Consider the following 72,089-nt stretch of genomic DNA (forward strand, 5'->3'; position numbering starts at 1 on the left):
TGCCTTTTGGAGACAGTGTCTTTGCCTTATTATTGTTTTCTTTGAAATAAAAACAAAATGTACGACTACAATGGATGAAATTCAGAGTTAAACAGAAAATTCTCACAGGGGATGGAGAGATGAATTCAGTGGGGGCTGACTCTTGCTTACCTGTTCTGTCCACATGTAATAAAAATCTAAGAAAAGAAGATGTCAAAAGATTCAGGGTCTTCAACAATATTTCTGTTGTTCAGATATGGCCTCAGAAAAGACTGAAAGCTAGCTACCCACAGAGTATTGGGTTGGTGCAAAAGTAATTGCATTTTTTGTCATTTCAATGGAGGTTTTTTTGTCATTTCAATGACAAAAATCACAATTACTTTTGCATCAACCCAATAATTATTCATTATATGTTGGTTGAAAATTAATAAACTATATTCAGGCATACAAAGAAAATTAGCATATTTATTTTTCATGTTTTATTTGTTCTCTCTTCTTTCAAACCTGAATGGTAGGAAATTGGCATTTTGAATTTTTATAATTGGCATTTTGTTGATTTCTAATTAAATCATCCCTTTAACTTATAAAGTCACTGTAATCGTTTGGATTTTAACAGTCTCACCATGATCTTCTATGAGATGGAATCTGTGTGTGGGAAAGTTTAGCTTATCCTCCTGGTGATAGAGGGCTAGGATAAGAAGTGGCTACAGGGAACTGTGTGATAGTTCTTTTGTTCCTCTTGTGTCATTACTGATTGACTCCTGCATCTGCAGATTGTAGCTCATGAGCTTGCACCCTCATCTCTTAGATCAATCATGAACCCATCAATGTGGTGCTCTGACTCCAATCGGACTCCTGTGATGGTTTTGTGTCCCCACCCAAATCATTTTGAGTTATAATTTCCATAATCCCCACATGTCAAGGGAGAGACCAGGTAGAGGTAATTGGATCATGGGGGCAGTTTCCCCCTTGCTGTCCTCATCATGGTGAGTGAGTTCTCATGTGATCTGATGGTTTTATAAAGGATTCTTCCCCCTTTGCTCAGCAGTTCTCCTTCCTGCTGTCTTGTGAAGAAGGTACCTTACTTCCCCTTCACCTTCTGCCATGATTGTAAGTTGACTGAGGCCTCCCCAGCCATGCTGAACCATGAGGCAATTAAATCTCTTTCTTTTATGAATTACCCAATCTTGGGCAGTTCTTCATAGCAGTATAAAAACGGACTAAGACACCCTGCTTGGGTGGTTGACTCTGCAGTAACAGAACCAAGGACAGAGTGAAGGGAGCTTAGTGAGGGCGGGAGACAATGGACCCAGGTGAGTTCCTGTATTAGTTTATATTGCTCCTACAATAAATTACCAAAAATGTAGTGGCTTAAAACAACACAAATTTATTATTTTATAGTTCTGTAGTTCAGAAGCCCAAAATGAGTTTCACTGGGTTAAAATCAAAGTGTCGGCAGGACTGCATTACTTCTGGAGTAGCTAAGAGAGAATCCATTTTGTTGCCTTTTCCACTTTCTAAAAGCCACCAATACCTTGGTTCCTAAACTCACCATCTTCAAAGACAGCAATGGCCACTTGAGTCTTCCTTGCATCATATCACTCTGACATTGCCTCTTCTGTCTCCTTCTTCTATGTTCGAAGCTGCTCTGATTACATTAGGCCCACTCAGATGATCCAGGACAATCTCCTTATCTTAAGGTCAGATGAGTAGAACCCTTAATTTTTTCAGCTACCTAAATCCCTTATTGCCATATAATGTAACATATTCACAAGTTCTGAAAATTAAAATGTGGCCACCTTTGAGAAGCCATGACTCTACTTAGGACAGTTTCCAAAACATTTTGTGAAATTACAAGTTCATGTAAATAAAATCTGTAAAAACATTTGATTAGAAGAAACTCTGTTATTTAGATCTTTGACTTCTAATATGTTTGATAACTTAAAAAAATAAATTATAGCCACACTGCATGGGATCTCCTAATATATACTCTAACATTAGAGAATTCGACTTTCTGTTTTTATGTTTTTCATATCCAGTTAGGAAGGTAAGTTGAGATGTGACCTTTAATAAAGTAATTCAGCTGTTACATCTCCATATTGTTAATTTAGTATCCTTTTGGAAGCCAGGGGAAATAAAATTATAGCGGACTTATTCTGGGTCTGGTTAGCATCCTTTCTGGGAATAGACTTTGGATTAACCTAAAAAATACACTGGGAATTTTGCTTGTGGGTATGTGGATTGTTTTTCCCAAAAGTGACGCTGCACACTAGACTGGGCAAACAGAAGAAGGAGGGTGTGAGTGCTGGCAAGTCTGGATTTGGTTCTGTGATCATGACTCAGAGTGGAATCTCAAAATAAATTATAATCTTATTTTGCCACTTTGGAAAAAGGAAAAAGACAAGTACCTGAGTAGAAAAACACACTGCAGTTGTGCTGGATCATGGATCACAACCATTGAAAACACTTTCCCAAATTTCTAATATCACTTTGGCCATGAACAGTATTAGGATTCATATTTATCTTATCTCCCTCCTTTCTCTGCCTTCTTGTCAATCCTATTTCCCTTCATCGTTCCTGTGATCACTTGTGGCACCTCCCATTGTTCTATGAATATATATGTGTTCAGTACGTATGCTCTCTACACAAACAGGGACTGAACAGAACAAGAAAATACAAAAGCAGGGGGTGTCTCATGATTTTTAGATTCACTACCTCATACTTTATAATCCTTTATATATAATTGTTTCTGACATCCACTGTGGCCTAAACTATATGGTTAGAGTGTATATTTTGAATGTTTATTAGAAAAAGTTTAAAAAGGAAGTAAAATATGTATTCTTAAATATAGGTAATATGTGGCTTAACTTGAATCCCATCCCTCCCTTTCTCAATTCCAAATATTACTTTATTTTAAAGAATATTTTAAAGTGTAGAAAGGAAAAAAATAACACTGGGAAAGAGATGAATTTCAAACATGAATAAAATTCCATTGTCTCCCTCTCCCACCAAATCAAAAGTCTTTCTGAATGAGGTGGCGAAAGATGTCCACAGTATTACTTTTCTTTTATAGACTATGACTCTAAAGTGCCAAGTGATTCATGACATAGGACATTCTTGCATGTATATTGTTTTTACTTGATCTTTATTAAAACCCAGAGAAATATAAATTAGTATATATTAAAGATGAGGAAAGTCAGGCCTCAGTCACAGGAGTTTAGCCTCCAAGATTCTGTGACTTTTCAGTTCTACCAGCCTTGAAATAGTTAATATTTTCTCTCATGTTTTCCCTTTGCCCTTGAGTGGTGGTTCTCCCACCAGCCTTTTCCACCCCACCCCGCCCCAAACTCAACTCAGACTCTTCCTCCATACATAGCTCACATAAGCCCTTGGACTTTGCACTCAGTATGCTGCCTACCAGTTTCAGTTACTCTTTTGTTTCTGTCATAGACCCTATCACGATTTACCTTTTATTTACTTTTCTGATTACTTTTCTTATGTATATGTATGTGTGTGCATGTGTCCCTCATTAGAATGGGCCCATGTCTGTTATTTATGGTGTTGTCACTATGGTACTTTTAGTATCTAACACAACATTCTGCACAAGGTAGGAATTCAAATATTTGTTAAATGAGTCAATCCACAAATGAAGATCCTGGTTTAATCTAGTCATTGTTCATACTTTTATACACGCCAAAGGATTCTGAATTCTATTAAGTGCCTCTTGAATATTCTGTAAGAATTATACCAAAATGGGGGCAGTGCAGAGATGAAACAATGTCTTTGAAGAAGTTGGGAGACACCAGAATTTCCCCACATTTTCCAAGCCGTATCATGCAAGCATTTGAGTTTGATTCTTTTATATCACAGTAGTCTCTTAAAACTCCTCTTTCTCAACCAATTTTTGTTTCAAAAATATTCACGTTCTGAATCCCACAGATTTAACAGCCTGTCTTTGCCAATTTAACATGTACTATGAACACTAAAGTTGCATGCAAATGATAAGAATACAGGACTTGAGGGCAAGCAGTAGTATTGGTTCTTTCACTAACTTGGTACTTTTTCTTTCTTTTTCTGGACAGTCATTTAACCTCTTTTATCTTTACAATCGTTAACATTTTTAGAAAGTTAATGAAGTGTAATTATGTAAAAAATAACCACAAAAATAATAGCAAGCATATAAAATGCCATTAAAATGAGGTATCATTTTGAACCTATAAAAATAACAAGATCAAATAAGTGTACTTTATTTTATTATAATGCTAATTTAAGAAATATTTTTAATTAGCAGTATGTAACAAAATGTTTATATGCTTTGATCCAGCAATCCCACTATATAGATAAAATATTAAGTGATTTAAAACCAGGACAATATATGTTTCAACACTATATAATAAAAGAAACAAAAGAAATTCTAAAATAGAGGACGAATAACACAGATAAGTGACTATATAGTTAATTCAAGCAATAAAATATACATTATTAAAATTATATGGTATAATATAATAAAGTGGAAACAATACTATTCAAGGAATATAAATCGGCAAACATGTAATACAAAAGTTCATAATTTCTATCTGCAGTAATATAACAATGTACACTTGGATTGCAATACACACCAAACAATGAAGCAAAATAAATTTTAATTAAATCATTGAATTTTCCCCTTGAGCTAATGAGTTCCTTTAGCTTTTATTTAGTATTATAATTTTGGACAACTCTATCAATAAATAATTCCTGATGCAGATATGGGATTTGTTATTTTATGTGCCCTTTTTTAAAATTATGATTTAATTCTCTCATCATATTAATGTATTCTTACTCCAAACAAAAATAACGTAAAATATTTACCTGTTAAATTTATTTGGGCATTTTTCATGAAACCTTGAAAACTTTTCATTTAATTTTTACACTGGTAGTTATGGCAATTTTCTTAGATGAAATTGTACTTTCTGATTTGAGAAAAGAAAAATTATGAATAAAATTATATATTCTATGAATGCCATCACATTTTTATATAGTATGATAAATATTATGATCTATTTTGTCAAGTACTTCTCTCCTCATTCGTATACCTATATTTATTTTAAAGAACATAATCTGATTACTTGGAAATCATTACCTCACTTTAAAAAACACTATTTTAAAATAAACACACAGTCCAATGACCAAAGAAGACTTTGCAGACATTATACCTAGTGTAAACATAAGCAAACCTCAAACAAGACATGGCCCAGTTTGCAAAAAGAAATCTTTGAGGTGACTGTTTTTAAACTTCATTAACTCTAAATTTCCATTTCACCAGTAATGACACTTCATAGTTCCTAAGGACCATTCCCTAAGGGCTCTGCCTAGCTCACCAAGACACACAACCCAGTAACTGCGGAGTTGACTCTCCTTCATTTTGCTAGCTGAAAACAGTGTGGTGTTCTACCACAGCTGTAGTTTTTTGGGTCCAGAACCAAACCAGAGAATTTCATTTGGTTTTCTAATTTGGTCCAGCTGTTGAAATAGATCACTCTTCTTTTCTTTTCTTTCTTTTTTTTCTTTTCTTTCTTTTCTTCTTTTCTTTTCCTTTCCTTTTTTCCTTTCTTTTTTCCTTCCTTCCTTTCTTTTTCTTTCTTCTTTATGTCTTTCTCTTTCTTTCTTTTCTCTTTCTTTCTCTTTTTTCTTTCTTTGTCGTCCCTTTCTTTCTCTTTCTTTTTTTTCCTTCCTTCCTTCCTTCCTGCCTGCCTTCCTTCCTTTTTCCTTCCTTCCTTCTTTCCTTCCCTTCCTTCCTTCCTTCTTTTTTCTTCTTTCCTTCCTCCCTTTCTTTTTCCTTCCTAGCCTTCCTTCCCTACCTTTCCTTCCTTCTACCTCCTCACCCCCTGTCTTTTTCTTTCTCTTTCCTGGAACCATTCTTTGGACGCTCATAGCAAAATGGAAGTAATCTTATTGAAAGAGTCAGTTTTCATTATCAAAATTGCTAGTAGCACACCGGCTTTATAGTGCAGATATCTGTGGATATTAACAGGAAGTCATGATGACTATATTAAATGTGGTAGTGCTGTGTCTCCTTGAGCTTTCCCCACTCCCCTCTAGTATCCAAGTTACTCCATCAGGTTTCTGTGGCACTCTGGCAGAACTCAAGTAGCAAAACATCCCTTTAATTCGACCTCCTCTGCCCTCTGCCACCATCACTCCAAATTAAGGAAAAGGAAGTAAATAAAAGCAAATATAAAATAAACGTATAGTTTTGAATAATAGTTCCATACCTTTTGAATAATTGGTTTGAAAGTGAGAGAATAATCAAACAGTCTCCTTTGTTTAACCATTCATTTATTGAGTTAGCTCATTCAGTCAATACAGAATGCCCAACTGTGTGTCTGGAATCATCCTGTGTTCTGGGAACACAACTAGAAAGGAAGGGCCTCTGCTTTTAAGGAGCTTATGTACTCGGGAGAAGAAAGGTAATAAAAAAGTAAGCAATATAATTTCTTAAAAATAACGTGTGTTATGAAAAATCAATAGGATAAAAGATTGAAAGTGATGAGAGTATATGTTGTTTTATATTAGTATAAAAGGTAGTAAGGGAAGTGACAAGTGACCACAGATCTGGAAGTATCTCAGGCAGAGGGAAGAGCTAATATAAATAGCCTGAAGTAGGTAAGGGTTATCATGTCAGTGGTAAGAGTTAAGTGCGGAGAGTTGGACAAAGAAGTAATCCTGTACAGGCTCATCATTTGTGTTGTTGTCCAAATATAATGGGAAGTTCTTGAATGGTTTAATCATGGAGTGATATGATTCAATCTAGGTTTTATAAAGGAACTGAGACTGCTGAGTGACGCAGTTGGGTAGAGAGAGAGAAAGAGAGTAGAATGGAAGCAGAAAAATCCCTCTGAATATTTCCCAGCCCAGGGGAGCAATTGCAGTGTTGAATTGGGTGGTAGCAGGAGAGATTATCAAAAAACAATATTGAGGACAAGTTTTGTATGGTATACTGATAGTACTTGTCAATGGATTATCAAAAATACTTCCTAGATTTTCAATGAATGAATAAATGCTGCTATATTATATAGGTAAGTAAGAACCTGTTTATTATTACAACACTGAAGCCATAAAAATGATATGTTCTCGTGGAAGAAAAAGGCTAAACATACTAATACAAATTAGCAGCAAACACATTTGGAATCCAGGTACACTACTAGTACTTAAAAATTGATGAGAAAAAAACTATTCCTTTTGTTTAACATGCAGGTTTTCCACAATCAGTACACTAAACTGTTTCCTGGTGATTTGAAAAGATGTGCTCCACTCATATTTTTATTATTCCTTTTTTTCATTCATTCAACAAATATTTATTCACTGCCTACTATGATCCAAGTCCCAAGGAAGTAACATAAAGAAGCACATAGGCAGAGTTAAAATTTTTTCTGTTAAAATTCTGACAATATTGCTTCGTTTTCTTCTGAGGTTTAGTGCTGTGGAGTCTGAAGTAACTATCATTGTTTTGTTTTTTATTTGTACAGAGTATGTTTCATTCATGTTTGTCCCCATTTATATTTGTGTGACTTTTTAAACTGATATTTATGCTCATTTTTGAAAATCAAATACTCTACCAGGTTTCATTATTTTTTTATTGCTTCATTGGCCCACTTTTAGCCTGAACATTCAAACTTTCAACTCAGAAAACGTTTTTTTTTCCCCTGCTTTGTCTTTGATACTCTTTCTGCACTATTTAGATTAGTTTCTTTTTAAAGATCACCAATTAACCATAAGGTAGACTTCTTTTCACATTTACTTTTCATCACATTAGATTCTTTCATTTTTGTGTCTTTTCTTTGGCCTCCTAATAGATAACTAATATCAGAAATGTTGCCCATTTGAATTTCTGTAGTGTTTATTCACCTCTGTACTGTTTCTGAAGCTATACATTTTTTTATTCTCATATCATATTTCATTTATTTAAATTCTGCCTACCATCCAGTTTTCTATTTTTTCTATCTCATTATCTCTTATTTCATACATACAATTTATTCAGCATTAACTTAGAGTAGAAGATAGAGCTGTCAACATTTGTTTCCTAAAAAATGATTTTCAAAAGAGGTCTTTCTTTCCACTACTTCTGTGTTTCTGTTTATGTTACATAATCTTTTCATCAGATTGTAACTATTTTGAAAATGTTTTCTCATCCTTAAATGATTTCTATCCAGTCTGGTATTTTGCCCATAAACAAAAGTTTCAGGTTCTACTTGACATCCTTTTCTTTCTTCCAGCTTTTAAAGAATAATCCTTTTAGATATTAAGTTGGAAAATTAAGTGGTAAGCAACATTTTGTATTTTTACAACGGTTTTTTTGAATGTGAATCTGCTGAGCTAAGAGGAAGTTTCTAATTCCATTACCTGGTCATCCTATCTTGCCAGACACAGTAAAAAGTGAAATTTAACAAATAACTTAGAGACTCAAGAGCCTATCTGTGGTGCTTCCAGGAAACATGAAAGCAAAAGCCTATGTAAGACATTCTTAAAATGAATTGCCTCTCTATTTCCAACTTCACATTGTTAAACATGAAATACTATCTCCTATGCAAATTTACATGAATTTCTTGAAGTTCTGATCCCAAAACTAGTGCCAAAAATAGTTTAATGGAGGCACAGTTTAGGGATTTTAAAATATTTTGTTACCCTAGAAATTAACTTTAGATAAATAGTGTTTTTGATCTCCTCATTTTGGCCAGCAAAGGATCAGTATTTAAGCAGTAGGATAATACAGTGGGAAGTATGCATGGAAGACTCTTTAATTCTATTCCATGACTCCCCCATTTTATGAAAATTATTTTATGGCTTCTCCAATTCTTTTTTATACCTGAGTTTGGTTAAGGGAATTCTTCCTGGAGTCTGGCAGGACATTTATCAATAATGTAGTTCATTGTGTTGCTGAAAACATGCAGCTTCCGGTAAAGAACACACCAAAAGTTTTCTCTGGAGAGCAGTTCCTCCTCAGGGATTTCATTTTCTAGCCCTGACTATCACAAAAGGAGGTGCCATGATTAATACTCACTAATGTAATGTGAGTGGAAGTGATGGCTGGCATTTCTAGATGAAGGTGTATGTGAGATGGGATTTCATATTTCACACTCCCATCTGCCATTTGCCAGCTGAATGCCAGGATGCCAAGCATCTCAGGGAAGGTGGAGCCACAAGACAGAGGGAGTCTGGACCCCAGCATCACCACAGAAACGCAAGTTGCATATCAATGAATATTCACATTGGACTCTTTATGAGCAAGAAATTAACTTTTATTGTATTAAATTGCCAGGGGGTAGATTTTTTCCCTTAAAACATCTACTGTCATCTTATAACTAGAACCAGTTTGTGTTTAGTTTCTTATTAAGAAGGTGGAAAAAATCAAATCAGTTGTTTCTAACTTACCAATGTTTCTCAAAAATAATTCAGAATGAGATGCAATAGGTAACTAGACGTCCTTCAGTTTCTCCACCATTTTGAGTTGCCTTTTCCTTCAATACACAAGAAACATAAATTGAGTACCTCATCCTGCATGATGGTGAAATTTTTGGAGAATTTCCTATGTGTTTATAAAAAACCACATGAGATTGAATTTCAAGAATTACTTCATATTGCTTGCACCTCACACCCTGAACTTCTTCATAAATGTCTTTTGGTCTTTTTGTAATAATGAGTCAACACCAAAGAATGAATTTCTTAGGACCATCCCACGCTTTACACTCACCCTTCTCTTCAATCCACAGAGCACAGATACTATTTGGATTTAGGTATTAGGGAAACCATAACATGGAATAGGAAAATTTAACACAGATGCCATGTATCACGACTTATACAGCCCACTGGATATGTCCCTTCACAGCTTTTGGCTCCTGGCTGTCTCTATCTTTACAACCTTTACTTTTGTCATGTTGCCCATGTTGCTGGAGACAGATCTCATATGCAGCACTAACATTTCCCATGTCTTGTCTTTTCTTATTTAAATCAATATATCAATATATCAATTTAAATCAATACATCAATATATGATAATCAATATATGATACATTCAATGAGTTATGACATATGTATATACTTGTAAAACTAATACTTTGTATAGAACCTTACCATCATCACCTAAACTTTTCACTTTCCCCTTTGCAGTTCATATCTCCCTTGGCCCTCCTTTTATTACTAAGTACTATTCTATTTTATGAATAAACTGCTTTGTAAAATAATTTTATTCATCTGTGAATGGACATTTGAGTTGTTTCTAAGTTTCAGTTATTGCAAATAAAACTTCTATGAAGATTTATGTCCAAGTCATCTTTGTGTGGACATGTGTTGTCTATGAAAAATACTTTTAAGTGGAATAGCTGGGTCATGTGGTAGGTGTACGTTTATCTTATAGTAATTATCAAAAATATTGTTTTAAGTGCCTATAATATTATACCTTGTCACCAGCAATATATGACAGTTCCAGTTGCTCCACATCATTTTCAAGACTTCGTATTAGGAGTTTTAAATTTTAGCCATTTTCTTAGGTACATACTAATATCTTATTATGGTTTTAATTAACATTTCCCTGATGACTATCGGTATTGATTTTATGTGCTTTTTTAATATTTGTATATTTTCTTTTTAAAGTTTTATTTATAATTTTTCTAGGTACATAGTAAGTGTATATATTTATGGGGTACATGAGATGTTTTGATATAGCCATGCCTATGAAATAAGCACATCATCAAGAATTGGGTATCCATCCCCTCAAGCATTTATCCATGAAGTTGCAAACAATTTGATTATACTCTGTAAGTTATTTTAAAATTTGCAGTTATTATTTACTATAGTCACCCTGTTGTGCTATCATATAGTAGTACTTATTCATTCTTGCTAACTCTTTTGTTTTATACCCATTAACCATCCCTACCTGCTCCCCAGTCCCCCACTGACCTTCCCAGCCTCTGATGATCATCTTTGTACTCTCTATGTCCTTGGGATCAATTGTTTTGATTTTTAGATCCCACATGAAGTGAGAACGTGCAATGTTTGTCTTTCTGTGCCTTTATTTCACTTAACATAATGATCTTCAGTTCCATCTATGTTGCTGCAAATGACTGGATCTCGTTAATTTTTATGGCTGAATAGTACTCCATTGTGTATATATATCACATTTTCTTTACCCATTCATCTGTTGATAGACACCTAGGTTGCTTCCAAATATTAACTATTGTAAGCAGTGCTGCAACAAATGTAGGAGTGCAGATATCTCCTTGATATACTGAGTATATACCCAGCAGTAGGATTGCTGAATCATGTGGCAGCTAAACTGAATATTTATGTATTCTCTTTCATGAAATGGATATTCAATAATTTGCTCATTTTCTGAAAGCTGTTTGCTTGATCTTACTAAATTTTGAAATTGTGCAGACACACATACACATGAATACATACACATAGGCACTCTGGATAGAAATCCTTTGTTAAATATATGTAGTGTAAACATTTTCTCTCAGTCTGTAGCTCTCTTTCTTTGTTCTTGAGATGTCTTTTGAAGAGCAAAGATTTTTAATTTGATATGTTTTAATTTATTACTTTTTTCTATGACAGTTCATGCTTTTCATATGTTATCTAAAAAAAACTCTGCCTATCTCAACCTTGCAAAGATTTTCTCCATTATTTTCTTCTAGAATTCTTTTTTAATTTTAGCTTTTAATTATACATATGCATTTTGGGTTAATTTGTATATATAATATTAATATAAGATAAGAGTCAATGTAGATATCCCATACCAATATCCAGTTGTGTCAACACCACTTGCTGAAGAGATTTCCTTTCCTAATTGAATTGGCTTGTTATTTTGTTGAAAATCATTAGATTGTTTTTGGGTGGGCTAAATTCATAACTGTTTTCCATTCAATTGATCTTTATGTCTGTCATTTTGCCAATACCACTATATCTTCATGGAAAGACTTAAAAGTGAAAGTCCTCAATTTTTCCTTTTTATAAAAGGCATTGTATCCATTAGATTGTTCGCATTTTCATAGAAACTTTAGAATCAGCTTATCAATTTCTATATAAAGGCTAATTAAAATTATGATTAGAATTGTAATAAATCTATATGTCAGTTATCAATACTGAATCTTTAAATGATGTATGTGGTATATGTCTCAATTTAATTTCTTTAATTTCCATTAGGAATGTTTTATATATTTTAATGTATATATCACATGTATCTCTTAAGTTTATTCACGTGTCTTTTTTAATTTAAGATAAATTTTTTAATAAATTATTTTCCAGTTCTTTTCTATTAATAAATAAAAATTAAACTGATTGCTATATACTAACACTGCATCCTATGACTTTGCTAAATTCATTTATTAGTTTTAGTGGGTATTTTTTATTCATGTCTTAGTATTTTTGATGAACATGTACATATCATGTTCAAGTGAACATCATTTTATGTTTTCCTTTCCAATTTTCACGCTTTTTATTTCTTTTCCCTACTGTACTATCTAGAACTTTGTATTCAAAGTTTAATAGAGATGGTGACTACAGCCATTCTTGCTTTTTCCTGATCTTAGGGGGAAAGCATTCTGTCTTTCACTATTTACATACAGTATCTTAGTTAATGGCCCTAAATAACTTGAGTGGTAGGCACCTTATTATTGTTTCTCATTTTGATATGCCTAATGTCTCACAACTTGTGAACACCAAAACAAAGACTACCCTAGGTCAGGTTGACCATAGGCTTTTATTCTCTTTTTTTTAAATCGTTGTTTTTATAGATTTAGGTAGTTATATGGATACATTGCATAATGGTGAGGTTTGAGCTTCTAGTGTGCCTGTAACCTGTAGAGTGAACGTTATACCCAATAGGTAATTTTTAAAACTTCACCCCTCTCTCATTCTCACCACTTTTGGAGTCTCTACTACCTATTATTTCACTGTGTGTGTCCATGTGTACTCATTGTTTAGCTCCCACTTCTAAGTGAGAACATGCATTATTTGATTTTCTGTTTCTAAGTTATTTTGTTTAGAATAACGGCCTTCAGCTCCGTCCATGTTGCTGAAAAATACATGATATTATTCTTTTTTATGTTTGCATAGTATTCTATGGTGTATATACACCGTATTTTATTTATCCAATTATCCATTAATGGACACTTAGGTCAATTCTATGTCTTTGCTATTGTGAATAGTCTACAATAAACATACAACTGCAAGTGTCTTTTTGATATAATAATGAAGACTCGTCCTTTTAATTAACCCAGATGAAAATAAAGAAAAAAAATCAAATAAATGAACAAAGACTTCTGGAAATATGAGATTATGTTAAGCATCCACACCTACAAGTTATAGGCATTCCTGGGGGAGAAGAAGAAAAAATAAAAGGCTTAGAAAATGTATATGATGGAAAATTTCAGGAAAACATCCCTCGTATAGCTATAGAATTAGACATCCAGATACAAGAAGCTCAAGAAAACACCTGGATGATTCTCAGCAAGACAAATCTCATCAAAGTATATGGTCATCAGACTACCCCAAGTCAATGTGAAGGAAAAAAAAATAAAAGCAGTTAGAGAGAAACATCTAATCATTTATAAAGAAAATCTCATCACATTAACAGTGAGCATCTCAGCAGAAACCTTACAAAGCAATAGAGATTGGGGGCCTATTCTTAGCTTTCTGAAACAAAAAATAATGCCAATCAAGCATTTTATATCCTGCCAAGCTGAGCTTCATAAATGAAGAAGAATTAAAGTTTTTCCTAGGCAAGCTGCTAAGGGAATGTGTCACCCCTAGACTGGTCCCAGAAGAAATGCTCAAAGAAGTTCTAAATATGGAAACAAGGAGCAATGCTTGCCATCATTAAAGCACATGAAAATATAGAACTTATAGATACTAAAAAGTGATTACACAATTGAGACTACAAAGCAACTAGGTAACACTATGACAGGAGCAAAACCTTGTTGGCTTTATTCTTAATGCCTGCTCTGCACTGCCTCAAGAGAAGCTGGATCAGAGTCTGCAGCTAAATTTCAGGCCTCCACCCAGGCTGCCTGCACCAGGCTTAGAGCCCCAGGCACATTGTCTCTCAGCTTTGAGACCTGGTCTGTGCTAGACAACAGCTGAAGCCCATTCCAGATATCTCCTTTCCTGAGCCAGAGCTGCTTTTTATAACCCTTTCATCTGGCAAGGATATGACTCTCTGTGCATGGTGGGGGATGGAAGGCATAAATGGGAGAGAGAGGGAGTAAGGGAGTGGAGGAGTAGAGGGCATGCCACAAAGAACATGGAGCCACTAGAAGAAATCTTTTTCTTCCCTAACTCTGTTAGTTCCTCAACTCTGTTTCCCCTGGCTAATGGATTAAGTCTATATCTAATCTCATAGCACTAGTCACTTATTAATCAAATCCCTCTTAAATTATTTATTCTTTGTCTCTTTTTCTTATCATAAAATAACCCTATTGCACTGTTGATTGTGAAACAGCAATGAGATTATATCAGTGAATACACTTGTAAACCAAAAGCTGCCATATAAGTGCAAAATAATGCTGTCATTGTTGTTATTATTGGTACTGAAAGAAACTCAGAGAATGGATACAAAACTGAAATAAGTTTACTATTTCTGAGAGTCACAAAAGGACCAAGATTAAGGTGCCCTAGAAACCTATGAAAAGATTGCTTTTACATTTTGTTACCTGATTTTCATCTTTTGCCAACTACATCTGAGACATTCTTTCTGGGAAAGGAATTTAAAAGTGGATGTTAATGTCTGGTAAAAAAATGTAGGCTCTGTGAATATGACAGTAATTTTTAAACGTGGACTAATTTGTACAGCCCATTCATGAGTAGTTTGAGTTTTTGAACTAACTTTCCCTTTCAAAAAACTACTAACTCTAGTACTACTAGCATTTATCTTAGGTAGATATATCTCTAGTATACTTATCAATAGGAGTCACTGAAGCTAGGAAGGAATGATTTTTTTTTAATCTATCAATCCAGATGGTGTGAAAGAAGAATCATCTTAATCAAAATAACAGCATCCAGAAACATCTGGTCCCATAAGCTTTGTTTATCATTTCCTGAACCTCAGTAAAAGCTTTGTCTTGTGATTTGTAGGTGGCCTGGTATTTCTTACAATGTTCCAGATGTTTTTCCTGAAGTCAGGACAGCCACAGGAAATTTGTTTAACATTATAATTTTTAATCGTGAATGGGTATGTAATACTTTTGACTTTCATTTCCTTTCAGAACCTTCTCAGATATTGTCTTTTTGTTCAATTTTAAAGTTTATTGAAATATATCACTTTCACATTCCAAAGTTATCTACTAGAGGGAGGAAAATATACATTTTTTGTTTCTATTTTCTCTAGACCTAGCATAGTTCCTGTCATATTCTAAGTCCTCAATAAATATGTGAATTAGTTGAGTAAATGAATGAATGGTTAAATTAAAATTTTATTTTCTCTCATATAAACATGTTAAAATTGGAAGAGGATAACCACACACACACACATACCTGGTTTTGTGGAAAGAGGAGGAAAAATAAATTACTTCAAGAAATTTTTTATATTTTTCACATATCATTGTCAGACCAAGTGGCAATATGGGTGCTTTATAAAGTAGTCATCAATATAAACTTTTACAGAATTAGATGGAGTCATTTTATGCTGCAATTCCATGTAAAAATGGCCTTAGCTCTAGAAGTTGTATGTGTTTTCATGGTTTTCTAGTTAAACATGCTGGTATAGTGCCTGAGGCTCACTGAGACCTCCTGCAGTTTCAGGAATATGCTTTCTTTATGCTATAAGACTGTTTGTTTATAACTGTCAAACCACCAGCAAGTTATCAACTCACATTCAAAACAGGCACCAAGCCATACTTTTGTTAATGTGAATTCTTGAAGAAAACAGAAACTAGACTGTTTTTATAAGTTTTAAACTTGTAAGTCAAAACACAGGGATTTAAAAAAAAAAAAACAATGATTTCTTTCTCAAGAGGTTTTTTTCTTTCCTTGGTGGTGTTCAAGCAACAACTGTTTTGGAAATGTTGACAGGATCATAGCAAAGGCATCCAGAGGGAAACATATAATATGTTTATTTATCTTAGAAACCACAGAACATTGCAAAAGGCCAAATTGGCTCTGTAAAATGTGTTGCTAACATGTACAGTATGATTGCTTAGTTTGGACAAAGTCAAGTCATTTCTGTGCTGATAAAGAAGGATCACAATCTATATTCTGGCATCTCTAGAATTTATGTCTACAGCTCAACCCTTTCCCTTGAACTCCAAAATTCTAGATCTAAATCTTCCTTGACACCTCCATATGGAAGTTGAATATGCATCTCAAAAAGAACAGATTCAAAACCAGATATTTGATTCTCAATTCTTCCAACTCAACCTCCCAGTCATTACCATCTCAGTAAATGGTGACTTCATCCTTCCAGTGGCCCAGGCCAAAATTCCTGAAGTCATCTCTGTTTCTTTTCTTTCTCTCTCACGCCCCGTCTGATCATTCAGCCATCGCTGGCCTCTCTACCACCAAAACAAACCCCATATTTTGATCCCTTCTTAATAATTTTTCTACTATTATCCAGGTCAAAGTCTTCATCATCTCTCAGCTGATTATTGCACTAGCATCCGAAGTACTCTCTCTTGGCCTATTCCTGTTACCTTACAGTCTATACACGCAAAGGGATCCTCTCAAAGACAGTTGAATCAAGTCACTCCTCTACTGAGACCCTTCTAATAGCTCTCTGTCTTACTCAGAGTAAAAGCTCATCTTTACAATGGCCTAAAAAGTCCTACAGGATGCGATTTTCATTTCTGAAAATTGTATCATATATTATCTTTTCTGACCTTGTATCATATATTATCTCTTCTTGCTCACTTTACTCTGCTCACGTTTGTCCTCTCTGCTCTTGTTGGAACCTGCCATGTATTTTCCAAATTCAGGGCCTCTTTTCTTGGCTTGCTCCCTTCAGTTCTTCATCTCCCTGCTCAAATGTCACTCCTGATAAGTCCTTTTTCTGACCATCCTATATAAAATAGCAAGTCTCACCCCCTTCACATCCCTTACTCCCCAGTTCTGCTTGACATTCCTCCACTTTAATTGTCATGTCCTGGAATGTCTCTTCCTGCTGCAACATCTGCTTCAGAGGGCAAGGCATTATGCTCTGCTGTGTCTCCGCCACTAGAACACTGTCAAGCACACACTAGGTTATTCATAAATATTGGCTGAAAAAAATGAAGTAATATGTGCTAGTAGATATATCTGATCAAGACAAAAAGGTTGGATTATTTTGATATTTTTGAGGGTATTTTAAAATTGATTTGTGTTTCTATGCTTGCTCCTGATAGCCTGGAAGCGTTCATTCAACCCTCACAGTCCCTACAGAATGTGTGGCCTGGGAAGAGTCTCCTGATCTCCAATGCCTAAGTGATTCATGGCAGTCATACTACTCAGGAGGCAACTCACCCAGTCCTTTTCTGATTATCTTATACTGGGGTAGGGTGTGCATATGACCTTTCTTTTGGCTCAAAATTGTTCAACTTCTTTGAAGGTTGTTTTAGTTTCCTGAATGTTTATGCTTGTATATAGTTTTAATAAGTTTAGTGTTCTCCCTTTCTTGATTTTACTTTGTTTTCCACTATTATACTTTGTAGTGTGAAATTGACCGTCTGTCACAGACCTGTGATTTGAAGTAATTGTGACAGATGGTGTGCTTGAATACATAAACAGATCCACTAGAAGTAATGTTTTAGCAATAAGTGTGGGAATTTAAAATTCAGCAGCAAAATCAAGAGTGAAATGACTGCAATGTCGACTCAGCAACCTCGGATGTCTGCGCTGCAGGAGAGTCTGAAGGACAGTGAAGTCTTGTGAAGAGTTGTTGTGTGTGTGAAGGGGCAGTCTTGGACTGGGACTGCCTGAAACATTGGATGAATGAGAAATGACTGTATAAAACGTTTTTAGTTTACTTGAGGGATTAGGCAGTTCTTCCTTCATATAAAGATAAGATTATGATATCCTGCAGCTGCCTCTGCAATAAAATTGTGGAATAAAATGGTTTCTTGGAAAAGCATTATGGAGAAGGGTAAAGGAAAATAAAAAAGATAATAGTGATGATTCAGACAAATGAATGAGCAGAAGAAGAGGAGATCCAAGTTATATCTAATTTATGTCATGAGAATTACATAGCAATATTTATGGCCAGATCAAAGTCTTTGAAGAGAAATGCTTTAAAAGATCATGAATACTGTGTTCTGGAAAATCTGTGTCACTTGAATAAACTAAGATGGCTGTACTGAAGACAGAAAGTGGTATGGCCTAGGCTAGCATAAATGCACAACAGAGGCTTTTCCAACCAGGAGGGGTCAGAGACAAATTCATAAGTTTCCAACCTTTTATGTAAAGCACACATAATCGAACAACAGTTTTAATGAAGACAGAAAAAATTAAACATTTAATAAGGAAAAAAGAAAGTGGATATTAATGATTAAGTTGTGTCTCCTCCCAGAAGATATGTTCAAGATCGAACCCCCAGTACCGGTGAGTCTGACTTCATTTGGAAATAGAGTCTTTGCAGATATAATCAAGTTAAGGTGGGTTCATACTAAATTAAGGTGAGCCTTAATCCAATATAACTCGTGTTCATAGAAGAAGAAGAGAAAAGACACAAACACATGAGAGAGAAGGCCATGTGAGGATGAAGATGGAGGCATAAATTAGAGTCATGCTGCCATAAGGCAAAGAACACCTAGATCTAACCAGAAGCCTAGGAGGAGCAAGGAAAGGTCCTCTCCTAAAGGCTTTGGAAGGAATCCGACCCTGCTGACACCTTGATTTTGAATTTTTAGCCTCCAGAATTGTGAGAGAATAAGTTTCTGTTGTTTTAAGCCACCCAGTTTTTGGTACTTTATTATAGCAGCTGTGAGTTCCTTACAGAGGCCAACAAGCAGGAGACAAAAGACAGACATGGTACAATAGGAAACGAGAGGACTCTCTCTGCTGACTTATTTCTCCAAGTGTGGACCACGAAGCAGCAGCATTCCTGGAAGTTTGTTTGAAATGCAGAATCTCAGACCTCAATCTAGACCTGACACATAAGAATTTCCCTTGAAATGATTATAGCTCGTACTGTGTGCCTATAATAACAACGGCAGTAGCAACAACCATAGTTGAGCCCTTTCCATTTACCCTACTTTGATCTATAAGTTATATTCTGCGCTCACTAACTGAATTCACACACCAATCCATAAGACATGTACAATTAATATCCCCATTTTCTGGACAAGGAAATGAGCCACAGAAAGGTTCACTAACTTCCTTTAGTCATGCAAATAGTAAGTGTCAAAGCCAAAGAAATCAGCTATATTTATCTTTATTTCCTTTGAAATATACATATATGTATATATGCAAAAATATATATGTGTATATATATATACGTGTATATATATACATATACGTGTATATGTATATATGTATATATGCATATATGTATATATGTATATATGTATATATGCATATATGTATATATGTATATATGTATATATGCATATATGTATATATGCATATATGTATATATGCAAATATATACATAAAGATATATACATATATACATAAAGATATATACATACATAAAGATATATATGTGTGTGTATATATATAAATATGGGGGGAAGTTGTGTTGACACTTAAGAGTGCTGCTGGAGAATCAGGCCTGTCTCTCATTTTGATACTGAACAAAATTAGAAGTAGCTTGACTACTGGAAAAGTGTGTTGGATCTACCTTACAGATAAGTGTCCAAAATGGTCTTCCCCTCTTTAGATTTCTACTTATTTCTCACACTTGTCAGTTAAGCAGTGGGATATCTGCAGGCTTTTCCCCATAAGAGAAAGACTGCAGCATAAAGGGTATATCGTTCAAGGTTATAACATGGAGTGTGCATTATTGAAGGCTACAACATGAAGGGTGCATCACTCAAGTCTACACCATAAAGGGTGAATCATTCAAGGTTACAATAAGAAGGGTGAATCGTTAAAGGCTATAGCATGAAGGGTGCATTATTCATGGTTACAACAGAGAGAAGGATGCATCATTCAAGGTCCAGCTCTGAACAACAACAAAAAAATGTCCATTTATGGACATGCACCTTGAATTCCTGAATGTCTTCCAATAGAAACCACCTATTCAACTGTAGTCATGAGAGGAGGATCTCTTGGGAGATGAAAAACAGAAGAAAAAGAGAGGTTTCCTCCCTCTTATTAAACATACTAGAAAATTCAGATTTTATGGTCCTGCAAGAATGTGGAAAGATGGAAAAGAGTAACTTTCCCTAATGTTAATATTAGCTCGGGATATGTCAAATGTAAATGAAAATTATTGCTTCTGTTTCAGAAGAAGAAAAATAGTTTGATTAAGCCTCCTTTATGCCAACCTGTCAGAGGTGTGTCCCGGCATACGTCTTGGATTTTGAACTTAGTCCCTGTCTTGAATAGTGCCTCCCCACCAAATCTTGCTCTTGAACTATCATGCATGTATGGAAACCCACCTCAACTGTTATCTCCTCAAGTTTTTCATGTTCCACTGCACTCATTCTGCTACTATTAGCAGAATTGATTACCTCTCATGTGAGCCACTACTATAACTTGCATATATTTCTGTGATAAAATTTATTCCACCATATTTCAATTATTTGCTGTACTTAATAAATTATTTAAATTTACACTGTCGCATTTCAATTATTTTTTCCCATATGAAACTATGATTTATAGGGGTTTTAACCATCAAATATCCAACTTCATAGAAGACAAAAACTATTTTCACATATTTGCTTATTAATTGTTGATAGCACAAATGTACAATTTGATAAATGTTTACTGTAAGTAAATCATCCCCAGGCTTGTTAAATTGTCTGCATTGATAGCTGTTTCTAAATTCTACAGAAAACACTTCTAACATGGGTGGTTTAACTAAAGAAAATACTTATGTCTAATACATCTAGTAATTGTAGAAATGTTCAGCCTGATTACATGAAGTCACATGATAGTTTTAATATTTATTTAGCAGAGGGGTAAATTGAAACATCAGTTCTCTAGACCAATCAGGAAATGTATGCTTTGTGCTTTATAAGCTTACATTCAACGTAGATGACATAAGTTACCATACTCAAATGTAAGACAGGGAGAGGTAGAAGAAATAGCTGAGAAATTGAAAAGATGTACTGTTATTGTCAACAAACCAATGTCTTCTCCCTTCATAAAATTGTGTTTAGGGAATATTAACAATTAAGCTTGTATACAATAGTAATTTTGAATGTATTTTTAAATTTATTTTTTCAAAATAATGACATTAGTAAAAATTTTACATAGCCTGTATTGAATTCACACATTCAAATGAGGCTTTACCAGTAACGATGGGGATTAATACAGAGCTAGTGTTTGGCATTTGACTTTATCTCAAACGAGCTAACTGCTCAATGAATTACAGAAGACTCATACTCTTTTTATTTTTTCCTGGAAATTAAAAAGAAAAGCTTTACTAAATATTGACATATATATTTACTCCAAATTTTACATTTAGTGAAATAAGAATATCTCTAGTAGCTCAGTTAACATCAACAGAAAGCTTCAAAAGATGATTCTGAAAATGGCAGGCAAAATTTCTTTTTATTGTAGGCAATTACTTAAACTGGAAATTTGGCTTTATGCATAATAAGTCATGTGGGTAAAACATCCACATTGCAGTTAGGTTTCCAGTATCTAGCTTTTATTTATTTTTTAGCAATGACATTAACAAGATTTTGCCAGGTTATAAAAATGAGGGCTTTCTTGAGAATTACTTATAGTTTCCAAGTTGAATGGCAGAGCGCACGTAGACACATCTGAAGGTGGATGGCTGTATCTCCCAGTACTGTACCGGGTTGCTGAAAAGACTCACACCCGAATAAGAAGCCTTTTTGGTGTTGTGTCCAGGTGGGCAGAAGTCACTTGATCCAACTACAGAGATATTGTTGTTATGAAGGTAGACAACCTACAACATGAAACGATAGAAAATAATTATTATTCTCTAAATATGTTGAGGCCCTTCAGGTAAACATTTTATTCTTTTTATTATTATTATTTTTTTTTCTTTTATTATTATTATTATTATACTTTAGGTTTTATGGTACATGTGCCCAATGTGCAGGTAAGTTACATATGTATACATGTGCCATGCTGGTGCGCTGCACCCACCAACTCGTCATCTAGCATTAGGTATATCTCCCAATGCTATCCCTCCCCCCTCTTTTTATTATTTTTTAATCCTTCAATTTTTTTTTTTTTTTGAGATGGAATCTTGCTTTGTCACCCAGGCTGGAGTGCAGTGGCATGACCTCAGTGCATTGCAGCCTCTGCCTCACAGGTTGAAGCTATTCTCCTGCCTCAGCCTCCTGAGTAGCCGGGACTACAGGCACACACACCATGCCTGGCTAATTTTTGTTTTTGGTAGAGATGGGTTTTCACCATGTTGGCCAGGCTGGTCTAGAACTACTGACCTCAAGTGATCCGGCCACCTCAGCCTCCTGAAGTACTTGAATTACAGGCGTGAGCCACCACGACAGGCCACACTTTGAATAACTGACTACTTCTCAGATTAAACTTTTGATTTCTCCCTTCCTTTTGAAAATTTGCTTTTCCCTTCTTTAGTCTTGTCTTCCCCATCTCAGTAAATTGCATGCCAAACATTTCAGATGCTCAGGCTATATACATTGTCATTATCCTTGCGCTCCAATTCTCTTATGCTCTCTACATAATCAACAACACATCTTGCTATCTCAGCCTTCAAAATGTACACTTAATCTAGTTCTTCTCTCCATGTCTACTCCTACAACCTTGTCCAAGTCACCATTGTTTCTTTCCCAATGATTGAAGTTGCCCTGATTATTATTCCTGCTTCCCCTTTTGCCTTCCTAAATTTTATTCTTTTTTTAAGCTCTCAGAGCAATTGCTTTAGAAAGTAAACCAAATTAATAATAAATAAATAAATAAATAAACTAAAAAAGAAGAAAGTAAACCAAATTATATGTTCTTTGCCTCAGAACTCCAGTGGTTTCCAATCTTATGCAGAATAATAAAATCTAAAGTTCTCAAAGGGGCCTACAAATCCTACATGATCTGACATCCTTCTACTCTGACCTCCTTTTCTCTTACTGTAAAAGCCAATCATCTGGTCTACTTGCTGCTCTTCTAATGCACAAAGCATGATCTCTTCTTAAGTTATCAACACCGTTTACTCGATCTGGGATAATCTCTAAGGTGTCTTCAAGGCTTGTTGCCTCATGTAAGTCGTTTTTTCTTACCAGAGAGACCTTCCCTGACCATCCCATTCTGCCATTCTCTGGGGCAGAATTACGTTACATATTTTTCTTCATAGCATTATCAATATGTAGCATATTATGCTTATTTGATATTGTTTGTTTCTCTCCTCTAGAGTAAAAGCTCCATGAGACAGGAATGGTTCTGCTTGTTTATGGCTGTATCTCCAGTACTAGAACAGACCAGGTGTTCAATAAATATGTGTTGAATGAATAAATGTTATTTCATACATCAGGTCTACATGACCATATTGGGTCTACATGAAATATTATGTTTTCAGAACAAAAAATATATACACCTTTTAACAAAATGATATAGAATGAGAAAGTGCGGTGTAGTGAAAAAGAAAAAGAGAGCATAAAGTACTGGAATTGAAATAAAGAATCACAAACTCCAAGAAATTCTGAAATATTTAAATATCACAGCATTTAGAATAAATAGACCTAGGAAGTTTTAACAAATATGTATTTTATGTAATACGTTTACTTGATGAATACAGTGCAATATAATTAATCAGAGTTTTTTTCTGAATTATGTTTTACAATCATGTTTAAGATAAATGGTAATTTGGCCATAGATTTTCTTAGGGTCACTAAAAACCAGACTTATACAAATAATGTTAGAAATGAGTTTACATTTCACGTTGAGGATATGAGTTCTGTAGGTCAAGAAGCAACTTCTCTGAAATCATACAAGCAAGGTTAGAATATAACACTAAGACAACAAGGTCTTAAGTGAGCTATAAAACCTATGAAGTACTCCCTTAAAAAATAACTTGAAAGGCTGGGCATGGTGGCTTATGTCTGTAATCTCAGCACTTTGGGAGGCTGAGGCGGATGGATCATGAGGTCAGGAGTTCAAGACCAGCCTGACCAACATGGTGAAACCCCGTTTCTACTAAAAATACAAAAATTAGCCGGGCATGGTGGCACGTGCCTGTAATCCCAGCTACTCGGGAGGCTGAGGCAGGAGAATTTCTTCAACCCGAGAGGCAGAGGTTACAGTGAGCCGAGATTGTGCCATTGTATGCAGTCCAGCCTAGGTGACAGAGTGAGACTCCGTCTCAAAAAAAAAAAAACGAAATATTGCTCTACCCACTAGGACATTCACATTCATGTGCTGGTGAAAACGGCTTTGTTTTTGTAAGGGCTTAAAAGCGAATTAGTAGATGTCATATAAAAACAGAAACAAGGAATATTAAAGTGAAAGCAACACTTATATGTATGGTTTATGATTCTCATATTTTGGAAGTTTCTTGTCATTTACCATCCTCTATATTCCAGTAGTGATTAGCAAGTAAAGGAAGGGGTGTTTGGTGAGCATTTATGGTTAATATTGAAAGTGAGAGAAGAAAATATCAAGACGTAAATATTAGTCTGTGTAGAACAAAATAAAAGTAGATTCCAAACTCATTCTATGGGATCAATATTTTCTAAGACCAAAGCCAGACAAAATTCATCATCAAAAAAAATGTAATCAAATACCTCTTATGAGTATGGACAAAAAGTCTTTCACAAAATGTTAGGAAGCTACATTTCACAACATATAAAATGATTTTATACTATAGGACAAAACATGATTTATCTCAGGGTTGTAAAATTGGTTTAACATATGAAAATCAATCAAAGTAATATCAATGTAATACACTATATCAAAAATATAAAGGCCAAAACTCGCATGATTATCTCAATAGATGCAGGAAAAACATGTAAGAAAAAAATTCATAATAAATGTTTTCAGTAAACCAGAAATAGAAGGGAACTTCCTCAACTTGATAAAAAGCATCTATAGAAAACCTGTGGCTAACATCGTAACTAATGGTAAAATGAATGCTCCCTCCTCCTAAACTAGCAAATAAAGGCAAAGATGGCTAATTTCGTCACCTTTATTCAACATTGCACTGGAGATTCCAGCCAATGCAAAGGGTGGGTTGTAGGGGAGGGGGAGACCTAAAAGAATCCAAATAAAATAACTAAAGCTGTCTATTTTTGAATAATATATCCTGAATATGGAATATCCAAAGGAACTCACAAAAATTACTGCAACTAAAAACAAATTTGGCATAGTACCAGGATAGCTCAATATATAAACATCAATTGTATTTTTATACATTAACAGCAAACAAATAAAAAAAAATTAACAATTCAAAACAGCATCAAAAAGAATGAAAAAAATGGATGTAGTAAAATAATTGCAAGGCATGTATGCTGAAGATGACAAAAACTGTTGAGAAAAAGAAGATATAAATAACCCTTGTTTGTGACTTGGAAGGCTCAATATTATTAAGATAGTAATTCTTCCCAATGATCTGTAGATTTAAAACAATACCTTTCAAAGCCTTACAAGAATATTTTTCCAGAAATGAAAAAGTAGATCCCAAAATTTATATGGAATGCAAAGGAACCAGAATAGCCAAAATAACTTTGAAAAAAAAGAACAAAGTTGGAGAACCTACATTTTCTAATTTCAAAACTTAATCAAAAGCTACAGTAATTGAAGGGTATAATACTGTCATATGACTAGACATATAGAAAAATGTAATAGAATTGAATGTCCAGAAATAAACCATTACATTTATGATCGAGTGATTTTCAACAGTGACAAGACAATTCATTGGAGAAAGAATATTACTTCCAACAAATGACATTGGGACAATTGCTATCCACATACAGAAAATGAATTAGACTCACATCATATACTAGGATTATCTCAAAATTAGATTATAAAACCAAATACAGGAGTTAAAATTATAAAATTTCTAAATGTTAAAGTATTCTCAGAATCTACACAAAACTATGGTCTATGAAACAAACAAAAATGATAACATAGATTAATGGTTCCCTGTGGCTGGAGATGAGACATTATCTCACGCCAGTCAGTATGACGATTATTAAAAACTCAGGAAACAGCAGATGCTGATGAGGCTGTGGAGAAATAGGAGCGCTTTTACATTGTTGGTGAGAGCGTAAATTAGTTCAACCATTGTGAAAGACAGTGTAGCAATTCCTCAAGGATCTAGAACCAGAAATACCATTTGACCCAGCAATCCCATTACTGGGTATATACCCAAAGGAATATAAATCATTCTACTATAAAGACACATGCACACATAATGTTTATTGCAGCACTATTTACAATAGCAAAAACATGGAACCAATCCAAATGCTCATCAATGATAGACTGGATAAAGGAAATGTGGTACATATACACCATGGAATACTATGCAGCCATAAAAAGGAATGAGATCATGTTCTTTGCAGGGACATGGATGAAACTGGAAGCCATCATCCTCCGCAAACTAACACAGGAACAGAAAACCAAATACTGCATGTTCTCACTCATAAGTAGAAGTTGAACACTGAGAACACACGGACACACAGAGGGTAACAAAACACACAACAGGGGGTAAGGGGTGAGCGGGGGAACTTAGAGGATGGGTCAATAGGGACAGCAAACCACCATGGCACACATAAACCTGTATAACAAACCTGCACATTCTGCAAACGTATCTCATTTTTTTTTAGAGGAAATAAAGAAAAATGATGAGGTCATGTCAAAAAGAATCAGGAGCTAGACCAGAGAAGCTCCTTCCAGTCAATTCTTGAATAATTTGAAAATTAAAATTAATAATGACAGTAAAAAAAAGAATTTTTATTTTACTTGTGGCTTCAAACTCCCCCTACTCAGTATGGCACCACCAACACCACCACCCTTACTGAAAAAAAATCAGCATTACAAAAGACGTTAAGTTTCATCTCCATACTTCTAAATCAAAAACTTTATTGAAATCTAGCTAATGTAAATTGTGCTTCTTGATTTAATCTTTTTATGGTATTTTGTCATAGAAATTCTAACTAAGGCACTCTGGAAAAAAAAAAAAAAAAACTTCTAAGAAGAGCTTCCTGCTTCCTAGCATCCCATAAGCGGGGTGGGGGTCTTGCTCTCTGGATATTCCTCACATAAGCAGTGGCATTGCATTACCTGGATGTACTTATGCTCTGCCAGCCCACCAGGTACTCTGGTAAGCTTGTTGTTGTCCAAGTGAAGCTCCCTCAGATGAGGCGTGTTGGCCAGAGAGCCATTGTCAACAGTAGAGATGCTGTTGAAACTCAATCCCAACCTGCAACAGAAAGCAGAAATGAAAGCAAACACCACACATGGATGCCTTTCTTGCAAGCATTGTGTAGTTAATCAAGTCTAGAGGAAAGGACATTTTTTGTTTTTGCACTTACTGTTCCCAGTTCTTGGAGTGCTTTCTCCAACCTCTCTGAGCTTGGACAAAGTCCATTTATTGTTAAGGTCTCAGCTCAAAGTTACTCTCTTTGAGATTCATCTGACAGAACGTGATTGGACATAGTCTCCTATTTCTTATAATATCCTAAGTTCCAACATCAAATTATGGACTACCATAGTATTGGAACATAATATTCCTAATAGTTTATTTTTAAAAACTGTTCACTTATTCAAACATTTATTTGTATATTTAATAAACAAATGTTCTTGAAAACTTATTATGTGCATGATATTATGCTAGGCATTGTGAGGGACAGAGGTCTCATGGATCAAAAACCACTTTTCCCATCAAAGAATATTTTACCTAGTAAAGGAGTTGATTATACACACACACACGCATATATATATATGCGTGTGTGTGTGTGTGTATATATATATATATATACATTCAAAGATATATTTTATATTTATTTATCCACCATGAAATTTATATATAAAAACAGGAATGAGTAAATCTGGCATGATACTGTGCTTCTCTGTAGGGACAGTCAGCAATATGTACAGATCAAAAAGAACATAGTGTTCCTTGAAGACAAATGAAAACATTTGCCAAATTGAAGTTATGTTTGAAACCAGGACAAGTACTAGTATCACTTATTTAAAAAAAAATCATTAAGAAGGACTAGCAAAAACAACAACAACAAAAGCTTTTCTTTTGTTGATCTACATTAAATGTCCAGAGATATTTTATTTTAAACTTTTCAGAGAAGAGGAGTTTAGAGAATCTCATAATTATTAAAATAGTAATTTGTGTGATGCTCAATATTTCTCCATCTTGGTAGATTTCATTTTAATGCATTTTCAAATTCTAGAAACCGTGTTATAATTTACTTAACCTTCTGTTTGATGCAAATAAGTTAGAACATATTAAATGCACATACTGATTTAATCACACACTTTGTGTGTTTATAGATTAGTATAAAATATAACTAATCTATAAACAGTATAGTATTAATAAAATATGAAGCTGATCTTGGTGGTTTTAGTAAGGGTACTATTTCATTGGCTTCTTCTCAAGAAATAATTGGATATGCTGAAGTTTGAGATTATTAGAAAAAACAACATCAGCGAAATGTAGTACAGTCAAAAATCAATCATCATGTTTGTAATTCTTATCATATAAGCACTAATATACCTAGCCATTGTTCTGATAGAATGTGATGAAAGAATATTATTACTTAGCCAAATTATTCAGTCCTTTCAGGCTAGCTGCATCAACTCTGCTGATTTTGTTGCCATCAAGATGTAATTCAGTAAGGGAAGGAGGAAGACCTGGAATGTGGAATTAAAGATGTTAAATTAGCAGATAAACATTATAAGTACAGAATGTGGACAGACTTAAAAAAGACATATGCCATCAATTTTCTAAAAGACACACAGTTTCAAAGAATCAGTTTTACTTATCTTTTTTTTCATCCCTTTTATAATAATGTGTGCTTTTGGAAGTAGTGGAAGCCCTTGCTATTTTTCTCTTAGGTTGACTTTAACAAAAACTTGGATGATTTCTATCATGTAGTCAATTTTTGTTCTTGGAATAGAAGAACTGAAGTCAACCCTGAGTCTCATTATTCTCTTCGACCTTTGTTAATGGGCTAAAATTGACATTGACAAAAGATAATAACTATAAAGTGGGAAGGTCACTATTCGAACCATAATGAAGAGATTACGTATAAATTAAACCCATGTACAAACTTAATGGTTTATTTCATTAATGAGCATCATTAAAAATTAACACTGATATGCTGTGCTGGTCTTAGCCTTAATTGACTTTTCCATAAAAACATCAAATACCTCTGCAAAATGTCTGTGTAGAAACAGCTAACATTTACTTATGCCTTTTAAATCCAGAATGTTTATGCAGGAGGAGTGGAGAGGTCTATAATCAAGTGATCTGCCATATGTGGACCACCTGGGGTAATAATTTTAGATCCAAAGTACCCACTAAACCTCTAGATAGTACTTGCACAGCTGTGATTTCCAAAGACTGAGTATTATAAATATAAAAGTTTAAATATTTTATTTTCATTTCCTCCTAGCATCTGAGGATGTATTATATTTTATACAGCTTTTAAAATAACATATTGTTCCACCTAATAGCAATAGATACAGAGAAAATAGCAAATTGGTTATGTGTAGAAAGAACATCTGATTGACAGAAAGTCTTGGCTATTTGTCTATAAAGACACAGAATTGAAAAACCATAGGTTTCATTTTGTCTAAAATTTTTATCACATCAAATTGAATTCTGTCAATATTGTCCATTTAATAGAATAGTTTAGTCCATATTTGACTTGAAAATGATTCTTAGTTTCCTATGGTAGCATATTTTGTGTTAGAGCTGCTAGGAAAAGGAACATCTATTTATTGTATGTCTGTTACACACCAAACATTGACCTTGGCACTTTTCCTATTCAAATCCTTTAAGCCTCTCAAAATATAAATTATTGGTCACTAATCCCTTTTCACAGATAAAGAAATAAGACTCAAAGTTACAAAGTAATGCAAAGTTACAAAGTAGTTACAAAGTAATGCAAAAAATGTATATTTTTTAATGCAGTGCCTCTAGTACACCAATTGCTATCACAACCATCAGCCTTACTTAGTTTCAAAGTGTCTCCCTTTTTGGGATGTCGGTTTCCCAAATGTAAAGTTATAGCTAGGAAGAAGTTTGACTATGGGAGAAAACTTTGCAATAGGTTTGAGATAGACAAATTTATAAAGTGCATCATTAGCTTCTGCCACTGTGGCATTGAGTTAAAGAACCCATACTCTAGTTCTTTTATCTATTTGTTTGTTTATTTATTTTAAATTTTCTTTTTTCTTTTCCTTTTTTAAGATAAAATACATTGAGGTTTACATTGGGCCAAGTACTTGCGTGTACATTACAAGCCTTACTTCTATAGAGTAATCCTCACAATAATCCTAGGAGACAGGGTTATTAATAGCTCCATGTGACATCTAACAAACCTGAAGTTATAGAAATGCAGAATAATTATCCTAAAGTCACAGTACAACTAAATGACTGAATTAGGTCTCTCACCCAGGTTGGTCTAAGAGTATGATTTTTACAGTCTCTACACTACTTTCTACTGCCTTTCCATTTCCATGAGTGATGGGAGAAAATATCACCAGGAGGTTGCTGATATTCAGGCATAGGTATCCCAGCCTAAGCAAGGTGGAATCATGTATTAGATAAGCATAACAATGAGTAGAAAGGAGTATTTAATATGCCAACAGAGTGAAATAGTTAAACACACGAGTTCTGACATCAGCACCACACAATTCCATCTCTGCCGCTTCCTAGCTCTAAGAACTTAATTACAATTTTCTTTACCTGTTTAAGCTTCATTTTCCACTTTTATGAAACAGGAATGATAACACTACCATATAAGAATGTTGTAGGAATCATATAGAAGACTCCATGACAAGCATTTGGCATGATAGCCAGAACTAAATACATGCTTAATAAATTATAGTTACTTAACTTTTCTATTAAGTGGTGGTAAATAAAAGGAAGCTATAAATGATGAGGAAAGGATACCTGGGATAGATAGAAGACATAGCAAAGTAAAGGAAAAGAGGTGATGAAATGATAAAAGGTGTCAGTGAAGGATATTTTGGAGCATGCATTAAGAGGGACAGCAAAGTCTGAGATTGTGCTAAAGGTAAGTCATCTGGCTGCATGAAATAAATTTCAGCAAGAATTTTAACAAGATCTATCTACTATCTATCTATCTATCTATCTATCTATCTATCTATCATCTATCTAATCAATCCCCAATTTACATCTATCTGAGATATAAATATTTCATTCCTGCACTGGGGATAGCAAAAGCTTACTTGTTACATGCAACAAATTGGAGACAACATGAAAGTGCTTTATAAGTTATAAATCAGTCTTTATCATCTATGTATCTATCTATCCCAGTAGTTGCTACCAAGGAAGTCAAAAGCATGCTCTGTATTCAAAAGATTAGGGAGAGGGCAAGGGGTGGTAAGAAAGCATCCTACGGAATATGTACTCTCAGGAGTTGAAATTTCTGTAAAAGAACAATAAAGGACAACCGGTGTTTTCTGTGGCCAAATGCCTACATTTTGCACGCACTCAAGAACAAGGCACCTAAGTTGAGAAAGGGACAGACTGAGGGGAAAAATAGATAATATAGAGGGCTTTTGTGAGACTGAAAAACCCAGAGTAGAGACGATATGCAAGTTAGAGGAATTTATTATTGGTGGTTTGATGCCTTTTCTAATTCACAAAGACCGGCTTTTGTGCCTCTCCTGGGAATCCCTTGGAACAATGAACTTACCCTTGTGGCTATGTGGTCATTGCTGTGTATTTGTCTGGCTTGGTTTTAGAAAGTAAGCTCCCAAAGGCATGTAGCATATCCTATTCCCTGCCCTGTCTTAAGTGTGTGGTACATCGCCTACACATACTGATTGTTCAGAACATTTTTAATGCATAATAGAGAGTTATATTAATTCCCTACTTATCTATATGCTAAATATTTCTCTAATTATTTGTTTAACTTTAAAACAACTCAATGAAGTGGATAGCAGTATTATTTCCACTTGACAGATAAAGAGATAGAGGAGAAATGAATAACTTTTTCAAAGACTTTGAACCATTTTATGGTAATTTGGGCTCAAGCAAACTGACTCCAAAATCTACACTCTTCACAACACACAACTACCACTATCATTCAGATATTAATAACTGGAGTGTCTTAAAAAGGAAAAAAATTTCCTAAGGTATTGCAGACTCAAGGTAAAAATTGGATCAATTTCAGAGGTACTCCCATATATCTTTTTTTTTTTTTTTTTACAAACACCAAGGCATGCTATTTTTTAAATAAATGTACTTTTTCTTTGTGATTTCACAATATTATAAAATCACTGTACATTAAGTTGTGTCTTAGACTAGACATTAACAGGAGTCTACGCATCTCTACAGTGAGCCTGGATGGCCCCGTGGTCATCCAGACTGAATCACTGGATATAACACTAGCAGTAATAGAGAATTTGCTGGAAATAAGGTTGGCCTCTTAGGTGACAATTCCAGTTTCCACAAGATTTTTTTTTAATTAAAGCTTTTGAATTTAAATTTTTCAAAATGTTTTGGAGAATCTTCTATCACCTTGAGGAATGCTGGTGATATTGGTATCAGCAATGCGGATGTAGGAGAGCTTCTTCATTCCCTGGAAAGCCCCATTTTCAATTCCTGAGCTCTTCAGCGGATTGGTGCCCAGTTCTACAAATGTAATAAGTGCAAGGCTTTTAGAGGAAATTTTAGGATATTACTAGTCACTGTAGTATCTGTTTCAGCAAGCAATCTATAAAGAAATAGGGATTAATATCAACTTGACTAAAAAACAAAAGTGAAATTAAAGAGCATGCTCCTCAGGAGAATAGCAAAATAGGATAAAAATTTCCCTTATTAAAACAAACAAAAGCCAAACAAACAATGACTTACAAATAATAATGACTTATGAAAAAGACTATTAGTGAAAGCAATACCAATAAAATTATTTAAGATGCATACACAGGTTTGCCCAGAAATCAACTAAAGCAAGTTTACAATTCCCATCTCACGTTATTTATTATTTTCCTAAGGTATTTTAAAATTTTGTTAAAGAATTTCAATCTAGCATTTTATAAGCCAATAATAAAATCACAATTTTTACTATATGTTTAGAGAAACATTATAACTTTTTTTTTTTGAGACAGTTTTGCTGTGTCGCCCAGGCTGGAGTGCAGTGGGGCGATCTCAGCTCACCACAAGCTCCACCTCCCGGGTTCAAGCCATTCTCCTGCCTCAGCCTCGCAAGTAGCTGGGACTACAGGCCCCCGCCACCACGCCCGGCTAATTTTTTTGTATTTTTAGTAGAGACGGGGTTTCACCATGTTAGCCAGGATGGTCTCGATCTCCTGACCTCGTGATCTGCCTGCTTCGGCCTCCCAAAATGCTGGGATTACAGACGTGAGCCACTGCGCTCAGCCATAACATATTTTTAAAGCAAATGATTTACGAGTGTTTAGAATACAACAGGTCCCCAAAATGGAAAGGTATCTCAAAATATCTGTAGTTAAGCACTATTTAAACTCATCTTTGCATATTGTGCATGTGGTAGGGTAACTTCAGCCCTAGGGCTTTCTCCATATTCTCAGATACTCAAGGACATACATAAAAACATCACTGTAAGGTCCAGATTCAAAATCCCAATTTCTCTTGGCCCTGTTCTTATAAATCACATAGGCTGCAGGCATGTAGCTTGTAGCTAATTTACCTTCCTGCACTTAAAACCCAGTTGAAATCTCTTAAGGTAAAAACTTGAGTTTTGGTCTTAAAGTTATAAAAATGTCTGTACCTATGACAATCATCTGGTTCAGTCCATTGAAAGTAACTTTTCGCACTTTGGTGATCTCATTCTCATGGGCACGCAGCTCCTGAAGAGTTTTGGGCATTTTTTCTGGCAATTCCTTCAGCTGATTCTTGGACAGATAAAGTCGTTCCAACTTCACCAAAGGTGTAAATGCTCCAGGGCTAACTTTGCTAATTTTATTGTTGACAAGAATCAATGCCTGTAGATAGTGAAGAAAAACATCTCCTTAAATCCAAAACCTTCCACATACATGTAAAACAAGGGCATGTTTGTTCATTCCATTCACAGGGATAGAAGAGAAATCTAAAAAGTTGCAAGAAATCAGAGAAAAAATTGAGTATTATTTCTTTACTTAAGAAGTGCATAGGCCAGGTGTGGTGGCTCACACCTGTAATCCCAGCACTTTGGGAGGCCGAGGTGGGAGGATCACTTGAGGCCAGGAGTTCGAGACAAGCCTGGCCAGCATGGCAAAATCCCGTCTGTATCAAAAATACAAAAATTAGCTGGGCATGGTGGTGGGTGCCTGTATTCCTGGTTACTTGGGAGGCTGAGACAGGAGGATCACTTGAACCTGGGAGGCAGAGGTTGCAGTGAGCCGAGATCACACGACTGCACTCCAGCCTTGGTGACAGGGAAAGACTGTCTCAAAAAAAAAAAAAAAAAAAAAAAAAAAGTTGTAATATGAGGACCTGAAAATCAGGAATGAAGAGGAGAGAAATGTAATAAGATATATAATATATACATAAACATACATGCACTCTACACACACAGACATGTATGTATGTATATGTACCTGTATATATATGTAATTTTTAAATAATAAATACTCCTAACAATTGAAATGACCCTAGATACCTGAAAATAATCAATGCCACAGACATCCATCGTGCAGTCAGCTTTTTAACCTAAAAGTCCGTCTTCATTGATCGTGAACATGGATTCCATTACAAAAGGATGATACCAATTTATGCTATCACCAGCAATGCAAAGAACTAAAATTTTCCCGTAGCCTTGCAATATTTGATATTATGTTTCTTAAGAGTATGGCCAAAATAATATCATGTTGTGGCTCATTGCTTTTCTTTGTATTTCCTTGTCATTTAAAAAGGTTAAACTATTTTTTTTTATTTTCCTACCATTTATTGTATTTTTTGGAGAGAGGAGATTGCTTGATCACAAATACTTCTCATGTTTATTAAATTTTAACATAGGTTAATAATTGATTTAGAAAATAAAGATATGGTCAATATGACACAGAGAGCCTTAACATATTTTTCTCCTGATTTTTTTGCCTTTTTTTATGTGTAAAGGTTTTATATGACAAATATATTAATATTTTGGGTAATTATTTGATTTTTATTTCTGAGTTCTCCTTATATAAGAAATTACCTCTAATTCATTATTATTATGCTTATAGCAATTGCTAGGCCTATTTTTGGACTATTTTATTCTTTTTCAATTATCTGTATGTCTAACAAAACCACATGGTTTTATTATTTCAAACCACTTTATTAACTAATTATAAGGAACTTAAAATAACTTATTAAGGTCTAATTTTGCATTTTTAATTGTAGTATATGTTTCGCATATATGAGAATGTGGAGGGGCAAAAGAGGACCTATAATAGGAAAGCGAGTATTTTTAGTCTCAGAAATGCAAGAATGTTTTCTAAAGGTAACAGCTGATTAATTAATATATGTATATCCTCATATAGTTCACATTACTCGATGAATTAAAACTTCTTATTAAGTAATATAATCGTTTAATCCTGAAAGATGCATTGGTTGATCGATACACAATCCTAATACATTGCGATTAATAATCAAAAGTTCAAAAACTTGTGGGAGTTAAGGTCATAAAAAAATTGACATTAACAAATAAAAAATCAGGGAAAAACCAGAGCCAGCTGAGTGGAGTGAGGTAACATATATCATTACAAGACATCCAAAATTGTGGATGCCTAATGAAAATCGCAAAGGAGATATTCAATTCCTATCCATAGAGGACCATTTTGAAAGTGTGATATAATTAAATGTATTAAACATGATCTGAAAAATCTGTATTATGTTAAATGTTTTTAAAACCTGACTTTTAATATGATTTTTTTTCTCCAAAGTTATTTATGTAGGTCTTACACTGTACCAAATATTGTTCTAAAGGCTTTTTTGGTCACTGTTATATTTATAGGCAATTATTAGTGCACATACTCAAGCCAGAATTCTGAGTTTAGAATCTCAAGCTCTGGGTCTTACTTGGCCTGTGACTATGAGAATGTAACTTAACCTTTCCGTGCCCATTTAAAAGAGATATCAAGTGTGACTAACTCATAAGAATAGTTACAAGAATTAAATAAGTTAATGCATGTAAGATACTAAGAATAGTGCCTAGTATATATAGTAATTGCTAAACAAGTGTTTGCTTTTGTTCAGTCTTTGACAATTTTTGCTGATTTTTAATTAAAAAATTTTTCCTTACTCAACTTATTAAGCTTCAATTCAAAGAAAATATATTAAATGTTGGCATTACCACACTTAATTTTCCATTATTTTATAGAACAATTATGTAGTTTTTCCCACTATATATAGGTATAAAATTACTCTTATGCAACACGTACCAGTCATAATGAAGCACATACAAGGAACATGATTCTGTTAAATTCTTTCTATTTTAATCCTTGCTAGATTTTCATTTCTCTCCTTCCTTAAGTGTGGCTTTGCTTAGTGAAATTATGATGTTTATTTGCAAAATAACAAGGATAGAAAGGATCATGAATGAAAGAGTAAGAGAAAAATAGCTGTTTAACATCCTCTGAATGGTTGAAGGCTCTAATGAACTCTCTTTATTCATCTGAGGTATACTTTGAAGTAGAAAGAAAGAGATTGTCAAGATGATGGCTGCCTAAAAACGTACTTAGAAGGAGTCTTGGGAAAAGAAACAAAACATTATTACAAATGCCAAATTTAATGAGAATGTCATGGACACTAGATGTCACTTACTTAAGGATATAAAGGGTTTTTTAAAAAAAATTCCAATTATACTTAAATGTACAGGAAGTTGAGATGACAGTAAGAATGTTTCATCCTTTTAAAAAGTAGCTATAAGGCAAACATGCAAATAAAAGTTTTTAAAATATTTTAGTAATCTAAATTTAATAATATTCATTTTTTATGGCCTCCTTTTTAAACTTATGCCAACAGTAGCTTAAATAGTCATTGACAACCTTGCTGGTTTCCCCATCAGCTAATTCCCAGTGAAACCTTAAGGTGAAGTCAGGGAGTTGGTGAATAAGGTTCTAATCAGCGGAAAGAGATCCAAAGGTCGGAACCTCCAGCTTGTCGTTATCCTCCATTGTTTCAGCTGTTTCTTTCACTCTAGCCAACTCGTATTTTTATTTGTCTGTTTCTTATTTTCTTCTGCCTTTGCTTTCTTCTTGTACGGAAAGTCCTTCAAACTTCTGCTGATCGTCTAAAACTCCTTCCTTGCATATTCTCTCAAAACTGTATCTGGTAATTGGATAAATAATGATGCCTAATTTTTTCTTTTACTTTAAGTCCATTACACTCACTAATCATATCATATTGTGCTTATATTGTTGGACACGTCAATAAATTGATCATGGCACTGTTTTATCTACCAATTTTTTTTTTTTTTTTTTTTTTTTTTTTTTTGAGATAGAGTCTCACTCTGTCGCCAGGGCTGCAGTGCAGTGGCGCGATCTCGACTCACTGCAACCTCCCCATCCCGGGTTCAAGCGATTCTCCTGCCTCAGACTCTCGAGTAGCTGGGACTACAGGAGCACGCCACCATGCCCAGCTAATTTTTTATTTTCAGTAGAGACAGGGTTTCACCGAATGTTGGCCAGGATGGTCTTGATCTCTTAACCTTGTGATCCACCCACCTTGACCTCCCAAAGTGCTGGGATTACAGGCGTAAGCCACTGCACCCGGCCTTTCTGCATTTTTTAGAATGGTTCCTTGTAGAGTCTTAAAATTTTAGAAAAAAAAAATTTCTTCCTTTAAAAAAATCTGGTATATTTTCTTCTAATGGCTAAATGTTTACTGCTTTTCCCATCTTGGCTATTGTAAAGTTTATAACTAAATGGTATCTTCATTACTGTAACTCTGTAATAATTGTGACCAGTTTATTCTATTTTATATTATTTCCCTTGTATCTATATTTTTTATTCTAATGTATATCAGATGATTTATATTTATACTTTACTAAGCAGTGCCTATTCTCATGATATATCCTCTTCAATTATTTTCTATAATGACTAGAATAAATAAGTAGATATGAAATTAGAGTTTGGTATGTTTATGCTCCCAACATTAAGAATGTATTCCTATGACATTCATTATACAAAGCTGTGAACTCTAATCTCCACAGGCAGGTAACAAATCATTAGGTAAGTCTCTATTTTCTGAAAATTCTGATTCTTTAAATTTTTTTTTAATGTTGAATAAAAATCTGCTTCTCTAAAACTTCTACTTACTAGGACGATTCTGTCATCTTGTAGTTGAAGAAAGTAAATACGATTCTTTTTCTTCAACATGGCCCTTCAAATGTGCCACTAGTGAACCTCAACACTCAGTTTAGACATCCACCTCTCCATCCACGGTGCCTATGAGACCTAATTTCCAGATTCTTTATCTCCATGGTCATCCTTCTCTATATGTTCTTTAATGCCTTTCTTAAAACGCCAAGAACCAGACTCAATGCTTCAGAGTGGTCTACCAGAATGGAAGTAGACACAGTGAGATTTCCAGAGTATATATTTTGGACATTGAAGTCTGGTTTATTTATATTTAATGTGCACTCATATTTTGATGGAAGACCACATCACACTCATCCCACAGATAGAGAACTGGGCGAGAAAATGCATTTTATAGTGATTCTGGTGTTCTGTGTGAACAAACCATGCATTTACTCTTACAGAAGGTTCTCTTAGCAAGGCTTACCTCTATTTTATTGGGTTGGTCATTTCCCTTGTATAGCATATTCTCTCCCAACTACCACATTATTCATTCTTTACCCTTTTTTGGCCCTTCTTCAAGTCCCGGGAAGCTAACCTCTGGAGAATGCATTAATCAAATGCCCTTGTCTTTTGGTCTGAAGTAGATGCAACCACACGAGACACAGGCAGGAAATTAAGAGGTGGAACTACCCAGCTCTCCCATGGCTCTGAGACCCTCAAATTCTTCTAGACCTTTGTGGGACTGGGTGCCTCACAGTGCCTTGTTGGGTTTCCATGCCCCTTTGCAAATAGAGGTTTCAATAACGTCTCCTCCATGAAACCCCTTTGTGAGTGGCATCTCTTTTCTGATGAAATTCTGACTGATAGACTGAACATTATGATAGGGTAGAGAGATAAGAGAAAATCAAAATAAACATACAGATAAGGACACAGCATGCATAATCCTGAAGATAAAGCAAGAAACATATATATGAAGGTAGAATTATATTTTGCTAAATGAAATATGAATAATTATCTTTTTTCACTTGATTCCAATCTTTGAGACTTTAGAACATCATTCACACCTCTCTTAGAAAATGCATGAAAACAAATAAAAGAAACAAAGAAATAAAATAACACTAGGATCAATCCATTTTGTGTTTTGTTCCACTATTAAAATACAATTTAATTTGAAAGACAATTTTTATTTGCAAAAACATGAGAGAGAATTAAGATCTAAAGTATTTTTATGAAGAAAATACCTAAGATATATAGGGTATATGTATTAAAAAAGTTGGGCAAATTGTTAGTGGTTAATAAATACGATGCTTTGCTTCCCTACCACTGCTAAAAAGGTGAAGTTAATAAACACTAATGTGCTTCTTTGTTGGTACATAGTACTCTTGGCCTTATCTAGGTGGTGTTTTGAAAAATACGTTGAGTCCTATCTTATCATGATTTAAAAAAATAGTTCTTACGTGAAGGTTCTTCAGGTTCTTAAAATCTCCATCTTTGATTTCGGTTATTTTGTTGTTTTGCAGGTCCAGCAGAGTTGTGTCAGGGGGAAGATCCTTTGGCACTTTGTCCAGACCTAGCATAAGAGTAATAGGAGTGTGCGGTGAGTAGAAAGGACATGTGGCTACAGAATCACACAGCGTATATTTACCAAGAAATTAATGTTATGATGATCATTTTAACAGTAACAACATATTTTTCTTCTTCTAAGAATTACATTCATTGTAGGGTAAAATTTTTGCTTTATCTTTTGCAACCAAGTCAAATGACTTTTTCTGTTTAATAATAAACTCAACATGATATTTTCCTCATAGAATTATTCCTTTGCATTAGGCGAACATTTGTGTTGCATTAGGGTGTGGCTCAAATCTATATGTATTACCTCTTTGTTGTTGTATTGAAAAGTAATTATTTTGATAAGTAGTCAGCATGAGTGATTTGCAAATCTATACATTTTTACATAAATACTGTGTCAATAATTACTGTAGCCAAATCATCAGTAGTAAAGAGCTTTTTGATAAACCTAACCCTGTCACAGATCTACAGTTAAAATCATATAAACATATAATCAACTTGTGGCAGGATCTTGAAAATTTATCCAACAATTTGGGATAACGGTTCTTTTAGTTTTCATTGGAATGCCAAAACAATATTCATTTCAGTTGATATTTTATGACCAATAGATATATGGCTAGTTAGAATGAAATAAATTTGGTAGTATGACATATCTGAAATTGATTTTATGAAGCATTACTTTTGGACTTTAGAGTTTGGTCTAACTGACTGAATTATTGTTTTTAGTTTGTAAATGTAAATTCATTGAATTACCAAATGGTCCATGGTATTAAAAAATATTTTAATAGTCATTCAGCTAGTCATATAAGGATGAACCAGAATTATACAAAAGGCAGTTATTTTGAATAAATCATCGTGAATCATAATAAAGAAAAATATTAAATAAGGCCTTTTGCCTTTCTTTTTTTCATTGTTTCATATTGAAGTAGGACATTAAGTAAAAATTTGATATTCTATTAACTCAAATTAATGTGATCATTTCTGTATTTTAAGACTGCATAACACAAATCAGAAATTTTTTTAGCCTTTGGTAGAAGCAATCTCTCCATCATATCTGAAACTTGAAGTACTGAAGATTATTTTTTCATAAATTCAACAAGCCTTTATTGAATACCTCCTGGGCACCATGAATTTATTAGATCCTGGGAATATAGCAGGACCAAGGCAGATATTGCCCATGACTTCATAAAAATATAATTCAGTTTACTGTTTTCAATTAAAATAAAATTACAACAGGGTATAATAACTGCTATGTCGAGAGAATCACTTTTCAATTTTGAGTTTTATGTAAACATACTTGTAAACCACCATGGTAGCCATACTTTGACCGTCTTCATTTCTTCCATGAAAGTTACAGAAAACGTACCTGAAGCTACCTATTTCTGAGTCTTTTCCAAACAATTTTTTATTTATAATATCACTGCTCCAATAATAGTTGGGGTCGCAGGTGGAATCTTGTTCTTAATTCAGTGACCACTTATCTTTATAAGTTTAAGTATCAAAATACAAGTAATTCTGAACTTACATAAATATGTTACATAAATGTATAACTCTTATAGACACAGTTCCCATAGAAATAACAAGAGTTAAGTGTTTTCAGTGATGAACAGTAAAATACTAGAACAGCTACCTTGTAGGAGGTTGTTTAATGATACTGTACAGTTGTAATCACTGTCATTTTCAGAAATGTCAATTTGCTAATTTCATGCAATTAGCAATAGTAGACTTCTGCCAAATCTTTGATAATTGATGTTCTCCAACCCAGAAAAGACAAACTTCTTTTCATTTGGAACGTAGTTACTACATTTTATCGTTCCTTCTTGGGCACCTTCATCAAAGTCCTAATTTCCATTTATGCTTACTTTTATTCATTGGTGAACTTAAATTCTAGTGACTCTCAACATTTTGTCAATGTGAAACTGCAGATAACATTTCAAATGTATATGGAAAGAATGATGTGTCTGGATGGCTGAAACTGTCGATTATGTTGTCAACCTAAAATTTTATAACACTAGGAACTACTTAAAGTAATTTATATACATCTCATTTCTAGAGATTCAGAAAAAAGGAATACCATCCTCAGGATTCTAATTCTTGTAGTTTAGTTCTTGGAGAGCCATTTCAATGATTAAAATTATAATTCTACAACCTGCTCTGAATTAGTAAATTTATGTTTATTGGGGGGATTTCACATATAAGTATTTTTTATTAATAATTTAGTTTTAGAGTTTATTTTTAAAAATGAAAATATGTCATTATTTGCCTTACAATAACCCAATGAGATAGGTAAGACAGTATGGTAATCTCATGCTTTCAATTCTTTTAAAAAGTTTCATAACATGAACAAGCTTATCTAGTTAGGAATGACAAAATGTGGATTAGATGACAACTCTCCTGGCTTCCAGCATGACTTTTTTTTCTGGCATACCTATCTGTATCCCCTGAAATAATTGTTCTGACATCAGACCCAGTAATACGCTGTACCTGTAAGGGGTAAATAAGGCATTAGTGTTAACTAGCTTGCTCAAAGACAAGAGACGGCATATAATGGAGAATTTACCCTAGTTATTATGAGTTCTCTGAATGCCACAAAGGGAAGGGCCCTTAAATATCAGCTAGTCTATGGTTCCCAAATGCTGATTAGGTAGACTCTATTATGAGGTTTTTAGCAATCTATATCAAAATAAAAAAAAATAAGAGCAGTGTGGTTAGTTTTAATGTAAATTATCTCACACACACACAGACACACACAGACACACACACACACACACAATTTCTGAGACCATCTGAGACCAGTTCCTGCCTTCACTTCCATTTCTACCTTTAAATACAGCTTCTTTAAAAAATGATTATGATAGCAGATGGCAGGCTCTTCTTTTGTTAGGTTTGGTATTGACTTTAATGAGAAATTAACTTGTTCAATATTCAAAAGTTTACTTATCCCAGAAATCAGAGAATTTTAAGCCAGTCTAATCTTCTCATTTCATAGGTAAGGAAACAGAAACCCAAAGAAGTTAAATAGCTTATCTAAGGTGCCTCATGGCTAAAGTAGATCAAGAACCAGGATAGTTTGAGTCCTCACTCCAGAATTATGTTTTTGTTTTTGTTTTTGTTTTTGTTTTTTGAGACAGAGTCTTGCTCTGTCACTCAGCCTGGAATGCAGTGGCATCATCTCAGCTCACTTTAACCTCCGCCTCCCGATTCAAGCGATTCTCCTGCCTCAGCCTCCCAAGTAGCTGGGACTACAGGCATTTGCCACCAATGCCTGGCTAATTTTTGTATTTTTGGTAGAGATGGAGTTTCACCGTGTTAGCCAGGATGGTCTCAATCTCCCGACCTCATGATCCACCAGCCTTGGCCTCCCAAAGTGCTGGGATTACAGGTGTGAGCCACCGCGCCTGGCCGTGGTGTGCCATTTATGCATGTGATCATTGTGCATATTTTCTAATGCTGATCTACAGCTCTTCCTTGAGAATATTATACTCATTTCTAGCTACTCATTTTTGTTCATGCAATGCATATTTTATGTAAAACTCCACTTATTCATTTATTTCTATTTCCATTCTAACAATCCCTTGAAGCATATCCGTTATCCCTCTCCTCTGTAATATTCATGCTGACCACCCCTGTATAACAGTAATCTTGCACCTCCAAACTTCTTACAGGCCATAGATTTATAAGTTTAAACTATACTGTCCTGTATTTCAGGGTCTTTGTTCATTTTGTTAGTTTATTTTTTTCCTGAGTAAGGAGGACTAATTACTGTTTCACATCAGCATTTTGCTCTGGCTGCTTTGAAAGCAAGAAGTGCCTTTCTGATTAATTAATTTTAAAGTCTATCTGCCTTGCTGTCCCATGATGAAAAGTTTATGAGTATGACTTTGGGATCGTTTCTGCCATGTTCTGTTATAACCATCTCCCTATAACCTGCTATCATAGGAGTTTTTATTTTCCTCAGAAGTATTAGGATACAACTGGTTATAATAATTATATTTTTTCCTGTTTCCAGGAATATTTTATCAATGAATGCTACTTACTATCAAATATGTCATTCCCATTATCTGCACCTGAAAATTGCTCTCACTTTCTTCAGTATCTTTGCCATATTTGTGAAGCACCTTTTGTCACATACATATCTCAAGAAGACTGATTTTTCTGTCTTACAGAGTGACTACTCCAGCAGTAAGAGTTTCTCTACATGGCATATATTTCTCCTGGGAAAGGATCAATTAGAAGCTTCTAAATGAAGAAACAAATCCCTGTTCATAGATTTGCATTTTCAAAAACAAACAATTAATCCTGAATCTGATTAATCCTCTAAATTCCAAAAGAAAATGAAGAAATTGTTAATCTGTAGTGTAAAGCAGAGTTAAGAGATGTTTTAGCTGGGTGCTGTGGCTCTTGCCTCTAATTCCAGAACTTTGGGAAGCTCAGGCAGGTGGATTGCTTGAGCCGCTTAGTTCAAGACCAGCCTGGGTAACATAGCAAGACCCCATCTTTACAAAAAATTAGCTGAGCATAGTGGCACAAGCCTGTAGTCCCATCTACTCGGGAGGGAGGATCCCCTGAGCCTGGGGAGGTTGAGGCTACAGTGAGCTGTGATCGTGCCACTGCACTCCAGCCTAGGCAACAGGGTGAGACCCTGTATATAAAAAAAAAATACCAAAAAAAAAGAGCTATTTTTAAAAAAGCAATGTATGTACTTCATCTGGATCCTGACTCATATAAATAAGCTATAAATTATGGCTATTTTATTTGAGAGCTTTATTTTTCAGAGAAACATACTGATATGTGTATTGTTAGATAAAATCATATATCTGGAATTTGCTTCAAAATGATATGGAAGTGGGTGGAGATAGAAAAATAATGGCATTAGTTGGCATTGGTTGAAGCTCTGTAGTGGGTACACAATGGGGTCATTTTATTCTGTAGAATTTTCATATTTAAACATGCTCCTATAATAACATTTTTTAATAAGACTGTTATGTGAATTTCAATTCTGGTTCCTCTTCTTTATCTTTAAGATTAGAAGACATATTGAGGCCGGGCGCGGTGACTAACGCCTGTAATCCTAGCACTTTGGGAAGCCGAGGCAGATGGATCACGAGGTCAGGAGATCGAGACGATCCTGGCTAACACGGTGAAACCCCATCTCTACTAAAAAATACAACAAATTAGCCGGGCGTGGTGGCGGGTGGCCTGTAGTCCCAGCTACTCAGGAGGCTGAGGCAGGAGAACGGCGTGAACCCGGGAGGCGGAGCTTGCAGTGAGCCGAAATCGCGCCACTGCACTCCAGCCTGGGTGACAGAGCAAGACTCTGTCTAAAAACAAAAAAAGAAAAAAAATTAGAAGACATATTGTTTAAACCCTCTGTCCTCAGTTTTCTTAAGTCTTTCACAGAATTTTTGTGAGAATTCAATAAGCCATGCTACAAAATAATCTCCTACCATAGTGCATAGCAGCGTCTCAAGTATTGCTACCTATGATTATTATTAATAAGCAAAATAGAGGGTGTTGCTCTCATTATCTTTCTGAATAATCTTTCTGATTATTCATCTGTAACTTTCTTTTCTGTACAGTTACTATGCGTATTATCCTAGAGGCTGAAATCTGTTTTTCAGGTGTGTCAAACACAAGGTGTTCATCTAAAGAGCTTGGTCCTGAAATGTTTTTTTCTTGACAGTTATTTCCTGGTCTTTCTGCATTCATCATTGTTCCCATGAAGTTCAGGGCCTTTGGAGTGCTTGTCTACCAAGTTCAGGGCCTTTGGAGTGCTTGTCTACCAAGTTCAGGGCCTTTGGAGTGCTTGTCTACCAAGTTCAGGGCCTTTGGATAAGCCTTAAGTTTAGGAAGCACATGATCCCCAATGAGTAATTAGACTCCTCAAAAACTGCTCCTGGTCAATTTAACCCTACTTTAATGGTAGCAAATGCTACACTCCTTTGCAAATCTATAAAATATTACTCTTTGTTTGTACATCATTAGAGTCAGAATGGCTTGGGTTAAAATCAACTCGGCTATTAAGGAGAGATGACCGGAATCTGTAAGTTAGCATTCCTCAGGCTCCATTTCCTCATCTGAAAACACCAAGCCGGAAGTAAATTGTGGTAGAAATACACTAGGACTAGAGATTATTTTTGATAATTAAAAAATGCTTATTTGAACTAAACCTAATCTTCAAAAAATATAAAAACAGATAGTATTCTATGAAAGTTATCCTACCTTAATTTTTTAAACTTTTAAATAAACAAATTTAAATTCTGCCTTTAAGCATATCTGATTGTATTAATTGTATGTGATTTTTAACTAAATAATTCCTATTGATACTGATGAATTTTATGGTTATTCATAAAATGATATAGAAAGTAAAATATTAGCATTTTAAATTATATGTATCAATTAGCCAGGTTCAATTTACGTCCAAAAAATGTTCCATAATGAAAACAAAGTCATCAAGATGTGACTTAATACTTTTCTTACAATCTTAAGTAGAAGAATTAAGTAACTATGAAGTTAATTTGTAAATTAATTTAATTATAATTATTTAACATCTTAATGTAGTTTGTAATCATTAAATAATGACCTTCATGGGGGACATGTAATATCTGTGGGCTTTCTCTACATAATACATAATTATGCCCAAACTTCTCATTAGAAATGTATATAAATCTAAGTAAATATGCAGATGATTATATTTTTCAAAGATGGCATACATTAAATTTTCTATCATGCATGATCTTCTACAATACTCATTTGTTCCAATACCATTAGGAGGTAGCATCTAATTCCTCTCTCTTCCCTTTGAATTCAGAATGGCCTTGTGATGCCTCTAGGAATCAATAGACTGAAACACCATAACATTTGAGACTAAGTCAGAAAAGATTGTATAGCTGCTACCCACTTCTTCTGGGATGCTCGCTCTGGGACAGCCAGGGGCTATAGAAAAAAAGAGAGGCTGTCTGAGGCAATCCAGAGATAGAACAGCCAAGCTTGTGGGCGACAGCGGCAGCAACTGTCAGTTATGAGAGTGAACAGGTGTCCAGCCCAGGCTAGCCTTCTTATGACTATAAATCTCGGGTAACATTTGACTACAAATGCAAGAGTCACCCCAAGTGAGAACAGCCCTTCAGAGCCCTTCCCAAATTTTCCATACCTCAAGTCATGAGCAAATTAAATTTTTTTTTAAGCCACCATGTTTTGGGGTAAAATTCATTCAGCTGTAGTAACAGGAGCATAGTGGTTTCCTACAATTATTTTTCATTGAGCAGCCTTTATTTAACATAATTCTAAATTTTCCACTAAAACACACTATTTTCAAGGTAGCCTGGATTAGATATTTGCTCTCCCAGTTTTTGTAAGGAGTTTTATCTTCTTTAAAATCTAGTTATTTATTAAAGCAAATAAGATACTACTTAAGACATTACCAAAAAATCATTTCTGAATAAAAACGAGTAAGAAATAGACTTCTTTTTTTTTTCTTCCCTTCTTTTGGTTGTCCCACTGATGAATAGCATTGTTCTGCTAGCAAATGTCAGCAATCTGGTAAACATCATGTTGGACAAAGGCCAGGTCGTCTTAAAACATTATGCTTTTTTCTGCCATGTGGCAAGAGTCCAAATTCTAAGATTTATTCTTATTGACTTTCAACAATTTTTTTTATAATTCTGTATTCAACTTCATAATTGGGACATTGGTGGTGTACTTCAGTTTTTGGGCAAATGACCAAAATAATATTTAGGAGCTCCAGCCCCACCAAAATCTTTTCTGCTCAAGGCAGGCATGTTTCCCTTTTTCCATCTTAAAAATGGCAATCTGACTGTGTTATGAGTTAGACCAGGCTTCAGACATAGACGATTCTTCTCTTTAATTCTATTCTCTTTCCAGTCAAACTCAAGGAATTTCTAAGCTTCCTGGTTTTACAGTTGTCCTTAAAGAGAAGGAGCAAGGATGCACTGAGAAATCACTTCTGTTTCTCAATCAGACGTGTTCCCTTCTCTTTGCAGCTTGCTAGAGTCAAGAATATTGTAGAATATTAATCCAAGCATTAATTCAAGAACCAAGCCATGCATATGTTCGTGTATTCATTCATCAATCATTGAGTGATGTTTAAAGAGTCTACAAAGTATAAGGCAGTTTGTTGTGTAGAGGTTGTACAAAGATAAATTATTGCAATACTTCTTTTCTAGTGAAGAAAAAAATAAAACAGATATATAAAAAGATAAAAGATATTGTATAATCACAGATATGTATATATAATTGATTATTATAGAATAATCAAAGCAAATGTAGATTACAGTAAAAAAGGCAGAAGTAGGCAAGCTACAGAGAAGTTAAAGCAGTCCACAGACTAAGTCAAGAGTAACTGAGTCTTGAGTGTTACAGTATATATGCTAAGGGCTTTCTCTTTTTATTAAGACTGAATTGCAGACTCATTTTTTTTTATTTTTGAGGAAATATGTAATCTTTTTCCACTCTTTTGAAGGAGAAAAATTAAGATTAGAGGGTCTCATGGTTTTCTTCTTTTACCCAGGGAATTGATATTTTAGCTAACCAATTCCCACCATGTCCCCTGGAGCTAGGGATGTTCTTCCAAAGGAAAATGAATCACCGTTGCAGTCTCACAAAATGCCTTGATCCCACACAGCTGCCTCTCTCTCCCTCCTGGGGACCGAGAAGGAAACCAGGGCTATGTTAGTTGTCATTCAGGTCAAGGAGACAGACGCTTCCTTTGGCCTTCTTGACTCCCTCTCTTCCTCCTCTCCATCTTTAACCCCTTGATTCGGGAGACTTTTTTAACCAGGTCACATTGAGCATTACTCTTGCTTCATCTGAAGATCACCCATACTCCACTCCTACCCAATGTCAATTTAGGCAATCCAGTGGGCATACTCTGTGCACAGCCTCCTTCCCATATCATGTTTTGGAAACACCCTTTTGGTGCATTCGAAACTCTGAATGAGGAACACCTCACACCCCTGCTGCTGCAGAGCCAGACATAAACGATAAAGGCAACTGAGCCTCTAGCATTCTGCCTGTTCCTCTACAAAATAGTCCTAATTTATTTTTCTGGGCTGATTTCATGGGAGAAGTCTAATGGTTCATTTACCTCTTGTATAAGGTCTGCTTCTGGAAAACCAGTTTCCCCAGCCAAGCGAGAAGCTGTAGTACAATATGTCCCAAGTGGTAACCTCTGACAAAATTTTTCACCAGTTCAAGAAAAATGATTATGAAGAAGAAGCAACTATATAATTTAAAAGGTTGTACTTTTTCTGAGATTTTTAAAAATTAAAACATTATTTGCATTATAAGGTACATTATTAGAAACCAGTAGTTGTTTGTAATGCTTCTATATGGCAAAATTAAATGTGTTTCATCTTCTGGCACCATTTCTAGAGGGCTAAGTGTGTGGGGGTATGAATCATTTATGATTATAAAATAGCCAAATGCTTCATTGTTCTCAAATCAAACAAACTCATTTTGTTCAAAAGAATATTGGTTTGGAGAACATTCAATTGCTTAGCAAATGCACAAATTTTTTTATTCTTGTCTATTTACATTTGGAGACGATGTGGTCCTCTTTAGAGAGGTGGAGAGAGATGGTACTATTTTGTCTCTAGCTTGACAACCCTTATACTTATTAGAGACTCTTAATAAGTCTCTAATAAGAATCTAAATAAGTCTCTAATAAGTATATGGCTTGTTTTCAATGAGTATAATATGATATAATTTGAATTGAGAATAATAAGTATAAGTCATTGAGAGTCTCTAATAAGTATACGGCCTATACCTATTATTCTCATTAATACATAAAAATAAAAGGAAATATCAGAAACAGCCTCATGTTCTTAGCCAACTTTGCCTGAAATGGTAAGTGAAATGTAAATTACTATAATAAGCATTTGTACATATATTTTTCTATTCTTACCCAGTGAAATAAGATATATTTCCATTTATCAAATGACAAAACAAAGTTTTGAAAGTTTCAAGGTTACATTTTAACTCTTCTGAAATTTGTTTATAAGAAATACATCAAGAATTATTATTTTAATTTTGGAAACTAGTCAAAAGACAATACTTGTTCTTATTTGACTTGTCAGGACTGATTTGCATTTCAATAATGAGGTGTTAAGTCCATACCAAATTATACTACCTGGTGACACTTGATCCAAAGATGAATGGCTGAGCCAAAGAGTATCTAAGTAAGGGAAACTCTCTTCCTTCAGGATGCCAAACATATAAAATAGAAAATCCAATCAAAATCAGAACATTTTAAATTTTTTTGATTTTTAGAAGAATGAGTTACATTGTGGATTTGTTATTATAAAGTAACTGAAAGACTTCTGAATTTGCTAACTCTACATTTATTTTTAATATTGCTTTTGAAATAAATGCTATAATTGAGAGGGAACTGGTTTATTTCTTAACATGATAGATAAAAGAAGACAAGATATGGGTCTCATAAAATTGTGGTTCCAATTACAAGGTGAGCTGCAACAAGTTCAATGAAACAACTTGGCCAATATCTATGAGGAATTCATGTTTACTGTCTCAATCCCTCATCCTCTAAAAAAAAAAAAAAAAAAAAAAAAAAGCACATGTTAATACTACTGTGATAAATTAGAATTAGGGACTAAAACAATCCATGCATTTTTCCAGAGGCATCAAATTACCCTGCAGAGTAATTACATAATTTTAATTTCATAGGTTTTTATTTCTTAGCTTTGAAAGAATTGTTTAAAATTTTGATGTTGTTTAACTTTGCCAAGAATATTTCTTAGTGGTAAAAAGTAGTCAAACATTTTAATTTAAAAAGTTTATTTGTATTAAACATTATTTCAATAATAAGATGACAAAGGACTTTTGTCCTTCAACACTGTAGCTTCTCTCTGCTCATTAAGTGTCTGCAGAGGATAATCCACCAAGGATAATCCTGAAGACAGTGTTAGTCTTTGATATAGATAAGCATTAACATTTGCCATCCCCAACTGCATTGCATTTATTTTCTTTATTATAATAATTCAAGCTTCATGCTTAGATCACTAGAGGACATAAAACAAATTAAAAAATCAACTATATTGCATTTACAATGAATGAGGTGGTCCATTTCTCCTGCTTTCTTTCTTTTTTTCTTCATCTGTTACTGCATATAATCATCATATAATTTTAAAACTGCATGAAGCTGCTACTATGACCCAGGTATCTCACACAATTAATAGGATTTCTAAGACTGTGATTTTTCTGCAGATGGAGATGTCAAGGCTCCCAACAGCTTGCCAGCATCATAAAGTAAGGAAGAGTTAGATAATAGTTAAAAACATGAAATGAGTTCATTTGTTTTATTTAAAGTCAAGTGAATTTCATTTCCCTTTAAGAAATGTATTTTCTTAGAGATATCTGATTAAAACTTTTATAATATATTTAAATATTCATCTGTAAATTTTAAAATATTGAAAATACCTTGCATGAGACCACTGCTCATTGGAACTTAGTTCTCTTAGTTAAATATGGTTTTAAAAACAAATTATTTTTATAATTTTAGCTACTTCCTTAGTATATGAGTCAGTAAACCTAGCTATAATAAAGGAATGATGTACACTTTGAGCTCCTAGAAAAAAGATAACATGTAGAAAACTTTCTCATCTGAAAACAAAACAAAATAAACAAAACAATAGCAATGGCAACAACAAAACTATCATAAAGATCCCAAGTCTGTGAACTTGCTGCTTCCTAAGACTACATTTTGTTGTTGTTGTTTCGCTTTGAACAATTGACTTATGCCTTTTTACATAACAGAGAATTGGAAAACTGGCCCAATGCTTTCATCAGGGTCAAGGTTTATGAGCTATTTTTTCATGGAAGCAAAGGCAAACTATATTTACGAAAAAATAAAACTTCACTAAAGTGACTGGCCAACTCTTCTTTCCTTAAAAATATCAACCCTTCATTTTTGATAATATATGTAGCGAGAGTAATAATAAATTCTTTTAACTTTTTCTCAGAGGCAAAGTGAAATTTAACTCGCATCACATTTTTTGGGAACATCGCCATTTTAGTAACTTCAGAAAAGATTATCCTGTGTATATCCATCAAATGGTGATTTCTTTGTTCAGATTTTTTTCAACCCTGTTATTTTCCTGCCCAAGGCAATAATGCAGGTCATCTCTAGATGCTTATAAAATTTCTGAAGAGTAATCCAATCTCCCCTGTGGCAAATACACGATTCAAAAAGTAATAGTCACCACCACTAGAACATAAGATCCACAAGAACTAGGGCCATATTTGTCTTCCTCATCCTTTCCTCCCCACGCCTAGAGCAGAGCTCATCCATGATGGGTTGCCAATATAGCTTCTGAATGAGTGAACAAATGGATCAATTGGAATTATCCTGTGGCCTTTTGAAAGCCTTTATATAACATTTGTATTTGGGTTTTAAATGGCTATACAATATATGTGTTGAACAAGCTATTTCAAGTGTTTTTCAGTTGTTACTACTGAATATACTTTATGTTTTTTCTGGGTTCCTATAGGTAGTTTATTCCAATTGTAGAAGTTGCATTTTTCTTCTGCGAACTACTGCTAGAAAGCATGTTCTGAGTAAATATAGGACTTCTGACAGGAGTGCCTGATCATAGTATGGGATTTCCTCCAGAAGGAAGCACACATGGCGGAATCATGATACAAAGACTTTTTTTTTTTCTTTTCATCTCCAATAAGAAAATACACCCCTTCAAAAGGAGGAATGTGAATCAGCTGCCATGTAAACTGAGTTCATTCCCCTTTGGCCCATCCACTGAGCTTCAATCTTTCTGGAGATTTATCTTCTAAGTGTAATGCTCTTGGAATTTCCAGACCAAATTTTTCTGAAAAGATGATAAATCAAATTGTCTTTAGGGTGTTAGGCTAAAGATATATGTAACACCATTATATTGAATATTTGCACCATACCTTAGTGATAAATATTTCCTTTGAAACTTTCTAAAGAATATAAGTAGCTGGATTACAAAATGTCAAAAGTAAAGACAAAACTAAGACTCAGAGATTAAGGGAGTACTTTGATACTTGAAAGATAAGATTTTGTCATAAAATTTGATGTGTTTTGCTTTTGATAACTGCATATTTTACAATTTAGTAATGTTGAAACTCTGTTGTCTGGGCTAAGTGAATAGCAGAGAGACTGACCTGATTTTCTTAATATCTAATATTTTATAAAAACACATTATAGAATTAAAATTAAACCATTACTCTGAAATTTTAGAACATAAGGCTTTTTCTTCAAAATTTTATTTTGTAGAAGAAGGGATATGAAGCTCAGAAATATTTTTTAAAATGATTTGTCCAAGATTACAAAGTAATGGAGGAAAAAAGGAAGAGGGACAGACAGGGGGAGAGAGAGAGAGAGAGAGAACCACAATGCTACTTTTCTTTCTATCCTGTTCTGCTTCCTTTGCTCCTCATTAGGTGGCACTGTCTCTCACATTTAGAGAGATTAAAACTGAAAATGCTAAACTCTCAGAGTTGCCATTCCCAAGAATAAAACAAGTAAGGTAGGTAAAGAGAAACTGCATCCCACTCACCCAAATCAGAACACTGGACCACTCGAAGATGGCATTGACAGCGGAAGGGGCACACTGGGCCTAGCGGGGGCTCAAAGTCGCGGTCATCAGGAACTTCTGGGCCTATCCCAGAAGCCTCATCTTCTAGCATAAAGTCAAATAAGCCTCTCTGTTGAAACGGTCCGGCCCAGGAAACTTGCGCAAGCAGAAGGAGGATAATAGTGGCCTTCATGATTTATCTCATGTATTTTCACAACCAGGGAACCTAGGAAACAAATGAGCGATTTAAGCAGAGTAGTACTGCCTAATCTGTGTGTTGTTTCTTATATAATATGCCACAATAGAGTGAGCACAGAGAAAAGGTGCAAAATAATATTTCATTTGTTATCAGGAAGAAGAGCATTAAAAATGTATTGAAAGATGATCAGGTGCATTATAGTATCATTTGCACAGCTATTCACTTAGAATGAGAAATCTGAATATTATTTAAATCTGCTTGTTTGAATTTTGGGTCTAAACTAAGATGATATACTATATATTTAAATCATTTGCAAAATTGTCACAATAATAAATCATGTTGGACTTTTCAATGCTCACTTAACACATGGTCAGATAAAATTATCTCTATCCACATAGGAGATCTCCAATTTCTGCTTCAGAAATATCTCTGGAAGCCAGTCACATCTCTCCATCCTACCACAATTATTTTGGTCCAGGCCCTTCTCATCTCTCCCTAAACTACTACAAGAGCTTCTAATTCATCTCTGCCTTGCATATTTCCTCTATTTCAGTCCATCTTCCACTTTGCTGCCTGAGTCATCTTCTAAAAATTCAATTTTGTCTTATTAATTTCTACTACAAACCATTTATTAACTTCCTATGGCTTATCAATACTGTCCACAGTCCCTGTGCTGTATGTCAGACCACTCATCAATTGGGATGAATTAATAGCTCTAGCCACATTCCTTTTCATTGTCACTCCATTCCCAGTCCTCACCTGAACCCTGACAATCAAAGCTACTTGCCATGTAGAATACCGACCTTGCAAGAGTGTTGTAAAGATTAAATGAGATAGTGGGCTTCTCTTCTGTGTCCCCTGGCTCATCCAGGCAGGATGCTGCTTTCTCCCTCTTCTCTGCTCCCAAAGCACGTTGCTCTTACCTCTTTTAAAGAACTTATCACATTATATTGCAATTTGTTTTGCGTGCTTGGTCTGTCCCTCACTAGACGATGTACTCCTTCAGGGCGTGTCTTATTATTCCTTGTCCTGTACCCGGGCCTTGCACAATATTTTGCACACAAATGACTCAATTGACCATCACTTTATTGACAAGACGATTCATTCCATTTGTTCCAAGCAATCAGTCCGATTTTTTAAAACACAAAATTAGCTTTTTTTCAATATCGAATTTCTGATATAAAAAAAGCAGATCGAAAACCTCAACTTGGTATAAGCAAGATCAGCTTTAAAAAATAAATCAATTTCCTAGTTTCTCAAACATTATTTTTAATAAGCTAATAAACACATATGGAAAATTCTAATTGATTTTTATATGATGTATATGTGATCTCATTTTGCTAACGGGGCATTTTGTAAAAAACCAAGTATTGTTTTGATAAATGTATTCCATATTTATCTAGTCATTCCACAAGCACGAATCTATGCTGTTAAATCAACTGAAGTGCACTAAATAAATCTGAGTGACAAAAATCTTAATAAATCTGAATAACAAAAGGTACTTGATTATATAGCAACAAAGTCATTTGGGAGATGAAATATTTTTTAAATTGCATTGAAACTATTCTGATATCTCCAAAACATAGCAGATATTTAGTCCCATCATCTCTACCTTGAATTGTACACTTAGACGAATCCACATTAAAGCTCTACGTTCGTAAGTAGAATCTTAGAGCTGTTTTGAGTCATTATCCAATTGTAGCATATTTTAAAAAAAGAAGAAAGAAAGAAAGATAGAAAGAAAGAAAGAAAAAGAAAGAAAGGAAGAAAGAAAAGAAGGAAGAAAGTGAAAGAAAGAAAGAGAGAAAGAAAGAAAGAAAAAAGAGAAGAGAAAAGAAAGATATTTGTATGTTCTAACCTTAAGGTATCTTCTGGGAATTTTTGCCTAGATTCTCTAGAGAAGAAACAAATGTTTTTCAGTTTCTTACATGTTTGTTCTTAGTTTATATTTACTACTGATATGTGTCTAAGGCAGCACATGTTGAATGCAGGCTTGCGGCTTTTCATTTAACAAAATATCATAAAGATTATTATTCACACTGCCACTTTAATTTCAACATTAAGCTTCTTCTAGCAGCCCACTCCCATTCAGTTACTGAGTATCCCTTTAAGAGAAGACTTGTTTTGGCAGCCTGTTCCTTTGGATTGTATCTAAGGGAGTGGTTTTGTATCTGTTTCCCATTAAAAATGCAATGTTTATGGTTTACCACAAGCTTGCTAGCCTTGCATATTTAATGTCTTACAAGTTTAAAAGAAAAATGAAGCAAAGTAATTGCAGATTTAATAAATAGCAGCGACAGTTAATGCAGATGTCGCTTTGTAATCTTTTCTCCAGAGCAGAACATGCCTGGTTGTTTCACTAACAACCCACAAAAAAGAAAATGTTGAGTATTAGCTGAGAGAAATAGGATTATAATTTATGTTTGTTTACTCCTTTTAAAATGGTACAAATTCTCCAAACAATATTCTTTTTGATTGAAGCTGAATATAGACAGGCAGCGTATAACTTCAATCACCGATTTTTATTTCATTTTCATTTGCTCGTGTGTGTGTGTGTGCATGTGTGTGCGTGAGAGAGTGTATGTGTGTGTATGTGTGTGTGACCGAGAGAGAGTGTATGTGTGTGTGTGCATTTAACCCTGACTGTACTGTGAAATATAATTGCATGTCCAGAAACTTTGTGCAAAATCTTCCATAAAATCATCTGTTTTAAATTAGTGTCATGGTACTTCAAGACTCAGCATCTTAAAACATTTAATGTGGGCTGTCAATACTGATAATTGCTTTAGTCATTTCCTTCTTTCTTTAATTAATCAGAAATATAAACAGCAAAGAGCAGCTGTCCAAGTAGTAACCAAAGAGATTGTTATTGAGATGATATGCTGTTTAAATTTCACTGAAACTGTTTTAAGTAGTCTAAAAATGCATGACACTGTCCAAGATGCTAATTACTAATGTAATATCACTACTCCTCTGAAGCTAGTTGCCATAGTTTACAAATGTTTTACCAAAAATAATAATTTCTGGTTCCTAAAACTACTTAAGCCCATTAAATGAACTATGTCATCCAGCTCAACATTTGCATTATGTTATCTATGCCTCTGGTGTCACTTTCAGAGTCAAAATTTAACCCTCAAGAGATAAGTGAAGCTATAAATGCAAATCAAAATTAAAATCCTACAGCACTAGACGATTAAAAACTTCAATGATAATATATGTAATTTTAAAATAAAGAATAAAGGCGGCATTTATCCACAAACAAGGGTACTATAGGAAGCATTTGGCTCCTTTCTGGTTAGAAACAGCAACAGGAAAAAAAAAAGCCACAGGTATTTACATCACTGGGAGCCCACTTAACCAGTGGTCACTTGTTACCGTGTTTTAAAATTAGAAAATTAACCCACATCCTCATTTTATAGTGAATGTATCTTAAAATTTCACTTGCAGTGAAGATACTGACTGGGACATTTTACATTTAAGAAATTATGCAGCTTTTTCAATATCTTAGGCATTTAATAACAAATATTTTCAATGTTTATTTTCACTTTTCTGGTGATAATTTCTATTCATTTCTGGCGTTGAAGAAATATACATTAGGTATCTTCAGCTAATCACCAGAGCTCAGTTCTTCTGGGCTTTTAAAAGTTCTTAAAGCAATCAAAAATTCAGGAGAAAAATACATTTTTAAATATATAGCTCAATTACAGATATGCTACTTTAGAATACTTTTCGGTTACCACCTCTTGAAGAGCTAAACATTCATTAATACAAACACAAAAACATTAATATAGAGAGTCATGGTGTTAGGTTACAGTTTTTTAAGAAGCATCTTTGCAAAAACAGAAGAGAAAGAAATAAAACAATGCATTCAATCATTTTATCAAATATTTAACTTCTGTTTTCAAATAATACTTGTTTAAAATGGTGCATAAAAACTATAAAAGTTTAACAGTTTTTTTTTTTCCTTTTCTTTTTCTCACCAAATAATCCCTTTTGCTCTCAACTTGACCGAAGTTTTATTAGTCTGTAGCAGAGTTCAGGACAATTATTGAAAACCATACCTTTTAATCCGGGAATTTGCCACAGGAGCCCTCAAAGCTGAGATGTAATTACACTAAATATTCAGCCCAAGTAAAAGAGTTTGCAGGTGTGGAAAGGAGGAGGGGGTAGGTGCTGCTCTGTGACTGTCACTAGGTTGAAAACCTCCTGCTTCTACTCCATAGCACAGTTAAAAAATAAGGTTTCCCTCAATGAACACAATCCGGCTGACACCCACATTAGATCATATGGTAATGATATGTCTCTTGTATTGTAGCCAGAAACTTTATCGGCCTTTTTTTCCTCCCATTTGCTTTATTCTTTTTGCATCTGCTTAAGATTCTAAACTGCTTATGTAGTATAGTGGAGCAACTTGATTTGAAATTTGTCTTATTGTAGATTCATTTCCCTAAGATATTGTAACTAAAGGGTTTGTTTCCCCACCCCCCATCTCATTTCATTCTCCACCCTTTCTAGCCTTGTTTACAAGTAGCATTTATTATACTTCCAAAATGACATTTTTTTTCTTGCTTTCGGGATGTGTAAGTCCAGAAAAATGGAATGAAATTAATCTTGTAGTTGTTTTAAATGTGGACTGCAAAAATAAATGAGTAGCCTTATGTGAAGCTACTCATTCGGATTCTTACTCGCCTTGGAATGTTTGTGTAAATTCAAGCACTATGCTGTGGAGTTTTTCTGTATATTTTGGACATATTTCTAAAGTGTCCTGAAAGAAAGTCATGGTTTTATATGAAAAGTATGTCATCTAACACTTTCATTAATCATAGTTTAAAATCTTTCTCATTGTCCACCAGTTTTTAAATAAAATACATAGATAACCTCTAGTTGATCACAACATAGTTTCATCATCTATATATGAAAAATTTGATTTTCATAGATTACACTTTTATGTAAACTAGAACTTTGAAAAGGCAATAGAGTCTATGTGTCTTTCCAAATTTCAGTAAATGAAAAGAAAAAAAAAGTGCAACTACAAGGAAAGGTATTTATTTAGCCACTGGAAATATTTTTTGAGCTTTTATAATTCCCTTGCTGGATGCTGTTAGTTGTCTCTGTGTAGGTCTCTGTGTTTTGACTTGTATCATTATGCTCTGGCCCCTAGGCTGTTACCAGGTGGAAAATGGAAATCAACAGCTGTGAAACACGAGAGGATCCCCCTCCCATCCTCCAGCCTCCTTCCTTCCCTCCTCCAGCCATCAAAGTATATTCTTCCACAGTAAATATTCTTTTTCCTCAATAAAACTTAGAGAAATTAAATTCTCAAGTGGTATCTAAGGAGGGGGAGGGGTGTTACCACATTATAGTTTGCCTTATTTCCCAAGCCCAGCCTCCCAGATAAACAATTTACCCTACTCTCCATCTCCTTAACATTTAATAACCACATATCTAGTTATTCTGGTAGTTTAGACAAAGGCAAGCACTATTGTCCCTGGACATTGGTGCAAAAGTCCATGATCCCCTTTACTTGGAATTTATTAATTTCCTTTCTGAACTCTCCTTATATGGCATTTATCTCTTTTTGAGGACATAATCACTCCTGCCTCACATTATAATTATTTATGTACATTTTCTTACTCCAAGGGAGGAATAACATTGTGTTCATGTTTGTAGAATCCCTGCATCCAGAATAGCCATGGTATATGCTAAGTTACCAAGACACATTTGCTAAATTAGTAAAGACAATCAAATGATTGGCTATGGACCGTACCTGTACTGGTGTTTTGCCCCAATCCTGGCTTACTGTTTATCAAAACTTAACCCTACTAAAGTGTATATGACAAATTATGGAAATCATTAAAAGACAGAGAGAGAGAAAAGAAAGTATTAAAGAAAAAGTAGAAGAAAAATGAGGAGGAGGAGAAAAAAAGACATAATGCCTTTTTATGTAGATAATTTTACTTTTATAAAAGCAGAACCATTATGGTTAAGATTTAGATCTTGTTCCTTCCCCCTGATAGTAAGCTATATGAACTCAGGCAACTTGCTTAACCTCTCTGAATTTCAGTTTCCACATCTGAAAAACGGATACAAATTCTTACCTAACTCATAGTGTTGGAGCGGAGATTAAATAAGACAATATATATAAAACACTTAACTCAGAACTTAATCCTTACAAGTGAAAATCTCTGTAAATGCAAGCTTTTATATGTCTTGACATATTTCAAAACAATCCTTTGAGTTAGACAAGATAAGTCATATTTACTATTTCTGTTTTACAAATGAGAAAACTGAAGCCCAGTGACTTGCCCAAGTTCACAGAGCTGGCAAGAAATAAAGCAGAAACTAATATCCAGGTCTTCTCATGCCTAATCCAGTTTTCATTACTAAACTATACTAAACTATAATATATCTTAAGAAAGAGCAAGCAAACTCTTACTGTATAGAAAATTAATTATCAAAGTTTTGAGATAACATCTTTTCAGACTATTTTACAAACCATGACCGAGTTACAATGCTTTTAAAACTTTATTTAATTTGTTCAGGAACAAATAAAAATTTTCTTTTTGTTGTTGTTGTTTGGAAAGAAACTCACCTCCAAAATCTGAAGCATTTTACCAAACATCATCATATTTAAAAGCTGCATCTTTAATCATGAGTTACATCTATTGTCATATTCATTTTTCAGTAGAAGAAACTATATCCCAACAAAGTCATATGCAGTTAAGTCACCAAGAGGTCATGACATTATGACCAGAAATCAGGCCTCTTGCAATCCACCATGAAATGGAACAATTTTAAGGCTAGAAACAGCACTGTACACAGATTGCTTAAACTTATTCTGGCTTGGAATGATTGGGGTAGGATTCCCTGAATCCCTGGCTGACATATAGATATGTGAAATATTCCAATTCAGAGCACATCCCACATCTACTGTTAAATTACTTAAACTTTGATTTCTATTGACAACCCACTAGCTAACAGGGTTAACTGTATTCTGCACATTGTCGGAGTTCATTTCAGGGCCATTCTCTCTCACTGACATCACATACAAAGTATTTAATTGTACCTGCCCATTAAGGATATGAAGAACGCCAGAGCTTAGAAAGGTCTCCTTCTGACACCCCTTTACTTTCTAAGAGGTCTAGAGGCAAGTGATTATCTTCACAATCCTGGTGTGACTGGTTTGTTTGTAGACTGACTCTTCAAAGTCAGATCTGGGTCTGGTGTGAATTGTCTGGCTCTGCAGTTGCCACTGTAGACAGAGTTCTTCTGTAACCAAGAAAGATGGCTAGGGTGGAACTGAGGGCACTTTGAATACAGAATAGCTTGAAAGAAAATTTGGTGTAGACAACTTTTACCTTGGCTATCTTCCCATGCCTCTATTCCTCCATCCCTCACCATTGTGTTTGGTGTCCTGGTACCTAGTACAAGTAACTTAACCTCTTTATTCTCCAGGTTTTTAATCTATAAAATGCGAATAGCCACAGTGGTATCTCCTTCATGGGTTTATAGTGAGGTTCAAAGAAGTTTAATACATAAAACATTTAGAACTGTGCCTGACACATCTCAAACAACACTTGTTGTTGCTTCTGCTGCTGCTTCTCTTGTGTTTTTTGTTATTACAAACCTTACCTTGGACACTCCAGTACAATAACCAGACTTCACGTCTTTTATAGTCCAGTGGATTTTCTGCCTAACAACACAAGAAATCAGCTAAGCTATGATATAGTTTGGAGTTAGATAAGCTTTGCTTTAAGCCTTGACTTTGTGTTGTTAAATAACAGCCTGGCTTTCTTTATGCATAACATTTTATTGGGCTCCAAGTCCAGCTGAAATCCATTCATGGACTTTATAAGGAACCAGAGACTCCAGGTTAAGAATTTCTACTCTGAGCAGTAAAGTAGAAATGGGAATAGAGACAGGGAAAGGATAAGTAATGAATTAAAATAGATTAAAAAGTATCAAGGAGATATTCAGTTCCTTAATTTCCTGACTATTCTTGAATGCTCTGGGGCATCTCTTTTGTCAGTTGTAATTAATTAAAAGATTAATTATTATTTCCATAATATTGATTAGTTTGTACTTGGACAGTAAATCAACATTTATTGAATATCCATTAGTCTGCACAAGGTACATACCTCTCTGTTAAATACAAGGAAATTTACAATAACTCATCAATCAATTAATCAACAAATATAGACTGAGGAACCACTGTGGGAGGAAGTGTTATACCAGACCCCATGGAAGATACCAAGAAATACAAAGTACGATATGAAGGGCATAGCCTCAAGGGAAATATGTTGCATAAGGAGATACAGCATAAACTATAGATTTGTATAATAATATTTTAGCTTTAGCGTACCAGAAAACTTATAATGTATAATTCCCGGCCAAAGTAAAGTATGATGTAATTAAAATAATTGTCTTAGAAAGTCAGAGAAGGGATTGAGGGAGGGATCACTTTACATTTGAGTGGTTAGGTAAGTGTTTATAATGAACAAGGTACAATTTGAGCTAAATCCTGAGGGATGAAAAGAATGTGCATGGAGAGAAAGGAAAGAAATGGCTTTTTATGTTGGCAAAATGACACTAACAAACCTTGGCAATGGGAAAGCAGAGGACAATAAATAAATCAATGTGGCTTAAGCAGATACTTTCTTTCAAAGAAGCCTTGAGTTCCTTTATTTCTTTGAACATTCAGTAACTCTCATGGTATCTGACATGTCAAAGTCACACAATAAATGAATGTCCAATGTTTATGGAAATAACTAACGGGTGATAATGAAATAAATGAGGGTAAGGTCTAACTGTGGAAAGACTTGAAATTCTCCCATGGAGCACTTATCCATTTATTCATTCATTTGTTCATCAAATATTAATTTGGTAATGAATATGTGCCAATTATTATGCTTGAATCTAGATGTTATCAAAGGTAATTGAATGAGGTAATAACATGATCCAATTATTATTTTAGAAAATCAAATCTAGCAAGTACATATAGGGTGGTGAAACTAGAGTCAAGGAAACTAGTTAGAAGGTTATAGTTTTAATCTCAGTATATTTATATCTTAGTAAGGGGAAGGAAGATAGATGAGCATGGCGAAAATAGAGCTACTTCTCAGGAAGATGATGTAATATATTATTAAAAGGAAAAGTTTGGAGCACTCATTCTGCACAGGCAGCATGGTACATAGTCAATCCTAAAAGCACAAATAATGTGTGATGAGGCAGCGTACTCTGAACACTGCCCTCTGCGCCACTCTAACCAACAGTTCTGCCGTTGTAAGTGATAGCAGGAAAAGTTGACTGCTTTGTTTGCATTTTCATCTCCAAGGATGCTTCCAATGGAAAGGAAGAACAAACAAAATGATTACATTAACTAAACTTCTTGATGTATGTGAAAATTATAAGAAATTACTCATTCTATGTGAGAGTTCAACTTTACTTTTAGGGTACTAAAATAATGTATCATCTTCAAAGGGACTCTGGTCTGAGCAATGTTGGAGAATCACACAATCTGAATCATAGAATGACAGAAAGAAGGAAAAGTTCATATGGAATTTTCTCCTGATTGGCTGGTTTTTCACATGGGAAAGGACCTTGTGTTGAATGAAAGCTTCTTGCACTGAGTGATGGCAAAAATTTTGACATTTTACAGACGAGGTGATCTTTGGAACTGTGTATACTGGGATTGAGGGAAAACTACAAAAGAGAATGATAAAAGCCAGACATTACCTGGAAGACTCCTTCCTGGGTCCTGCTCCTGCCTTTTTGCATATTAGTTGAATATGCTGCTGAAACCGGGCTTGCTATCATATACCTGCCAAAACAGACCCTTTAACAATGTCCTACCTCCTTTTCCAACAAAGAAAAATGCCTGTGTGAAGTCAGAAGTTGAGGCCAAGCACAAGATATGATATAATAGAATAGTGTGGAATGCCTGACGTATGGAAAACAAAAAAGACCCTGTATTTGTGATTTCCTTCAACAAAGATCTCTTCTCTTCACTAGCTTTTCAGGAAGGTAGTGTAATGCAGCAGTTCAGCATGCAGACCAGGGGCCAGATTGCTTACGTTTGATTCTCAGCTCTGCCACTGGCTATCTGTGTGACCTTAGGGAGCTTCTCCATGGATAGTACCTGCTTCAGATGAGAATAAGATGAGTCAGTAAATGTAAAGGTTTAGAACAGAACTGTCATATAAGACAAACTCTGTTAAGTTAATGACACATAAAGAAAATTTCAGGATGGATTGAAGATTTTAAGAGATTGTTTTCTTTTTCTACTTGCCTTTTATTCACACTCTAACCTGAAAGTTATGTCCTGTTTAGTTTGGAGCATTCAAATGCAGGTCATGTCTGTGCAGCGCGTATTTACTGTAGAGCCCCTATTTGGTGTGTAAATATTCTCCTTCAATTTACCCGGTATCCTAGGAAAAGTAAATGCTCCACCACAGGGTACAGCCTTGCAGAATTTAAGTAGGCAAATGAATGAAAAGTTTTATTCTAATGTTGGTAGTATAAAATAATGACTTAGTTTAGGAAATTTTTCTGAGATAGTTTCAGCCCCTTGAGAACTATTTGATTTGATTCAAGTTGCTCCTTCCAAGGCAATAATTCATCCCTTGCGATTTGCCTTTTTGAGATTATTTCTGTTATAATTCATGACATGATTTTTTGATGCAGATATATATTAACATGACAACAAAGTAAAACATGCTATTTGAATCATGAGTGTTTTTATTTTTGGAAACAATCCTGTATCTTGTATAAATCCATTTCCACTACCTGAGAAAATAGGCTGCTTGAAAATAATTTGTGTGCCCATTCTTTATAGCATAATGTCTGAGCTTATCGTTTATAAAAGCATTAAATCACCAATATGCAAGCTTCCTTTATAATTATGAGCCTATGGGGGCAACAAGAGAAAACTGGGGCATGATCACATTTGGTGTTTCAGGTTTAAATCTCTCTGGAGCTTTCTTCATCAAAAGATTGGCTTCTTATGAAACATCTTCATTCCTGGAGGCCATTTTCAATAAATTTTCTAGCATTACTCATCGTCTATGACAATTCAAATCCAACTAGAAACAGAGTATTTAATTCTTTCCATGGGCCAAGAACCACAGAAGTTTGTGCTATCAAAACACTCTCCAAATAGGTGATTTGTTAACCCTCTGAATGATAAGAACATTATGTGCCTGTCACTGGAAAGTAAAACCACATAGGGAAAGCTGCTGAGAGATTACAGGAAATACTGTGAAGGTTTTTTGTTTTTATTCCATGTAGTTGCAAATCTTGACTGCTGCTAGCTGACAATTAAAATGTGGTAGTACCAATGTTACATTAACTCGTGTTTAACGATGCCATTGCAAATGCGGTGGTTTAAATGACTCCTTTGTGTATGTGTGCTTTTCATTGTGGTAAAAATATACATAACATGAATTTTATCATTTTGTATTTAAGTGTTCATGTTAGTGGAATTAAGTATATTTACATCATGCAACCATCACCACTATCTATTTCCAAAAGTTTCACTACCTCCCAAAGACTCCTCATCAATGAAACAATAACCTCAGTTTTCCTTTGTTCCCACCTCCAACCACTTATACCCTGTATTTTGCTTTCTGTCTTCATAAATTTGCCCATTTCAGATACCCCATCTGAGTAAAATCATAGAGGTTTTCAATTTAGAAAAAAAAATAAGCTTTCTGTATTCGTTTGTTTGTTTTGTGCTAGAATTGTTTTTTCAAATTTAAGTGGGAGGAGAGTGAAATGGGAAGAAATTATCAGAGGCAAGGGAGGAGAGAGCACTATGAGGCTTCCAGGGAAAGACTTCTAGGAAGACAGGCATGGCTTTAGTCAATAAGCACTGGGAATTTGCTATGGTTCTTTAAAAGTGCAATTTGGAGAGGCTTAACATTTTTTTATTAAAATCTCTACCAAACAAAAACATAGCAATTAAAATGTACAACTTTTCTGTAAAAATAATTCATCAAAGAAGCTCTAATGTCACCAAATGTTTGTTTACAAAATATGCACTGTGGACATAATTTGGAGACCAGCTAAGGTATCTGGAGGGATTACACTGACTCCCTATTAACAGGCCATATTTTAAGTTCTCTAATCAGTATTGACAATAGGGCTTTAGTAACATACCTGTCTTGTCACAGTAGTTTTATGAAAAAAAGGAAAGGATATATCTTGTGACTATACAGTTTAACTAACTTGTCATAGTCAAATAAAAGCTTTAATCTTGGTCTTACGAGAAATATTTTCCAAAAAAAAAAACTATTTTATGGAACAACTTAATAAATATCTTCCTAAAATAATAATATCTATTCCTGTACAGTGGTTTTTTTTGTTTTTTTTTTTAATACTGAGTACTTTGGGCCGGGCGTGGTGGCTCACGCCTGTAATCCCAGCACTTTGGGAGGCCGAGGTGGGAGGATCGTGAGGTCAGGAAATCGAGACCATCCTGGCTAACACGGTGAAACACCGTCTCTACTAAAAATACAAAAAAATTAGCCAGGTGTGGTGGCGGGGGTCCATAGTCCCAGCTGCTGGGGAGGCTAAGGCAGGAGAATGGCGTGAACCTGGGAGGCGGAGCTTGCAGTGAGCCGAGATTGTGCCACTGCACTCCAGCCTGGGTGACAGAGCGAGACTCCATCTCAAAAAAAAAAAAACAAAAAAACAAAAACTGAGTACTTTGAAATTAAAAACAGATGACTTAAATGTCTAAATTTAAGCAACAGAAATAATTTAAATATTATGTAAAGAGTTTTAGAAAAAAATCAGTACCAGACAAAATTTGCCTAAGGTTACTTTCATTTGCAGTTTTAAAACCATAATTTAGCTCACCCCACAGTTAAATCATGCTAAGCCATCTTAAATGTGGCTCCCAGAATGCAAACTCCATAAAAGCAAGGATATTGTCACTTTGGTTCACTTTTGTATTTTGCATGCCTAAAACAGGCATGGCACATGGTAAACCTAAATAAATAGTTGTTGATTATTAGCCCTGTAGAGGTCAAGATTCTTCAAACCCCGAGGCATGTACATTCAATTTTTCCATGTTACATCCGTTTAAGCAGCTAAAAGAATCTGTCTTTGCTGGCAAAAGCCTGTTAGCTTGGCATTGGTTCAAGTCCAAGATCTGCTCAAGCTGAATATCCCTTCAGAATGGTAATTTTTGACATCTCAGTCCATCCAGTGCCATGCCAGGTTCCAGAGTTGAGATTTCACCATCCCAACTGGCTCTGCTCAAAGTTTCACAAATGATCCCCCAGGCACCCACAAATTAAATTGCAAAACCCTACTTGTCTGTACTTCCTGTTGCCTCTGCGCTTTTATTTCCATACCTCAAGGCTTTTGCCAGAGGCAGGATTTCCCCATAACTGGGTAATCCTCAAAATGCAGTCAGTTGATTAACAACTTCATAACCTTTTTCAAGTATTCTAAATGATAAAATCTGCAAAATCATATCATTATAAAGTAGTTATATTTTACGTGATACATTAAAATACATATGTAATAATTATGAAACTATTTATCTATGTATCATCTAAATTCATGTTGCCTACTACCAATTGTATAGATTTTACTTTTTTGAAAAATATTTAGCATCCTTTAACCTGATGCTCTTAAAACCAAATTCCAAGACATTGTATTTAACTTAACATTGGTAACAATTAATTCCTAAAAGACATCAGGCGTATAGATATTTGGAAGGTTTCTATCTGAAGACCTCTTTAGTTTGTTGGGATCTATCAGACACATAGTCTTAGTTCACCAGCCTTGTGAGGTCATTCAAACCTCTGTCTTTAATGTCACAAAAGATCCCCAATAACAGTGACATAGTTTGGATATTTGTTTCCACCCAAATTTCATGTTAAAATGTAATCCCTGATCCTGGAGGGGGGGCTTGGTAGGAGCTGTTTGGTTTATGGAGGTGGATCCCTCGTGTCTTGGTTCTGTCTTTGCCATGGTGAATGAGTTCTCTTGAGATCTGGTCATTTAAAAGCATGTGACATCTCTCCCGCCACTCCCACCTCTCACTCTTGCTCCTATTCCAGCCATGCAAAGTGCTTGCTACCTCTTCACCTCCTGCCATGATTGTATGATTGTAAGCTTCCTGAGGCCTCCCCAGGAGCCAAGAAGATTCCAGCACCATGCTTCGTGGAAAGCCTGCAGAACTGTAAGCCAATTAAACCTCTCTTTATAAATTACCCAGTCTCAGGTATTTCTTTGAGGCAATGCAAGAACAGCCTAATACAAAAAGCCATCTAAAGGTTATACTAATCTTATGTCTTATGTGTTACTTCTACTACATATGGACCCCAAACATTCAAACTTCTCAAAATGGTATAGAAGTTTATCAAAAAACTAAAAATAGAACTACCATACAATCCAGCAATCCCACTTATGGGTATATATCCAAAGGAATTGAAATCAGTGTGTCAAAGAAATTTCTGTATTCTCATGTTCATTACAACACAATACGTATGGAAGATACAGAATCAACCCAATTTTTCATCAACAGATAAATAAAGAAAATGGTATATATACACAAAGGAGTACTATTGAGCCTTAAAAAAGAGGAAAATCTTGTCATCTGTGACAACAAGCATGAACCTGGAGGACATTATGGTAAGTGAAATGCTCCAGACACAGAAAGACAAATACTGTATAGTCTTATCTGTATGTGGAATAAAAAACATTGAATTCATAGAAGTAGAAAGTACAACTGTGGTTATCAGAGGCTGGGGGTACAAGTTGTGGGGAGGAGGCAATGGAGGGATGTTGGTCAAATGGCACAAAATTTCAATTGAGGACTACACTTTTAAGCTATATTGCACAGCAGTGTAACTATAGTCAATAATGTATTATATTTTTCAAAATAGCTAAGAGAGTAAATTTCTAGTGTCTCCCCACAAAAGTGAGGTGATAGATATGTTAATTCACTTAATTCAATCATTCACATTTTATTCATAGTGAAAACATCACATATTACCACAAAATGTATAGAATTATAAACTATAAATTAAAATAATATTAATAAAAATAAAACAAAACTTCTAGTGCCCTCCCACCATCCCACTTCCCTCTGCATAGCCTGGTCCATCCAGGTTGCAAAATGACAAAGTTTGTGTACAAAGAGGAGCATCCCTTAGAAGAGTACTGCTCTGAGGGTGAGAAGATCCAAAGGAAATATTCAGAACTAGCAGGAGGTAGTGGAAAAGCCTCCCAAAGCTCAGATGGGAGATCTGGACAAAAAGAAATACATGATGCTTTCTCATCTCACAGTTGGTCAGTTCTACCTTTTGATCTGGAAGTGAACTCATCTCAAATTGGAACTCATCTTATATTCAATATACTATCAAATTACATTGTATTGATAGTATATGGAAAAATAGACTTGGCTAACAAACTTATACATGGGTGTTTATATATTTTTCATAGGATATAAATGCCAAATTGGCTATATTGTAGCATTTTGTTATAAAGTATAATGAATTGTAATATATTGTAGGGGTTATCAAACATGCTACCCTTTGAGGGTTGAGGGAAAATGTGGCTGATTCTTACCCAAACTTCTTACCACTAAGAAAAGGTCTATAAAAATATAACAGTTCTGAACAGTCGTTTCATAGTATACATATGAAGAAAGCATATATGAATTTCTCACATTTACAAACATCTCTAAAGGAAGGGATACAATATAAAATAGAATATATAAACAAAAATCTATAAAATTACATTTATCATGTCAATTTATTTTTATTTGGCTCTTAGTCAAATTAAAGAAGAAAAATTTTTCTAGTTTCCTAAAGCAAAATTAAGGCTATTGAATTTAGATATTTCTCATTAAGCAATTAATGCTACAAATGTCCTTCTTAGCACTTTCACTGCATTCCACAGATTTTTATATGTCGTCTTTTCATTTATGTTTAAATACTTCCAATATTTATTAAATTTTCTCTTTAGATATCTTCTCTGACTCAAATGTTACTCAGAAGTGTGTTATCTAATTTCAAATATTTGGAAATTTGCCAACTATCTTTCTGTTTCATTTCTATTTTAATCCCATTGGGTTTGAGAAAATACTTCGCATGTCATCTAATCTTTTAAACATGTTAAAGCATATTTTATGTTCCAGAATGTGGTCAATCTTGATTAATGTTCCATGTGAGCTTGAGAAGAATGTATACTGTGCTATTGTTGATTGGAGTATTCTATAAATGTCAATTAGCCCAAGTTGATTGACGGTGATGTTCACCTTAAATATATTCTGATTTTCTGCTTGATGATCTATCAGTTATTAAGAGAGAGGTGTTGAAAGTTTCTGCTATAATAGCATATTTGTCTATTTCTCCTTTCAATTTTGTCAGCTTTTGCCTCATGTTTTTTGACACTGTTTTGGGGTATATACACATTTAGAAAAAATTAAAATGGACTTTATCATTATGTAATGCCCTCGTTTATCCATGATAATTTTCCTTGTTCTGAAGTATGCTTTGTTAGAAATTAGTTCAGCTACCTTAGCTTTCTTTTGATTATTGTTAGCATTGATATATCTTCATTCATGCCTACACTTTGAACTGATCTATTTATTTTTAAAGCTGGTTTATATTACACAACAAAAAGTTAGGTTTTGCCTTTTTACCCACTCTGACAATCTGTATTTTAAGTGGTGTTTTGATCATTCATATTGAGAATTATTATTAATATAGTTGGGTTAAGATCTAACATGTTTGTAACCTTGTCTTTTTGTTGCCTTTTTTCTTTTTCTTCCTTTCCCACTTTCTCTGGTTTTAAGTGAGCATCTTATATAATTCCATTTAATCTCCTGTCTTAGAATATATATATATATATATATACACACATATATATGTATATAAATTAATGATTTCCTTAGAGATTCCAATATACATTTTTAACTAATCTAATTTTCATTCAATAACACTATGACACTTCACTTGTAGTACAGGTTCCTTATAACAGACTATTCCCAAATCCTTCTTCCTCTCTCTATGATATTCATTTCATTCATTGCACTTACCCATATGCTATAATCACACAATAACTTGTGCCTATTATTATTTTTAAGGAATGGTTAATTTTAGATCAAATGAAAATAAGAAAAATAAAATATTTTTATCTTTTTTTTATCTCTGAGGCTCTTCTTTTGTGTATGTAATCAAAGCTTGTGACTCATATAATATTATTTCTGCCCAAAGAAAAATTTGAACAGTTTTTGCGTGCAGGCATGTTGACCATGGGTTCTTTAAATCTTTCTTTGTCTGAGAAAGTCTTTATCTCTCATTCACTTTGAAGAATAATTATGCTGGATATAGAATTATTGTCTGAGCTTTTTTTTTTTCTTTCAACACTTTAAATATTTATCCCACTACATTCTTCCTTGCCTACTCAATTAGTCCATCCTCATGGTGCTAATAAAGACATACCTGAGACTGGCTAATTTATAAAGGAAAGAGGTTTAGTGGACTCACAGTTCTACATGGCTAGGGAAGCCTCAAAATCGTGGTGGAAGATAAAGGAAAAGCAAAGGAACATCTTACATGGCAGTCAAAAGAGCTTGTGCAGGGGAACTCCCACTTATAAAACCATCAGATCTCATGATGCTTATTTACTAACATGGGAACATTACAGGGGAAACTGCCCCCCTGATTCAACTATCTCCACCTGGCACTGACACATGGGGATGATTACAATTCAAGGTGAGATTTGGGTGGGGACACAGCCAAACCATATCGCCTGCTTTGGGACAAGAATTCCACTGTACTCTTGTTCCTCTGTAGGTAGGATGCAGCATTTTCCTCTGAAATGTTTTAAGATATTTTTTCTTCTCTGTCTTTTATAGGGGGAAGTAGGGGTTCAAAGTTGAATATGATTTGCCTAGATTTGTTTTTGGTTTTGTTTTGGTATCTATCCTGTCTAGTGTTCTCTGAGCTTCCTGAATTTATGATTTGGTGTCTATCATTAATTTTAGAAGGTTCTCAGGTATTATCACTTCAAATATTTCTTTCTTCTTCTGGTACTCCAATTATGTGTATGTTACACCTTTAAAATTGTCCACATTTTAAAACTTACTAATTTTTTTCTCCTCAATTCTTTTTTCTCATTGAATTGCAGGTTAGGAATTTTCTGTAGACCCATTTTCAAGCTCAATGATTCTTTCCCCAGATGTATCTAGTCTACTAATGAGCCTCTCACAGATATTCATTTCCATT

At 34.5% G+C, this 72,089-nt stretch overlaps 1 protein-coding gene across 2 annotated transcripts; it reads right to left on the minus strand.

Annotated features, from left to right (window-relative positions):
- Positions 1-21,277: 21,277 nt before the first annotated feature.
- DCN (decorin) lies at positions 21,278-58,521 on the minus strand. 2 transcript variants are annotated; one of them, XM_002823576.5, is made up of 8 exons: positions 57,900-58,521; positions 53,622-53,865; positions 39,936-40,048; positions 33,990-34,203; positions 32,759-32,872; positions 28,800-28,893; positions 27,310-27,448; positions 21,278-22,003 (listed from the first exon to the last, which is right to left on the minus strand). In XM_002823576.5, exons 2-8 carry the CDS (start codon positions 53,830-53,832, stop codon positions 21,809-21,811), a joined length of 1,080 nt encoding a protein of 359 aa, XP_002823622.1. In that variant the 5' UTR covers positions 53,833-53,865; positions 57,900-58,521; the 3' UTR covers positions 21,278-21,808. The 2 variants fall into 2 exon arrangements, with proteins under 2 accessions (XP_002823622.1, XP_054383464.1); XM_054527489.2 differs by lacking the exon at positions 57,900-58,521 and adding an exon at positions 54,642-55,982.
- Between the last annotated feature and the right edge of the window lie 13,568 nt (positions 58,522-72,089).

The sequence above is a fragment of the Pongo abelii genome, chromosome 10 (assembly GCF_028885655.2).
Source record: "Pongo abelii isolate AG06213 chromosome 10, NHGRI_mPonAbe1-v2.0_pri, whole genome shotgun sequence".
In the NCBI taxonomy this organism is placed as follows: Eukaryota; Metazoa; Chordata; class Mammalia; order Primates; family Hominidae; genus Pongo; species Pongo abelii.

What these genes read in the sequence shown, in the direction of transcription:
- DCN (XM_002823576.5), bottom strand. Translation starts at nt 53,832, where the DNA reads ATGAAGGCCACTATTATCCTCCTTCTGCTTGCGCAAGTTTCCTGGGCC. An exon ending in GAACCAGATGATTGTCATAG is followed by an intron (nt 32,873 to 33,989) that starts GTACAGACATTT and finishes TTACATTTGTAG; the next exon opens with AACTGGGCACCAATCCGCTG. An exon ending in GGACTGAATAATTTGGCTAA is followed by an intron (nt 27,449 to 28,799) that starts GTAATAATATTC and finishes TTTCTGTTGCAG; the next exon opens with GTTGGGATTGAGTTTCAACA.